Source organism: Rutidosis leptorrhynchoides, chromosome 9 (assembly GCF_046630445.1).
Source record: "Rutidosis leptorrhynchoides isolate AG116_Rl617_1_P2 chromosome 9, CSIRO_AGI_Rlap_v1, whole genome shotgun sequence".
Taxonomy (NCBI): Eukaryota; Viridiplantae; Streptophyta; class Magnoliopsida; order Asterales; family Asteraceae; genus Rutidosis; species Rutidosis leptorrhynchoides.
The window spans coordinates 275,268,349-275,340,000 of NC_092341.1; the positions used below are offsets into that span (position 1 = coordinate 275,268,349).

The window sequence follows — 71,652 nt, forward strand, 5'->3', positions numbered from 1 at the left end:
CAGGGAGCCAGAACCCTTTAAATCGGAAGCTCACAACTCAGCCACTAACAAATCCGACTATTACTACGAAGCAGAAAATTTGGATATCTATCAATTTAACCGCTTAAAATAATTTTTCGTTTTGAATTATTAGAGAAGAAATAGAGAAAATTCTAAGTCCTAAAAACTAGAGCGGCGAGAAATAAGAAAGAAAAAGAGTAGCGTCGAAAAACGTCGAAAAATAAAAAATTGAAAAATAAAATAAGAAAGTAGCGCGTCGAAACTTAAAATTCTAAAAATTAAATATTAAAAGTTGCGTCTAAAGGTATTAAAACTTAAAAGAAATTCTATATCTAAAAAGGCAATATCTTAATTAGGCACTAAATTTTATTAAATACTAAAACGATAAGCGACGTCGTAAAATTTTAAAGCGCCTAAATTTTAGTCTAAAGAAAAAGTACTTAAGGGGTTTTACGGCAAATCCCAAAAATCTAAAAGTATAAAAATAACTACGGCAAAAACTATAACTTAAACTAATTACGAGCGAAAAATATAAATATTACGAATAAACGATTAAAAAGATACGAAATATAGATATAATACTTAAAGTTATGAAAATACAATTTTTATAAAAATATTATTTTTATTATTGTATAAAAGTATTTATAAAACTAATTAACACTTAAAACTTAAAATACAACTTTAATTAAACTATGACTAATTAATATTAAATATAAACCCTAATTAGATTAATTAAAGAAAATAATAATTAAATTAAACCCTAAAACGTAATTAATGCAGTCTGAGGTTCAGGCGTGTCTGGCAGCTCCGCGAGTGCAGAGGTCTGCTGCCCAAAAACTCCGCGAGTGCGGAGGATGCAGATTCAAATTACGCAGGTTCAGTTTTTTTTTTTTTTACTTTTTTACTTTTAATTTTTTTTTAAATTTGATATTGTTTTTCTAAAAATATATTTATACAAATATATATTAAAAATATAGCGTTTCGCCGAGTCCCCGGCAGCGGCGCCAAAAACTTGATGTGTGCGAGGTGGGGTACGAAATACTATATATTTTTAATACGAAATACGTTACACATTACACAAGTTTTAATTATTTATTTACAGATGGGATATACCTAAACCTTGCTACAATACTATAGGCAGTGTACCTAATCGTAGAGTAGTATAGTTTTTAGTAAGTCCAGTTCGTTCCACAGGGAGACGACTTATTTTACACTATATTTTTAAACAATTATATTTGTACAAAATATATTATATATAGTAATAATATATAAAAGGGGGCTTACCGTTTAATGACCGGTTTGTCGATTTTATACTTTAAGTCACAATTAATACCTAATGCAAAATATAAATGACGATAATTGAAGTAGCAAAAATTAAAATGCGATAAGAAATAAAATAAAGGAATTATGCTTAATTAAACTTCCGTAATCATGATGTTTGACGTTTTAATTTATTACCCTGGGTTAATTATCCTTTGTCCTGAATTATTCGATAAGTCCATCTGGTTTTGTCCATAATAGTCCATCGGTCATAATTATAAAGTGCGAGGGTCTTCGCCAAATTAACCTTATACCCGAAGTCAAATATTCCAACTAATTGGGGATTCGAACTGTAACAAGGTCTTAATACTTTGTTTAATGAATACACAGGTTATCGACTGTGTGTAATCCAAGGTTTTAATATTTTGTTAACAATTACACCAATTACCCTTGAATATAATCCACCCATGTTTTAATGAGTCCAATGACTATTAATTCATCCCCGTGTCCGGTCAAATGAACAATAATTCGTATTTATAAATATCCCGCTCATCGTATCCGATCGAGCGTATGTGGTTATATATAACTATGTTAAATTGTAAATCTCTATATTAATCAAATATAAAGTCCATTAATAACCCATAATCCCATTTTCACAAGTGTCGTTCTTTTGTCCAAACCGCAATTATGGTCCAAAGCCATCCTTGATTAACCGTAGTGTTACATAGCTTACATTGATTATTTATCGCGTAGTGTTACACGGACAGAACTTCGACTTCAAAACCCGTAATTAACCGTTACATTAACTAAACTAATCTAATATAAAACTAAACTATATTATATATATTATAAATATATATAATTATATATATAAAAGAGAGAGATCGATTGAATTGGTGTGCTCTCTCGGCTGAATTCGATGGCTTTTATAGGCCATTTCTGAAACAGACAGCTCCGCGAGTGCGGAGTTTTTACCCTTTACAGCTCCGCGAGTGCGGAGTGTCAGATTCCAGCTCACCAAATTTTGGATCCTAGCTTTGTCGACATATTTATTATATATATATATATATATATATATATATATATATATATATATATATATATATATATATATATATATAATATAAATAATTTATATAATTATTTATATATTATATTTTATTCTTGTGCATAGTAGACTTGTAATTTTAGGTCCGTTGCGTCGATCATTTACGCCCGATTTATGTCCCGGTTCCGGATTTTTGAACGTCCTTTCGTACGCGTAGAAATCTTGTACTTTGCGTTTCACGGCTTGTACTCTTGTAATTTTTAGACGTTTCTCATCAATAATTTGAACCACTTGAATTGTATCTTGTACATTTGAGCTTTTTGGACGTTTGCGTCTTCAAATCGTCATTTTCGCCTTTTGTCTTCGCACTTATTTATTTAAACGAATATTACATAAAAATAGAACAATTGCAACTAAAAGCTTTACATATTGGAAGGATATTGCTACTAAATATATGTTCATTTGGAGCACTATCAGTCATCAAACAACAGGCTCATGAATTTGATGAATGGGACATTGTAATACCTAAGAGTCATGTCAGCCAACATCAATAGTTCATTGAAACATAGACATGCATAGTCTATATCTCTCACTGTCACAAAAGAATTAAAATTTTGAATTTTAATTTCATTCATCTCACTTAAATTACTAGATTTGTAACCAAGACTTCGCAAAATATTTAAAATTAAAAAGCTTCATCTGGTTGAAAACATGTTCATCCTATTTGCGCCAGTGGTCATTGGTTGACCCACAATTGGAAAGCTTTGTTTAGTCTCTTATCTGGAGGCAAGGGAAGCAAAATCTTCACGAAGAGGGATGTTCGACACCCTTCTAAATGAGTTTTCAGAAATAGTAAGAACGTTTACACCATTATTATATGTTCCAGTAATACATGTGTACCAGAATTCTGTAAGCATTGTTGGATACATGAAATATGTGGTTTTGAAAAATCCATCTTTGAGAGGATGATTTTGCAAAAATAAGACTAACTGTTCTTATCCATGGCCACCGATTGTTTACAGGCACTTGAACATCTTTATTCCCTTTTATGCATGTTGCCCTAACCATATTATTAGCAGGAATAAAAACATATGGAATATACTACACCGTTTCCATGAAAGATTACAGAACAAAAATTTACAGAAAATTTAATGAAATAGAGTATGAAATCGAAATCTAAAATCAAGAAAGCAAATGAGAGCATTTATGATTTCAAAAAGTATATCGCTTTGAGAATGATATTTATACATTCATCATACAACGAACCTGCGAATTTACGATTTGACCTCAAAAATTACTGTTCGAAGAAAAAGTTACCGTTTGAACAGATATCCGTTTAAAAACTAAAAATGTTAGATTATCATGATTACTTAAACAAAAAATCTAATTACGAAAAAAAAAAAAATCTTTTTGGTATTTTTGATAACAAAGTTACAACAAGATGTACATAGTCTGACAATAAATAGAATATGTATGACGTAAGTCAGACTAAAAACGTTTTTTGACTCAAATGTCATTTTTAGTAAACAATAATTCTGGGGATGGATTTAGCATCCCTAGTTGTCCAAGTAGATAGAAATGTCACTCTTCATAAAGAGGTTTAGTAAAAATATCAGCTAATTGATCATTTGTACCTACATATACTTGAGCACTCTCTTGCCATTCTCTACACAATCTCTGGTAAAATGATATATGATCTCAATGTGTTTGGTCTTGGAGTGAAAGAATGAATTCTCAGTGATAGCAAGTTGTTGTTTCATCCACAAGATTTAAGCACAACAACTACCAGCAGCCACATACTCAGCTTTTGCAGTTGAAGTAGAAACTGAGTTTTGCTTTTTACTTGACCAACTAACCAGTTTTCCTCCTACAATTGACATCCACCTGAAGTGATTTTCCCGTCAAACTTGAAAGCTGCATAGTCTGCATTTGTATACCCAATTAGATCAAATATAGAGTCTTCGGTATACCAAAGACCCAGCTTAGAAGTACCTTTTTAATTTGTCTGGTATCATGCACATAGGCATGTAGAAAATTATATCTTGCACATAGGCATGTAGAAAACATTATATCTGGTCTGCTTGCAGTTAAGTATAACAAAGATCCAATTATACTTCAGTAGGTTTTTTACAAGTTGATTTTTCGGATTCATCTTTATTCAACTTTTCATAAACACTCATCGGAGTTTTTATAGTAGAGCAGTTTCTGAATCCGCATTTAGCAATTAAATCAGCAATATATTTACTTTATTTAATAAAAATGTCTTCATGGCTTTGATTAACTTGTATCCCAAAAAGTGATTTAGAGTACACAAATTACTCATTTTATACTGTTTGGAGATAGTATCAGAAAACCATTTTCCTAAATGTGGATTAGTAGACCCATATATAATATCATACACAAATTACTCATTTTATATTGTTTGGACATAGTATCAGAAAACCATTTTCCCAAATGTGGATTAGTAGACCCATATATAATATTATCCACATAAATTTGCACATGTAAGATATCACCTCTATCCTTTTTAAAGAACAAACTCTTTGCCAAATCTCTTTGCTAGGAGAAAGGTTTTAAGAGTATCATACCAAGCTCTAGGCGCTTATTTTAGACCATACATTTCTTTATCATGTTTATAAACATGTTCAGGAAATTTCTTACTGACATAACCTGGAGGTTGTTTAACATGAACTTCCTCTTACAGTTTCCCATTCAATAAAGCACCCTTGACATCCATTTGAGATACCTTGAAGTCCTTGTGAGCAGCATAAGCTAAGAAAAATTTGATATTTTCTATTCTAGCCACAAGTGAAAATGTCTCATAATAGTCAATTCTGTCTTCCTTCATGTAACCCTAAGCAACCAACCTTGCTTTGTTTATCACTACAATGCCATCCTTGTCAACCTTGTTTCTGAAAAACCCATTTAGTATCAATCACAGTTTTACTATCAGGTTTTGGAAATAGTGTCCACACCTCATTTCTTTCAAATTCCATAAGATCATATGTCATTGCTTCTACCCAATCATCATCTTTTAGTGTTTCATCCACCTTATTTGGTTCAGTTAAAGACGAAAAATTAGTATAGAAGTAGAAGTTTGCAGTAGCTTGTTCAGACATAGATGCATGAGATGTAGAACCAATCTTTGGTAATCCAGTGTCATCCACCACATAAACCTCAAGATGCTTTGGAGGATTTATGGTTCTAGTAGACTTTCTGGTTGTCACATGAGAAGGTTATTGAATAGTTTTCTCATCTGATTGAAAATCCTCTTCATTATCATCATTAATTCCTTTTGTAGTAGGTTCACTAGAATTTGTACTACATAGATCTTCTGAAGATTGTGAAATATCCATTTGAGTTAACTCCTCTACTTCAACAGGTTCAAGTGACTTATGTATATCTTTGTCTTCAGAATTAGATTCTGGATCTTGAGGCAAATGACCATACTCTGAATATGTATTTGACAATTCACCAAGCATATTTGAATCAAGATTGACAGACTGATCCATTTGAACTGAACTGTTAACAAAAATGATATTTATTGACTCTTTAATTTTCATTCTTATGAGATTGTAAGCTTTGTATGCTATGGATATAGAAGAATATCCCATAAACATTCCTTCATTTGATTTAGGTTCCATTTTTCCATGTATGTCTCTTTGATTAAGAATATAGTATTTGCAACCAAAGATTTGAAAATAGTGCACAATAGGTTTGCTATTTATTCAGACAACTTTTTCCACAAAAAGTTTCCTTTTCTTATTCCACGAATCTTTTGCATCATTTCATATTTTAGGTTTAAACCATTGGTTATCCTCTTTAGAAAAATTGGTTTCCTAGAGTTGAATCTAGACTCTGATCTTCTTATGAACCATGAATCAGCTTTAGAATTACTCTTGAGCTTGTCACTCAGTTTGGAAATTTTCTTTCTAAGTTTTGAAATAATCTGACTTTGGTTTGAATTAGAATTATTGTTAGGATATTTCCTTTTATCTGGACTTTCTTTTGTTTGAGATTCAGATGAACTTGATTTTCCACTGATCTTGTCGGATCTAATTTTCTTTTTGACTCTTTTAGACCTATCCAATTTCTTGACAGATTTATCCTCTTTATTTGTATTCTGAGAATCTAAAGACTCAACTCTTGCATTTGTATCTTCCATTGATATCAAGACTTTATTATCAGATTCTTCTTTGTCATTTAATATGCCCAAGTTTGAACTAGAACATTGTGAGGACTTAGATTCAAAATCTGATGTCTTGCAGACTGATGATTCTGACTCAACATACTCAGTGGCAAAAAATGATCATGATTTAGGTCTAACAAAAGCATTAGTTAAAAATCTATTATCTCCATCAACAACTAAAAAGGTGTCAGGTAATATATCTGTTTTAAACCTCTTCGTGTCTTCTTCTATCTCATAAACTATATTAGTTTTAAGAAGAAAAAAAAGGTTACTCCAAGCACAACCCTAATATTTGCAGGAGTTTTTCTGGCAATTGCATCAGAATTTTTCTTAGAATAGACACACCAAGATTTTGCAAATTGACTCATACTTATCAGCCCTTTCTTTAATCTCTCTTTTTTCAGTGTCAGGAATTAATAGTTGATTTTTAAAACTTGTTTTATAAGCGTCAAGTCCAAATTTAAAACCTTTCAATTTTTCAATATGAAAATCCTTTTCTTTTAAAAGTTTTTTAAGTCCCTTAAGTTCTGATTTTAGATTTTCATTTTCTTCTAAACTTGACTTAAAATCACAAAAGAGATACCGAAACACTCTTTGTTTTTCATTATCCAAATAGTGCACAAAATTTTGTACCTTATAAGCAGTGGATATATCACAGTTTGATTGGTTATTCATCGTCTCAGCAGCTTTAAGATCATCTTCAAACTCACTTGGGGTCTTACTTTCTTTCAAAATAGCCATCAATCACTTGTCTTCTTCTTCTTTCTTCATCAGAAGGAGAATCTTCATCATCCCATGTCTCAGTATACAAAGACTTTTCTAATTTTTTTAACTTTGAATTGTCACTTTCTCTCTTCAGGTTCTTGTTCTTTTACTTATACTTCTTGGCTTTATTAAGGAATTTGTTGGAATCTGATCCACCATCTACCTTTGACCAACACTTTGCTGCAACATGTCCTGCTTTACCACACTTAAAGCATGTGACTTTCTTAGGATCAAAAGAACCCTTCACTTTTCTTGTTAAAAACTTCTTCTTTTTAATTCTTTGAGTAACCAAAGCCATTTTCTCTTCCAGTTCCTTTACTTCTTCATCTTCTGATTCAAGCTTACAAGAATAACTAGAATATAGCTGTTTGTTCCTCTTAGTTGTAGCAACTAAGGCAGCATCTGGATATTTTGCCGCTTTCTTTGCATTAATCTTCTTCTTCATTTTGCTTTCCTCAAAGTTTGAAAGGATCCTAAACACCACTCAGATCATATTGATCTAACTTTTCACTTATCACCAAAGAGGTAATAATTGATTCAAAAGTTTCAGGAAGAACATCCATAAACTTTTGAAAAGGTTCTGGTTAGGTTTTGGTTATACCAACACCTTCCAGATCATTAATCAAGACTTGAAACCTTGATTGAAGATTAAACATGGATTTTTTAGGTTCAGCAGCTAAGTTTTCATGACATTTGATGAAGCACTTTCTGTTTTGAGTTTTAACAACAGTGACCCCTTCAAAATCATTCAACAAAATTTCCCACATGGCTTTTTGCAGTTTTAACATGACCAATCTTTCTCAGTATTGGAACAGTAATAGCATCACTAATAATGCTTATGATCTTATTGTCCAATCTGTAAAGAACACTATCTTGTTCAGCATACAAGTTCCTTGCCCCTTTTACAAATTCTGAAGCTATAACAACAGTTCCATCAGCATTACTGACTTCCTCATTCTATTTTCCAGGAATAATGGGTCCTTCAGTGAGAACTCCTTATATTTCATAATGGATAGATCCCAAATACCAAATTAACTTTAGTTTCCAGGTTGTGAATTCGGTACCATCAAAGATCAGCACTCATTTTCCAGCCATAACAGGATTTGCAATAGCAGTAGACATGGTTTTGTAATATTCGGTGTTCCAGGTATTAGTTAATCGTTTAAAGATTATCAATTAGAATTTATATCTTTATTCGCTTTAATACTAGTTGTAGGTCCTGGTTAAGCAACCCAGAACTTTAGTATTCAATTAAACAAGATATTAACGATTAATCGCAATGTTATAAACGATATATCAAATGCGGAATTAATTGAATAACATTATTATGAACAATTAGACAATGTATTGTGAATCACCAAGATTATAGGGATAAGAATATAAAGAATGAATGAACGAACGAGTTATGATGTTTGTTAAACATCTATTATTTATAGACTTGCGTGATAAGGAAGTATAATCTCCTCAATGTCTAAAAGATCTCATTTCCTAACTAAATTTCTTGATAACCAAGGAAACGAGATAAAATTGTATCTTTTCAAATCTCTTGATAGAATTACGAAGATATTTATTTTGACCAAATCTCTTCATCCTTGTCTTCAATAGATCTTCACGCATTTTGAATAATTTTTCAAATCTTTACTTCATAATTTCTGCTAGATCTATATTCTTCAGAATGCACCAAAGTTGGTAATATACAGACTCTATCTTCAAGACTCTACTTTCCAGACTTAACAATACTTAAACAAAAATAATTTTCTCACATTAGATTTTACATAAAGCTTTTCCTAACATATTGTATTCTCATACTTAAATTCAGAGGTTAATTTATTCATGTAATATTATTTGTTTTATATTAAAAACATTAGCTTTACAATTAATATTTAACCATTATATTTATGACTATGATTATCATTTTCCATAATAACGATATTGGTCTAAGTACATAACTTGGCCATTCAAATATAATCAGGGAATTATTACATATAGTAGAGGTGGTCTATACTATGGGCCTTGCGGCTCGACCCATTGTTACATACTTTCTCGGCCACAATTTGGTTCTTACGTTTCAAAATAACTAATAACTGAATTATTTATGAATGGTTTAGTTTCCCGAGTGATTAAAACTGCTTTTTTAAAAATATATTAATTTTAAATTTATATGTAAAAGTTAAATTTAACTTAATTTATTGATAAAATATATTAGGAGTTATAAACAAGGATGAATTGCAAAATTCAATAATCATTACCAGTTAATTTATTTAAGTAAATAGTTTATATTGATGCAAATACAATAAAATAGCAAGTTTTACAATATTTTGAGAGGGATTATGTATTTACTTAAACTAACGTCTTTTCTAAATAATAAATAAATAACTATTGTACACAGATAACGAATTTACATTTACTCGTTTACATATGTTATACTCGTATTAAAAACTAAAAATAATGATGATTAGCGGGTGTTAGCTACTTTCCTGATCTTGTAGACAACTAGACAATGGGCATCATAGTTTTTTTTTTTTTTTTTTTTTTTTTTTTTTTTCGGTGTGTTTGTAATTGTGAGCTTTTAGCTTCTAGTTTTGCATGAAAAAAACTCCTAACTATTAAAAAGCTTTGTTTGATTAAAATAACTTAGAGCTTTTAGACGGAGGAAAAAAGTTAAAAGCTGATAGAAGTAGCGTTCGAATAAAAGTTCTTAGTTTTTTTTTTTTTTACCATTTATTCTTTATTTTAACAGTTTCAACTACTCTGTCAAACGCATAAATATATATTAAAAGCTAACAGCTACCAGCTATAAGCTAATAATTAAAAACTATCAGCTACAATCCACCCGCTATCAAGTAAAAGCTACCATGTACAATCTACCGGTTAGGTTTGACAAATATACCTGATATGTGAATGACCAAATATATATTGGGCCAAAGTAGTCATTAATAATGACCAAATATATATTGGGCCAAAGTAGGCACCCAGGCCCATATGAATTAGGCTTAGAAACGGTCTGGAATAAATTAGACATGAAAACTCATAAATCATACATGAAGCAACCAATGACCTAAATTGGCTAGGTATGTGATGGTTGGGTGGTTAAACTTTAAAAGGGTATGGGCTATGAGCCTTTGATAATGATGAATGATACATGTCAGAACAGAAGATGCAAATACAATGTACAAATTTAGTGAAAGAGCCATACTATAGACTAGATGATTCTAATTTCATTCCCTGGGTACGTGGTATTCGTTGTAGGGTCCGCTATATGTATTATTTTTTTTTTGGGTACAAATACATTCACATTTATCCAATTATTCAATTAACGTGCTAGAATTCACATGTACATAGAAGAAATGTCCACATCGATCAAACATCAAGCAAAATGCCAAAACGGGTAATGAATGTTGTAAGATGTAACACTCATTATTCAGCAACATTCGATTTTTAAAGAAACTTGTTTACTATAGGAGTATTCTTTTCTTAATTTGACGATTAGAAAAATGATATTTGACTCAAGTTTGTTGATTTATCAAACAAGTGATAGGTTTTATTGTTAGACCGGTCAGCTGGAAGTCCAGTGTTAGAAAACACGGTTGTGATATGATAATTCAGATTGTTTCTTTAATCGTGAAACACTTTTTGAATTAAGTATTTCAGCTCTTACAAACCTTGGGTTCACGAAAACTTAATTGGGGTAAAACAAGAAATTCAATTTGATTGCTAGCAAGAACAAATCAAATCAGAGTATTGGAAAGAATGTTTGTGTTTCTGTAAGTGTTGTAATGAAAACAATTTGCCAAATACGAATTCATAATTCTGTTATATTTGGTGGTTGAAATGAAAAGTGTACAACCCTTCATTTTCATTACACATATATGGTATCATACCGTTTGGATTGGGGCGTTGCCATTTTAGGGTTATTGGACCGAACAATAAAAGTGATTCCAGAAAATCATGCTCCCACAATAGATAAATGAAGACAATAACAAAGAAAATAAGAACGCGCTAATTTAACGTGATTATAGGTAATCAACGGGTTGATTACTTTAATCCACGGACCAAACTAGAGATATTTTATTGATAATTTTCGTGATACAATGTACGGGTTACAATAGGATGTTTATATAGGCAAAACTCAACAAAGAAACGACTTAGGGAAAAAGAAATCGCGAAACTAGAAACTTCTCCCCGTCAGACGCACATCGCGGTCGCCACCCGCCTATCGCGGTCACGATGCCTTGAGCAAATCGAGCCCAAACATCTGCATTTATGTCACGACCGCGATTCACCCATTCCGGTCGCGACGTGGCCCTGTTCGCGAGTCTCGATTGTTTGAATCTCTTTCACCAACTGCAACAATCTCCCACTTGAAGGAGTATTTAAACTAACCTAATATTCGTCAACTTAACACTTCAACAAACTAACCAAGACATTCGAACCACCATACATACCGCCAAAAAGCCATTTGGGACACGCACACTCATCACATACTTCGAATGAGTAGACTTTCGATACAAGGTCTTCAACACTTCTTGTTAGACTCGAACGATCATCTCTCTATCTCTCTAGTAGGTCATCTTCTCTCATCAATTCATGAGAAGACCGGTTGAGGCAATGCAAAACCTCAACTTGTCCGTCGTCACTAGGGGTGTTCGCAAAACCGTCAAACCGCGAAAACCGGCCTGACCGTATCAATTTATTTGGTTTGGTCCAGTTTTGGATGTTAACGGTCCGGCCGCCGGTTTTAAGATCTCCAAACCGCGAAACTCTGTCCGGTTTATGGTTTCATTAGGCTACCGGCCGGTTAAACCGGACCGGACCGAACTAACAAATACGATGAATGTAGAGTTCTTAGGTTACGGTTTCAATAGCTCTTCAATGGCCTTGTTTTACAACAACCACAAAGTATGTAATCACTTATTTACAAATCACAACCAACATATTTCTAGTCCAATAAATGCCGTCCCACAGTTTCTTCATGTTAGTTGTGTAGTTCTCAAATCACAGCTAGATTCTAACACACATGCCTCTTTACACAACATCAATCATGAAATGCAGAGCAATTGGACAACACTTGAAAACAATCCTTTCAAATTTTGTTATAATAATAATCCTGAACATAGTTATTTTTTCTTTTAATAATGTCGTTGTCTACTAAGCTTCACACTAAGATATAGGGGTAAGTTTACAATCCGATTTACTAATTACGCTTACTTGAAAGTTGGAACCTTATAAGCACTGTGCAGCTTATTTCTACATATATACCAAATTCACTATTCAATATCTAGTTCTTTTTATTCACTATCTAGTAATTCTTCAAATTAATATTATGGATAACAAAGATAAAAGAAAAAAAAAATTGAAACCGCCAAACCGGTCAAACCGGACTGCCCCTAACCGGACCAAACCATCCAGTTCTACAAATTACTCGGTCCGCTCTGGTTTGATATATGCTAAAACCGTGAACGCCGGTTTGGTTTGAGATTTAGTCAAAACCGGACCAAACCGGACTGTGAACACCTCTAGTCGTCACCACCTTAGTAAGCATATCCGCGGGATTCTTCGAACCAAGGACTCTCTTCAAAATTAAAGTACCATCTCTTATATGTTGTCGAATGAAATGATACCTTAACTTGATGTGTTTCGTATGACTATGAAACACCGGATTCTTCCTAAGATGAACCGTACTTTGATTATCACGATACAAGACGCAATAGTTGTCTTTTACCCAACTCACACAAGAAGTCCTTCAACCACACAAGCTCTTTAGTAGCTTCCGCAATAGCCATGTCTTCAGCCTCCGTTGTGGATAAAGCAACACTTCTTTGTAATCGAGACATCCCACTAATCGTCGTCTTCCATAATGTGAAAACATAACCCATAGTGCTTTTCCCCAAATCATCACATCTACCCAAGTTAGCATCCGCATAACCTCTAAGTACAATATTGTTTAGTAAAACACAATCCCATAAAAGAAGTACCTTTCAAGTAACGAAGCAACCATTTGACAACTTTCCAATGCTCTTTCCCCGGCTTAGACATATAATGGCTTACTACTCCCACCGACTGGGCAATATCCGGTCTCGTGCAAACCAGGGAATACATAACACTACCTACGACCGATGCATACGGAATCTTCTCCATCTTCGCTTTTTCTTCTTCGGTTTTAGGTAATTGACGTTTCGATAACCTTATTGAGCTACCAAAAGGCATAGAACGAGCCTTTGAATTCTCCATGTTGAACCTCTCTACTACTTTCTCAATGTATTTAGTTTGAGACAAGTATATAGTACCTTTCATACGATCACGCACAATACTCATCCCAAGTATTTTTCTAGCTTCACCAAGGTCTTTCATCTCGAACTCATGGGAAAGTAATCTCTTCAATTTGTTGATTTTGAACATGTTAGAACCCACAATCAACATATCATCAACATACAATAACAAGATGATATAGGAAGACTTGAATTTCTTCAAGTAGCAACAATAATCGGCTTCACATCTTAAGAAATCAATATTCTTTATAAACTCGTAAAGCTTCAAGTCCCATTGCCGAGGTGCTTGCTTCAATCCTTACAAACTTTTCTTTAGCTTACAAACCCACTTCTCATTACACTTTACCTCAAAGCCCTCGGGTTGCTTCATATAAATCTCTTCATGAAGATCTCCATGTAAGAATGCGGTCTTCACATCTAATTGCTCTAGATGTAAGTCTTTGGATGTAACTATAGCAAGTACCAACCGAATAGTAGTCATCTTAACTACTGGTGAAAATATCTCATTGTAATCAATTCCTTCCTTTTGTTGAAAGCCTTTGACCACCAATCGAGCCTTGTACCTCTTATTTCCGTCCAACTCATTCTTTAGCTGATACAGCCATTTATTTTTCAACGTACTATTATCTTGAGGTAGTTTCACTAGTGACCAAGTTTTGTTCTTCTCAAGTGACCCCATCTCTTCTTTCATGGCAAACTTCCATTGTATGGATTCTTTAGATTCTCTCGCTGATGGGTGTCGAAGTACCCGTCAAAAATGATCTAAATACTCTAGCTTAGCTAGGGCAAGTAGGATTCGTTCCAAGTGAGATTGTGATCAAAAGCAAGCAATTCTTAGAGTTGAGTTTGCAATTAAAACTAATTAAAAGACTTCTAATGAAAATGACTTAAACTTTATGAAGTGTAAACAACGGGAATGAAACTGGTAATTAAAAGTGATGTGTTGTGATCAATAGGTAAAAAGCTTTATCCCTTCCAAATTCCAATTAGGTATCATTCATTCAAACAAACATGTGTACTTATCAAGTTATTATCTAAATCACATAGACATGAATTCTTAATATCCGGCATCAGCAAAATTGCATTGGCGTAATTTACTCAGGCTGGCGTAAATTACGCCCATACTTGTACTAGCGTAAAAAGCTGGCGTAATTGTACGCCCAAAAATGCCTTTTTTCCTGATTTTGAAACTTGCCTGGCGTAATTTACGCCGGGCTGGCGTAAATTACGCCCATATTTGTACTGGCGTAAAAAGCTGGCGTAATTTACTCTGATGTGGCGTAAATTACTCCAGTGTTAAAATGCTGATACTTTTCAGTTTTTTCTAACTTTTTTCACAACTTGACTTCAAACGCCATTTTTCGCACCTTTTTGCACTAACTTCTTTTCACACCTACAATACACGAAATTTCATCAAAGTACCTTGTTGTTCACTTAAATGTAATCACTTTTATCATGTTTATCGCGTCAAACAATGACCAAACCCCCACACTTGGCTTTTGCTTGTCCTCAAACAAATCTGTTTTTAACTATAAGACAACAACACCAAGGTGATCTTCTTTTTACCATTCAAAAAACTTTTCGCAAAACAATTTTAACTATTAATTGACATGTAAAGGCAACTCGGGTCAATCACTCAATACCTCAAACAATTTTCACCTCTAATACATTAACCATCAAGCTTTTCCACATAGCACATTTCCTTAATATACTAATTTCGGCGCTATGCATAACATTATAAGCCTCGATCATTTCCCAAATAAACAAATGGATCAACAATTAGAACTAAATTAAAGCAATATTCTTCACAACTTTCTCATGATCCATACTTAATCTTTTATACAATAAATACAAATGTACCTAGGTCACATGTCCAAAGAAACACAAAATGGGTTAAATTACATCCGCTTGGGTTTATCGGGTTGGTCATGACTCGGATAAAAATTGGTGTAAAACGGTTACGAATGTCGAACCAATCAAACTTTATAAAGTTTAGAAATTTTAACATGACCCTTATTCATACAAAGATAAATTAAACTTAAATTGGAATGTTAATCATAACTAGAATCATGCATATGTTTGTGTTTTTATCCTCCTTAACTTCGTAACTAACCAACTCATGTCGTTGTCTACATTAGTATTAAGTGCATAAAGATTCGTTAAAAACTATTAGTTTCAATTAGACCAATGAACCTCCTAAGTCTAGTTAGAAATACCTTATATCACAAGCCAGGTGAAGTGGATGTTGGTTACATTGCCCATTTTTACGAGGCATCATATGAAAGGTATAGGTACTTTTGTGAGGTTATGAGAAGTCCTTAATTTTGACTCTACACTTCAACAAGAACGATTTTTTATGCCTCAGTGGTCCATGCTTTTTAGGGCACTCGTTTCACAATTTTTTGGCATACCTTTTTTTCTTTTCTTTCAAATTCGTCTCTTTCAACTCTCTCCTCTTCTTCTTACATGATAGCATACAAGATATAACATATATGGAACATTTTTGATGTAACGTTGAATGTGCAGTGATGATGACATTGATATATAGATATATGTAGGATGTAGTTGATGGGTGTTGGGTTTGGTGAATATCATTGTCATAGCTTGTGATATAAGGACTTCCGTTTGACCTTTGCCTAGGATAGAGTAAACTCTACATGGGTTTCACCAATGATGATTATTATGGTTATGCACTTATGTACCAATAAGTAAATCGTGGAATCCAATGTGGAACCTCGGAAACCACTTTGAGTCGAAGTAGTTGAAAAGCCACAAACACTATAACATGATAGCCAATTATAATTGAAATTCTAATTTAAACCAATTATGTCTTAGCAAAAATGAGTTGCGTTGTCACCTAATGTTACTACGTCTAAACAAGATAAAGTAGGATTAATTCGACATTAATAACCAAAAATAAGGGTAGAAATGGGAAATTGGTTTTTCTTTGGTTTAATTCTAAAGGCTAGGGCTGCTAATGGTAAATAATTGATTCTAGTACACAATTGTGTACTAACGACCTGGGTGGACTGGCTTTCAAAATGGTGTAAAATAAAAATGGTTAAAAATCCTAAGGTGTTTCTTTATCATACATGTTACCTAAAGTACAACCAATGAATCTTATTTTCATCATTTTTTTTTCCTTTCTTTCCTCCATGAGCATTCATATTCTTAAAGTCTATCGGTCGAGGTCAATATGGTCAAATGCATTTGATAAATTGCCGAACACTATCATTCCTCACCGGCCAAGTCCTAAAACTCCAAGTTAATTCTTAATCACTATGGGTACTCTCATGGGTCAACATCTCAATTATAGCATTAAACTTCAAAATTTTAAATTTTGTGACCACCTAGGCAATTAAAAACCATTTATTTCATAAAACCTTTGAACAACAATTATTTTTAAGCTAAGCCAAATGTTCAAATTTCCTTCCTACCCCTCACACTTAACTCATGCTACGTCCTCGTATGCATGTTAAAATAATTTTTAAGTAAAAGTGAGGAAATTGAACAAAGAGAAGAAGAATAATAACAATATAACCCGGGGATAAAATCAACTTCCATAACAACCGTAACAAGCACACTGACTCCCAATTTCATCACATAACATGTTTCCTTCCATCCAACTTTATTCTTACAAAACAAAACAAAAGAAAACATAAAATCTAACTGTAACACCCTGTTTTTTTTAACACAGCGAAAATGACCTATTTAGAAATCAGACATACGTATAAAACGACACCTATATTATATTACATTATTATCATCACGAATACTAAAAGTCCGTTATAATTACAAAATCGGGTATTAAATTAAATTCAGACAAACGTAATAAAAGACTCGACATCAGAGTTCCGACTCATCAAACGTATCTTCAGCAACCCATCTTCACCCTGAATCTAACATGCACAACCTGAACCTGCAAGGGTGGAAATGTGGGGGAATTAGCACAACTGCTAAGTGAATGAGATCAATCTAACAGATCAAGTTTAAACATCAATCAGTAACAAGCACAACAGTATGCTAACGTCCTACCAGCATACACACATAAGTACTAATACTGCAAAGGCCATCTCTATGCTATCGTCCTGATCCAGCATACAAACAACTAAGTACTGACATACAAAGGCCATCACTATGCTACTGTCCTAAACTAGCATAATCGTATAAGAGCTGAACATACAAAGGCCATACTATGCTACCGTCCTAGCATACAACAGCCACAAATAATAATATGAGGATCGGTGGCTTGTACGAGCACACGAATTAGCTGATCAGGTTACAGTCTACTGATAGTCCGCTTTACTGAATCCACTGCATAACCGTCCAGACATAACACATGCGTCCTTCATTGCTATACTGAACAATCAGTAACACCAGGACCCGATCAGGCTGCCACGGTAGACCTCACACGAACCCTACCTTGCCGCCTCGGTGGGTTCCCAATCTTGCCGCCTCGGTTGGTGTCTGAACACACAGTGCACACATATGATCACAAATAATTCAGTTATGCAAATCTAACTAGCATGACAATCATCAACTGAACATAGCAATCGGATATCTAAACATGGAAATTACTAGCTAAGCATAGCAATCAGATATCTAAGCATGACAATCGGATTTAATAATAGTCTAATAATAATGGAAATAGAGTATACTACTTGCTACTCAAACTCTATCCGGAGATAGACTCACTCACTGATCGCCAGCTAAACTCGGTAGTCTAATATCACCGAGTCTTCTCCTCATCTGTATCACCTGAGAATAATACTGAACAAGTTAGCAATTTGCATATTTCAAATACTAACAATATCACAATCACAATGTACATACATACATACATACATACATACATACATACATACATACATACATACATACATGCATACATACATACATACATATATATGTATATATATATATATATACACTCCATCATAACACTAACAACTCATAACCTCATATATTCATCATTTGATAAGTCTACAACCTAATTTCATTCAATAACGTCATACAAGTACCCGCAAAACGAGACATACACACTAAAAACTCTTTTTCCGGTCCAAATTACAATTGGATCTAACTTCTTAAAAGATTACCATTGTAAAGTACTCTTCATTATGATTCCATGATAGTTTATTAATCAAAAACGGAGTTACGGTTCAAAAGTTACGACAAAAACAAATTTCAGAAAAAGTTGACTAGTCGCAACCGCACGGATGCACCTGCAACCGCCCCAAAACACCTGCAACAGTACGGTTGCACCCTGCAACCGCACGGGTGCTGTTCATCAGCACTAGGACACTGTTTGAACCGATTTTGACACCAAAACGAAGATTTCGAGCTGTTTTTGGTCAATTGAAGGTTCACGAAGCTTATCTAACATATATACATCGATTATCAAGCATCCAACAACATTAACAAACATTTCTAAGCAAGATTTATGCAAGATTTCAACCAAAACCTCAAGAACACACTTTTGTACAAATTCTTAGATTAACCTCATTTCAAGCATGTTTCTGATCGATTGACAGTACATGAAATATAACATATATAAATCAGTCAATAATCATCAAACAAGTCTATCTAACACTTATGAACAAGAATCAAGTCCAAAAATGCACTTTTATACAAAAACCAAAAACCCACATAAACATAAATTAAAGCATGGATTCAACAAGACAAACCTGGATAATCTCTCTAAATGAAGATAGAAATCAGTCTCTAAGCATAAACAATCCAATTTCCAAGCTTGAATTCAATTAGTGTTTCAAAGTGACATAACTTGGTACGGTTTTAAATTTTGGGAAAATAAGGAAATGTCTAGAACTAGTCCTTATATAGCATTTATAACACACACCTCATATCACACGGGTATTTACTAGTTTTTAGATAACTTACAAAATGTGTTAAGAGGTCCTAACGGAGTCCAAATTAAATAAATGAACATGTTCTGTGACCCTTGTCACGAACTGGTCTTAACTAAACAGTCGAATAATCATGAACATATAAATATTAAAATAACTAATTAACACCATACAAGGGCAATTTGGTCCTTTCCACCTAGGCCCGATATTAGGATGTTACACTAACTAGCCCACTTTTTAGGGATCCCGCTTGCACTTAGCATGTGCAAGAAGCCTTTAAACCACCCGATTCCCTCGGGTGGACGAGTTTTATCTCGTGAGGGCTTGCAGTGAACATACCCACAAAGTTCATATAAATAAATAAATAAAATAGAAATAAAGTAGAAATAAAATAAAGGAGACTTACAAACTCTACACATAGTTCATGCAGTTTTTATTTCCAAGTCGTGCACGCGACTCATTCTCTACTTCAGCTAATTCCAGGACTGTAGAATATTTCTCCTTCTCTCGCTTTGTGAGAATCTTCATTAACTCTAACTTTTCTCAACTTATACTCCAACCATGCATCATCTTCCTTTGTGACATGCATTAACTCAAATAATTTATCTTTTTCTTTAGGAGACAAGTTACACACAAAACGGTTACTCAAACTTTCGTCTCCTCTACTCCTAGTATCATGGACCCTTCTATGTAATTTCCTCATAGAACGATCAATCACCGGGTCATCCCCATATTCCTTACACTCACTATCATGCCTCAAAGAACTATGTGGCAGGTTTACATTGTCTCCCCCACACTTAGGCCCTTCAAGATCCTCTAAATTGGAAGACACCTCATACTCAACTTGAGAATTCACCTTCACATTCTTATTCATTTTTATCTTGTGACCTCTAAACCTTTAAAAAAGTTTTTCTACGGTTCCCCCATTACTTTGACTACTTTTCTACTAGATTCTTTAGATTTTTCAAGTGCACCAACAAACCCATTTCGAACACACATATACGCCATTTTGTTATCACCAGATACATGCTCAATCATCTTAAGAACTTTTTCATCTACCTAACAAATGTGGATACTGCCATCACGATTTCTTTCACCGACAATGAACAAGTGGTGGTAATAGACGAACTCAACTTGGTTTCAAGAACTTTACTCCGATTTTTTCAACTCGCGCTCAAGATTTTGGATCGACTCTTGTTGACTCATCAAAATTTCTGCATTAGTTCTTATTTGAGATTCCATGAATTCACTCGTCATACCCTCTTCACCAGATTTCCTTACCTCCTCTTTCTCTTTCACATCCGGTGCATACTTTTGAACCTGTTCATGGTTAGTATCAAACAAAAACCAATCCTGGACATCTGGTGTATGTAATGAATTAAAAATATTAAGCCGTGATCTCTTATTACCAACAGGAATGTCCATAACCCCGATTCTACAATTGATAAGAGCATCAATTGTGGTCAAAAATGGACGACCAAGAATGATCACCGGTTTGGTCTCCCTAAAGTTAGTCTCAATGTCCATAACTATAAAATCAACAGGGTAATGGAAATCTTCAACTTTCACAATCACATTTTCTAACATACCTCTTGGAGTTCTTATTGACCGGTCCGCAAGTTGGATGAGAATATCAGTATATTTTAAAGTTCGCAACTCATACCGTTCAACAAGACTCGAGGGAAGTATGTTAATACTAGCCCCTAAGTCCAACAAAGCCTTTTTAATATTTACATTCCCAATCGTAACAAAAATTAAAGGTGTCCCCGGGTTTTTAAACTTCGGTGGAAGTGAGCCAGAAATAACATCACTCACTTTTTCAGTTAATTTGACCTTTTTGGGCAATGATGCATTGAATTTCGTTTTTTGAACACACAAATCTTTTAAAAACTTAGCATATGCAGAAATTTGTTTGATTGCATCAATAAGTGGAATATTGATTTTTACTTGTTTAAACGTTTCCCACATATCATCTGTGTTTTTGGTCCCTTTTTCCCATAAGGGAATTGGTTCGGGGACTCTAAAGCCTTGGGGAATGGAATAGTATTATTCTCCATATCCGTTTCCTCAAACTTTTCAAATACCGGTTTTTCAACATTTAACCCAACCCCAAAATTCACCTGAACTTCAGTAACATTATTTCTCAAATCATGTAAAATAGGAGACTTACCTGAACCATACTTGATTTTAGATTTCCTTGGCATTTTTACCTTGTTATCATATGCCTTTCCATTTCTTAAATTGTCCACCATGTTCACTTCATGTCCTCTTCCTTGTGATTCATGATTCGGGTTAAGCAATGTATAACTCAAAATTGTATCCGATTCTCGTGTTGCCTTTTCCTCCGCCACTTGACCAATTTGATTACTCTATGCCGCAATTGACTTAGTTTGAATTTCCAAAGTCTTCTTCATCTCTTTCATGAATGACTCCATCCTAGCATCCGTGCTTGAGGATTGACTTTGTTGATTATTTTAAGACAGGCTTTGGTTTTGATAGTTATGGTTTTGGTTTTAGTTTTGGTTTTGGTTTTGGTTTTGCCTTTTGTATTGGTTGTTGTTTTGGTTCGGGAAATGGTTTTGATGTTGGTTTGGTGCATTCAATGTGTTGTTGTTGTCCCATCTAAAGTTTGGATGATTTCTCCACCCTGGGTTGTAGGTGTTGGAATATGGGTCATATTTTTGCCCTTGAACCTCATTCACTTGTTCTTCCATCATTGGTGGATTCCATTGCTTACATCCATTTGCATAATGTGAAGCATCCCCGCATAGTGAACACACTTCTTGAACCTGCACAGAATTAAAACTACCACCCTGGTTCGGGTTGTTAAACATGGGAAGCAACAATTTTATCTCATCTAATTCCTTTTCTAAATTCCTAGTCGACCCTCCCGAGTTAGACATGTGGTTAACTTGGGAAGAATTGTGAGTTTTCAGTTCAACCGAAGCTTGGGTTTTTGAATCCTTGCTTAATTTCTCAAAAAATTCCCACTCATCCTCACTACTTCTCGTCATAAACACGCCACCACTAGCCGCTAATAGAAATTGTCTATTTTGCGAAACAAGACCATCATAAAAACTTTGACAAGTTCCCACTTTGGTATTTCATGGTGGGGACAAGATCTAAGTAATTCCTTCAGACATTCGTATGCTTCATGAAAAAGTTCACCTGGCAATTTCCTAAAAGATTTTATTTGCATACGCATATCCAAAGTTTTACTTATTGGGTAGAATTCCTTAAGGAATATCTTTTTCATCACCGCCCAAGTAGTGATACTCCGGGCGGGTAAGGACAAAAACCAATGCTTTGCTTTATCTCTTAATGAATAAGGAAATAGGTGAAGGCGGACCTCTTCATCAATGAACCCATTTACCTGATTTGTAGTACAAATCTCATTGAACTCGGTGATATGCTCATAAGGTTCTTCCGTTGCCATACCTCGATAGTTAGGCAAAATAGAAATCAATTGAGGGCGAAGCTCAAATCTTCTGTTGCTATGCGCATTCGAAGCGGGATAAACAATTGGTGAGTGATCCTCGTAATCACCCGATTGGTAATACGAATCCACACCTCGTGTGTCTCTCTGCCATTATTGCAAATAGGATTTTAATCTACTTGAAAAGAAACACAAACAAGAAAACACAACGCATAAAACCGAACAAAACTAATAAAATTGAGAAAATATTTTTTTTATTTTTTTAGGTTTTAGAATTTTATGGCATTTTCAAAATTTAAAAAAAAATTACAAATAAGAGCTTGCAATCAAGCGCACATCTCAATGGCAGCGGCGCCAAAATTTGATGGGCGTCGAAGTACCCGTCAAAAATGATCTAAATACTCTAGCTTAGCTAGGATAACTAGGATTCGTTCCAATGGAGATTGTGGTCAAAAGTAAGCAATTCTTAGAGTTGAGTTTGCAATTAAAACTAATAAAAGACTTTTAATGAAAATGACTTAAACTTTATGAAGTGTAAACAACGGGAATGAAACTAGTAATTAAAAGTGATGTGTTGTGATCAATAGGTAAAAAGCTTTATCCCTTTCAAATCCCAATTAGGTATCATTCATTTAAACAAACATGTGTGCTTATCAAGTTATTATCTAAATCACATAGACATGATGTCATAACCCGACCTTAACCATAAGGACGAATACAATAACATATGATTTCATCGCGAGGTATTGACCTCTATATGCGACATTTTTCAAAAACTGCATTTGTTTTTACAATACAAACCATAGCTTTTATTACAAATACAAGGTTTAAACAACTTAATAAGGATTATCGTTTAGCGATAATCTTAGACTTACAAACTTTACATGTGATAATAACAATACGACCTCCAACATATTTTACATTACAAATCCTTCGATATGCAGTTTTATTTTTGACACAAATATGCATACTCAAGATCTTGCTTAAATTCAACATGTTGCAGCGGAAGCTTTTAGTTATCACCCGAGAATAAACATGCTTAAAACGTCAACATAAAGTTGGTGAGATATAGGTTTAATGCCGGCAGCAATATATATATATATATATATATATATATATATATATATATATATATATATATATATATATATATATATATATATATATATATATATATATATATATATATATAGACCACAAGATTTCATATATAAACATTTTAATAAAAATATTCTAAGTGGTTGAGCACTTGGTAACTATACTTAACATTTAATCACGTCGCATATTCCCTTTATTATGAAATCTTACTACACCGTACCAAGTGTAGTCACGAAACGAAGTACTGTACAACCGTTGAATACTGGTCGTCCAGTCCGGTTGGGGTTGTCAGGCCCGATAGATCTATCAACAGGATTTGCGTTTACAATACCGCTGTAAATAGTAGTTACCAAGCTACAGGAAAGTATGCCAGTGGTACAACTCAACGTAGAATATATTTTTCAGTTACTTGTGTCCATATCGTAAAACATAAAATACATGTATTCTCATCCCGAAATATTTAGAGTTTAAAAGTGGGACTATATACTCACTTTTGCCTTGAAGATATATATATTTTGACTTGGTCTCCGGTTGATATCACGAACCTATCCATATATAATATATCAATATATTTTCATTTTAAACAATCGTCACGTATATATACTTATAATACTTTTAATGTCTTCTTAGTCCGTAGTTAGCAATTCAATTTTAATGGTTCATATTTAGGTGTTCAATAAATAAATAAAACCCCCATCGAAATAAATAAAACCCCCATCGAAATAAATAAAACCCCCATCGTATTTGTATTGGTCGGGATTAATCTTGACCCATGGTACCTATATTGTCAAGAAGACATATTGCGTACAATCATGGGATCTTATGATTAATCTTCTCGTATAGTTTATGGGTGATCCTGAAATATATAAAATTAAATTATGAGTACATATATATAAAATATCATGTTATTTTAGAAAGATGTGATTTATTTAATTTTTTTCCAATTATTTTCGTGGCTAAACTAGTTTTGGATATCCGATCTTGTTTTAGTCATAGTTTCTTCGTTACAACTCCGTTTTCGTTGGTTCAACTTGCCACTTCCTTGGATCGAGTCCTTCTTTAAGAATATGAATTGTAAATACCTTAGTTTGTATTCGAAATCACAGGTCATAGGTCAAACTTTGGTGAAACTTATGAAGTTGATCATTTTCCATCATGTAAACAACCTTAAATGATTATTTTTCTAAAAATACTTATACTTTGAGTTAAATCATGAAATTTTTATGTGTTAACATATTCATAGTAAATATCAATTTTCCAGAAAATAAGCCTCCAATTCAAAGTTCAAGATGGTTTTTAATTATCCAACCCAAAACAGCCCCCGGTTGTACTCCGACGACGTAAATTCAGTTTTTAAGGTGTTCTTTGAAAAACCAAGTTTTACCTTGTTAAGTTAGCATATCCTTATGATATATTACAGGTCTTGAAGTATTTTAAAAGTTAAGTTAGAAGGATCTATTTAGTTTGCAAACAAGTTTGAAAACATTCAAACTATGTTCTTGTTGTTAAAATTTTATACCATAAAATAAGATAACTATACATATATGAATCGAATAAGGTTATGAACAAAGTTACTACCTCATGTTACTTGGACAAGGTTGCTGTAAAAGAGAAGTAAAAACCTAGAATCAAAAGAGTGGTGGAGTTGGATGAAAGATTGGAAGTAAACTTGTGTTCTTGGAAGGATTCTTGAAGTGTTTTTGTAAGGGTTTTCTTATGGTGATTAAGTGATGTTTTTGAAGCTAGATCTTCATGGTTGTGGGCTGAGATGGTTAAGGGTTTTAAGGCTCTTGAAAGTGTGTTCCTAACTTGCAAAATGATGTAGCAAAATTGAAAATGTTTGGAGTATATATGGTGGTGATGGTGGCGTGAATGATGAAGATCATGGACAAAATTTATGTTGTAATTTTGTGTAATTAGTCATACTATCATACAAAAGTAATTACCTTATACTTAAGGCATGAACAAGAGAGTTACCTTATACATAAGGCATGAACAAGGGCTGGTTGGTGGTGATTTGATGTGTATATACCAATAGTAAATACGTATAGAAGCTAGGTATGATACGAGTACATATACTCTAAATATACGTATAGAAATCTTGTGAAAACGGAACGAGGATTCAAATATAGTTATCTTTTGTGAATATACTTATATTGTTTTATGTATTTAAGTCCTTAAAAAGTGATTAAATACATTACATATACGATATATGTATAAACATTATAGGTTATAAGTATTTATATCAAAAAACGTTACTTAAAGTTATCGTTTTGAAAACTTAAGTTAGTAGTTTCAAAATATACTTATAACTTATTGTTATTAATACAAAATGAGATATTAAAACATCCTTAGATCATGTTAAATATGTATAAATACATATATATACACAAACATATAATTATCATATGTTATATAGTTCGTGATATCATCGGTCAAACTAGACGGTCAAACGTTGTGTAAATCTCTTTTCAAAAACGTAAGTCTCAACAATTTGGGTTGCTTGTCATGTTGGTAAGGTTTAATTTATGTAAATATTAATCTTATAAGTATAGATCGATCGAAAAAGTCCGGGTCATTACAGTACCTACCCGTTAAATAAATTTCGTCCCGAAATTTTAAAATCGTACCTATTTTGCGTCATCGGGAAACAAATGCGGGTATTTTTGTTTCATTTGATCCTCTCACTCCCAAGTAAACTCGGGACCTCTTCGTGCATTCCAACGAACTTTAACGATCGGTATGTTGCTCTGCTTGAGCCGTTTAACTTCACGGTCCATGATCTCGATTGGTTCTTCTATGAATTGTAGTTTCTCGTCAACTTGAATTTCTTCAAGAGGAATGGTGAGGTCTTCCTTTGCAAGGCACTTTTTAAGGTTCGAGACGTGAAATGTATTATGTACTCTGGCGAGTTGTTGCGGTAACTCGAGTCGATAAGCTACCGGTCCGATGCGTTCGATAATTTTGAACGGGCCTACATACCTTGGGTTTAGTTTACCCCTTTTTCCAAAACGTATTACACCTTTCCAAGGTGACACCTTTAACATAACCATGTCACCGATCTGAAACTCTAATGGTTTCCTTCGGACATCGGCGTAGCTCTTTTGGCGACTACGGGCTGTTTTCAATTTCTCCTTGATTTGCACTATCTTCTCAGTAGTTTCATGGATGATCTCGGGTCCAGTTAATTGTCGATCTCCTACTTCGTTCCAACAGATAGGGGATCTACACTTCCTTCTATACAGTGCTTCGAATGGTGCAGCTTTAATGCTCGCATGATAACTATTATTATACGAGAATTCTGCTAATGGTAGATATTTATCCCATCCGTTTCCAAAATCGATCACACATGCCCTAAGCATGTCTTCAAGAGTCTGAATTGTTCTTTCACTCTGCCCGTCAGTTTGCGGATGATATGCGGTACTCATATCCAAACGAGTTCCTAGGGCCTCCTGTAGTGATTGCCAGAACTTTGATGTAAATCTACTATCACGATCGGATATAATGGAAATAGGTATTCCATGCCTTGAAACAATTTCCTTTATGTATAATCGTAATAGTTTCTCCATTCTATCCGTTTCCTTTATAGGAAAGAAATGTGCAGATTTGGTGAGACGATCAACTATTACCCAAATGGTGTCATAACCCCAGGCAGTCTTAGGTAATTTTGTGATGAAATCCATGGTAATACCATCCCATTTCCATTCTGGGATTTCTGGTTGTTGAAGTAATCCTGACGGCTTCTGGTGTTCTGCTTTGACTTTGGAACAAGTTAAACATTCCCCAACATATGTTGCAACGTCTGTCTTCAAATTAGGCCACCAATAATGCGTCTTAAGATCTTGATACATCTTTCCAACTCCAGGATGTATCGAGTATCTTGTCTTATGTGCCTCATTCAATATTAACTTCCTTAATCCACCCAACTTTGGTACCCAAATACGGTTTGCAAAATATCGAATTCCATCTTCCCGCATAATGAGTTGTTTCCCATACTTCTTCATTATTTCATTTCCTATGTTTTCTTTAGTAAGAGCTTCTCGTTGAGCCTCTTTGATTTGTGAGTTGAGATTCATGCGAATTTTTATGTTCATTGCTCGTACTCGAATTGGTTCTCGTTCCTTTCTGCTTAAAGCGTCGGCCACTACATTCGCTTTCCCGGGATGATAGCAAATCTCACAATCGTAGTCGTTTATCAGCTCGACCCACCTACGTTGCCTCATGTTCAGCTGTTTTTGATCGAAAATATGTTGAAGACTTTTATGATCAGTAAACACAGTGCATCTAACCCCATATAAGTAGTGTCTTGTAACGACCCGCACTTTTTCGATCGTTCTATACTTATAAGATTGATATTTACATAAATTAAACATTACCAACTTGATAAGCAATCCAAATTGTTGAGACTTATGTTTCCGAAAAGAGTTTTACACAACGTTTGACCGTCTAGTTTGACCGATGATATCACGAACTATACAATATATGATAATTATACGTTTGTGTATATATATGTATATATACATATTTAACATGATTAAAGAATGTTTTAATATCTCATTTTGTATTAATAACAATAAGTTACAAGTATATTTTGAAACTACTAACTTAAGTTTTCAAAACGATAACTATACGTAACGTTATTTGACATAAATACTTAAGACTTATAATGTTATACATATATTGTATAAGTAATGTATTTAATCACTTTTAAAGACTTAAATACATAAAACCATATAAGTGTATTCACAAAAGATAGCTATATTTGAATCCTCATTCCATTTTTCACAAAATTTCTATACGTATATCTACGGTATATGTACCGTATCATACCCAGCTCCTATACGTATTTACTAATAGTAATACACATCAAAATCACCACCTAACCAGCCATTGTTCATGCCATGAGGGCTAGGTAATTGAATTTGGAAGCAATTAGGACTAGATACATAAAATTATAACTTGAAAATTTTGTCCATATACACCATGATACACGTTTTTTTGGTGTATATATACATGCTCATTTTGATCCATTTTTACTACCATTTTCTTATCAAAAACACACACTCTTTCTTACTCTCTAAACTCCATAACAATCCAGCAAATAACCAAGAAGATCTAGCCATAAAAACCATACTAAAACACCATAAGAAAACTCTTACAACAACACTTCAAGAAAACCTTCCAAGAACACCAACTTACTTCCAATCTTTCATCCACTTCTATCACCCTTTTGATTCTAGCTTCTTACTCCTCTTTTACAGCAAACTTATCCAAGGAACTTGAGGTTCGTGATATCAACCGGAAGACCGAGTCAAATTATATATATCATCAAGACAAGAGTGAGTATATAGTCCCACTATTAAACTCTAAATATTTCGGGATGAGAATACATGTATTTTATGTCTTACATTATGGACACAAGTAACTGAAAAATATATTCTACGTTGAGTTGTACCACTGGCATACTTCCCTGTAGCTTGGTAACTAATATTTACAGCAGTATTGTAAACGCGAATCCTGTTGATAGATCTATCGGGCCTGACAACCCCAACCGGACTGGGCGACCAGTATTCAACGGTTGCACAGTACTTCGTTTTGTGACTACACTTGGTACGGTGTAGTAAGATTTCATATTAAAGGGAATATGCGACGTGAAAATGTTAAGTATGGTTACCAAGTGCTCAACCACTTAGAATACTTTTATTAAACTGTTTATATACGAAATCTTGTGGTCTATATATATATTGCTGCCGGCATTAAACCTATATCTCACCAACTTTATGTTGACCTTTTAAAACATGTCTATTCTCAGGTGATTTCTAAAGCTTCCGCTGCATCATGTTGGATCTAACCAGGATCTTGCGTACGCATGTTTGTGTCAAAAATAAAACTGCATATCCGAGATGTTGTATTGTAAAATATGCTAGAAACCGTGTTGTTGTCATCATTTGTAAAGTTTGTAAGTCGAAGATTATCGCTAAACGTTAATCTTCTTTTTATTGTCTTAAGCTTGTAACAAAAATAATGGTTGTGGTTTGTAATGTATAATATATGCAGTTTTTCTTTTAAAAATGTCTCATATAGAGGTCAATACCTCGCAATGAAATCATACGTTATCTAACGCGTTCTTATGGTTAAGGACGGGTTATGACATGTGGTATCAGAGCGTTGGTCTTAGCGAACCAGGTTTGCATTAGTGTGTCTAACCAAGAAGTCGTTAGGATACATTAGTAAAGTCTGGACTTTGACCGGGTCTGATTTTAAAAACCATTGCTTATCACTGTTGGTTAAAAATTTATATGTAAATATTATGTAAGTACTAATGGGTTAGTTGTTATGTGATAGATGTCGGGCTCGAAACTTATTATCACATTCAGCGACTCCGAATCAGAACCTTCAGATTGTGTTTCAGTCATTAACATATCCGATGACGAAAGTGGTATTTTTGGGGAAGACTCACAATTTCCGGATGAACCAACTATAGAAATATCGGAAAGTGAACCCGAGGAGGAAAGTGAACCCGAAGAGGAAAGTGAACCCGAGGAAATTACGAAAGAAAAATACGATCAAGGAAAGAAACGAAAAGCTAGTGAATTAGAAAATCCAAATCCCGAGTTTAATGAGAATGAAGTGGCACCAATTCCACTAAACACTACCACCCCTATCCACGCTATTCCTATTAGTGCCATCCCGGCATCTAGTTCTTCGGCTCCTCAGCCAAAACGTAGGGAGACAGCTAGGATTCGCGTTGGGGGATTCCCTGGACATAAATGTTTTGGGAAATAGATCAAACGATGCGCTGCCGAATTAAACCATGGAATCAAATAATGTTTTGTATAATATTATTAGTGTGGTTTGTTTAATGTTCGATGTAAGATAAGCATATGTAAAATAGCGAAGTATGAAATGCAATAATTTTCCATGGTTAAGTATTATTTAGATTGTAGTAATTGGTTCTGTACTAAGCTATTAAGTATGAACATTAACGGGTAGGTACTACCCTAGATATAATTATAAAACGCTAATAAGAAGAAAAGGCTTTTATAATAATACCTGGTTCATATTATTAACAAGCTATAAATGTACTATAAATACACACTACATCTATAATATTCCATGTGAATAATTATTTTCTTTCATTAGGAAATGGCGCGATTGAATCGAATGACGGAACAAGAACTCGAGGAACTCATCAACCAGCGAGTGAACGACAGAATGTTATGGGTTAAGGCTGCAAGAGCTGCTGCAGTTAACCCAAATCCTCGTGTAGGATGCTCCTACAAGACGTTTCAAGCTTGCAAGCCCTCATCATTCAGTGGAACGGAAGGACCAATCGGTTTAACCCGATGGATAGAAAAGATGGAGACGGTGTTTAAAATCAGTGGTTGTGATGAAAAAGACATGACCAAGTTTGCATCGTGCACTTTACAAGATAGTGCACTCACATGGTGGAAGAATTATGTGAAGGCGGTAGGAGGAGATGTAGCTTATGATACTCCATGGGAAGAATTCAAAGCAATGATAATCACCGAGTATTGTCCAAGGAATGAGGTTATTAAGTTAGAAGATGAGTTACGAAGTTTGAAGGTGGTTGGTACTGAAATCACCAACTACAATCAGCGATTCATGGAATTGGTTTTACTATGTCCTGAATTGGTTCCAACCGAAGCACGGAAGATTGAAATGTACAAAGGTGGTTTGCCCAAAAAGGTCAAGGCAAACGTTACGGCGTCGAAACCTAAGACAATTCATGAAGCTATAACCATGGCGAACGAGTTAATGGATCAGGTCATTCTGGATAAGAAAGCATTCACTACTGAGGTGAAGGTATCGAGTAACAAAAGGAAGTGGAACGGAAATTATGATCGAGGTTACCAACAGCAATCTTTTAAGAAACCAGAAACCCCGAAAGGTGCGGGTAGCGGTTCAGGCTTTGGTTACAAAGGACAAAGTCCTTTATGCAACCGTTGTCACAAACATCACTTTGGTTACTGTAGTGTGTTGTGCACCAAATGTAATCGACAGGGACATCTTGCTGAAGATTGTAAGGCTCTCGTTACAAATGCAAATGGTAACAAGACTCCTGCCACCAACGCAAATAGAACTGCTTTGGCTAACATTACTTGTTTTGGGTGTGGAAAACAAGGTCATTATAAGAGCCAGTGCCCGAATCAGAATGGCGGACCTGCACGTGGAAGAGCGTTTGTTATTAATGCTAGAGAGGCACGAGAAGACCCGGAGCTTGTTACGGGTACGTTTACCATTAATAACTTATCAGCATCTATTTTATTTGATACTGGCGCCGATAGAAGTTATGTGTGTAAAAATTTTTACACTAAATTGAATTGTTCATCATTACCTCTAGATGCTAAGTACTTGATTGAGTTAGCTAATGGTAAACTAATTAAAGCCGATAAAATTTGTCGTGGTTGTGAAATAAATCTAGCCGGAGAAACGTTTAAAATCGACTTAATACCCGTAGAATTAGGAGGTTTTGATGTAATAGTCGGCATGGACTGGATGTCCAAAATAGGAGCGGAAGTTGTTTGTGCTAAGAAGGCAATTCGTATTCCTGGTAAGGATAAAATACCGGTGATGATTTATGGAGAGAAGGGTAATTCAAAGCTAAAACTCATTAGCTGTTTGAAAGCCAAGAAGTGTTTAGAAAAGGGATGTTACGCTATTTTAGCACATGTTAATAAAGTCGAAAAGAAAGAAAAGTGCATCAACGACGTGCCTGTGGCAAGAGATTTTCCTGAAGTTTTTCCGGAAGAATTGCCGGGATTACCTCCATTTAGATCGGTAGAATTTCAAATAGATTTAGTACCAGGAGCTGCACCAGTGGCTCGTGCTCCATATAGACTTGCACCGTCCGAGTTAAAAGAACTTCAAAGTCAGTTAAAAGAATTACTGGACCGTGGATTCATACGACCGAGTACTTCACCGTGGGGAGCTCCAATTTTGTTTGTTAAGAAGAAAGATGGATCTTTCAGGATGTGTATAGATTATCGTGAATTAAATAAGTTAACTATCAAGAATCGGTATCCACTACCGAGAATTGATGACTTATTTGATCAATTGCAAGGATCATGTGTGTATTCGAAAATCGACTTAAGATCGGGCTATCATCAACTACGCGTCAAAGAAGAGGACATTCCGAAAACTGCTTTTCGGACACGTTATGGTCATTACGAATTTTTGGTCATGCCGTTTGGATTGACAAATGCGCCAGCTGTATTCATGGACCTCATGAATCGAGTTTGTAGTCTGTATTTAGATAAGTTTGTTATCGTTTTCATTGATGATATTCTTATCTATTCCAAGAGTGAGCAAGAGCATGAAGAGCATTTAAGGTTGATATTGGAGTTGTTAAGAAAAGAACAGCTATATGCTAAATTTTCTAAGTGTGCTTTTTGGTTGAAAGAAGTGCAATTTCTTGGCCATGTTGTTAATAGCGAAGGAATTCAGGTTGATCCAGCAAAAACTGAAGCTATTGAAAAATGGGAGACTCCTAAGACACCAACACAGATACGCCAATTTTTGGGTTTAGCCGGTTATTATAGAAGGTTTATTCAAGATTTTTCCCGAATAGCTAAGCCGTTGACAGCGTTAACGCAAAAAGGGAAGAAATATGAATGGACCTCGGAGCAGGAGAACGCATTTCAAATACTGAAGAAGAAGTTAACTACGGCGCCTATATTATCGTTACCAGAAGGGAACGATGATTTTGAAATATATTGTGACGCTTCGCGACAAGGTTTTGGTTGTGTTCTTATGCAACGGAAGAAAGTTATTGCATTTGCATCCCGACAATTGAAGATTCACGAGCGAAATTATACGACGCATGATCTAGAATTGGGAGCAGTCGTGTTTGCATTGAAGATGTGGAGACACTACTTGTATGGGGTTAAATTCACTGTGTTTACTGATCATAAAAGCCTTCAACATATTTTTGATCAGAAACAATTGAACATGAGGCAACGTAGGTGGGTCGAGTTAATAAACGACTATGATTGTGAAATTCGTTATCATCCCGGAAAGGCGAACGTGGTGGCCGATGCTTTAAGCAGAAAGGAACGAGAACCAATTCGAGTTCGAGCAATGAATATAAAAATTCGCATGAATCTCAACTCACAAATCAAAGAAGTTCAACAAGAAGCACTCAATAAAGAAAACATAAAGAATGAAATAATGAAGAAGTATGAGAAGCAACTCGTTATACGGGAAGACGGAATTAGATATTTTGCAAATCGTATTTGGGTACCGAAGTTGGGTGGATTAAGGAAGTTGATATTGAACGAGGCACATAAGACAAGATACTCGATACATCCTGGAGTTGGAAAGATGTATCAAGATCTTAAGACACGTTATTGGTGGCCTAACTTAAAGACCGACGTTGCAACATATGTTGGGGAATGTTTGACTTGTTCCAAAGTCAAAGCAGAACATCAAAAGCCGTCAGGGTTACTTCAACAACCAGAAATCCCAGAATGGAAATGGGATGGTATTACCATGGATTTCATCACGAAGTTACCAAAGACTGCCTGGGGATACGACACCATTTGGGTGATTGTTGATCGTCTCACCAAGTCTGCACATTTCTTGCCTATAAAGGAAACAGATAGAATGGAGAAACTATTACGATTGTATATAAAGGAAGTTGTTTCAAGGCATGGAATACCTATTTCCATTATATCCGATCGTGATAGTAGATTTACCTCAAAGTTTTGGCAATCACTACAGGAGGCACTAGGAACTCGTTTGGATATGAGTACCGCATATCATCCGCAGACCGACGGGCAGAGTGAAAGAACAATTCAGACTCTTGAAGACATGCTCAGGGCATGTGTGATCGATTTTGGAAACGGATGGGATAAATATCTACCGTTAGCAGAATTCTCGTATAATAATAGTTATCATGCGAGCATTGGAGCTGCGCCATTCGAAGCATTGTATGGAAGGAAGTGTAGATCTCCTATCTGTTGGAATGAAGTAGGAGATCGACAATTAACTGGTCCCGAGATCATACATGAAACGACTGAGAAGATAGTGCAAATCAAGGAGAGATTAAAAACAGCCCGCAGTCGCCAAAAGAGCTACGCCGATGTCCGAAGGAAACCATTAGAGTTTCAGGTCGGGGACATGGTTATGCTAAAGGTGTCACCTTGGAAAGGTGTGATACGTTTTGGAAAAAGGGGTAAACTGAACCCAAGGTACGTAGGCCCGTTTAAGATCATCGAACGCATTGGACCGGTAGCTTATCGGCTCGAGTTACCGCAACAACTCGCTGGAGTACATAATACCTTTCACGTCTCAAACCTGAAGAAGTGTCTTGCAAAGGAAGACCTCACCATTCCTCTTGAAGAAATCCATGTCGACGAGAAACTACAATTCGTCGAAGAACCAATCGAAATCATGGACCGTGAAGTTAAACAGCTCAAACAGAGCAATATACCGATTGTTAAGGTTCGTTGGAATGCTAGAAGAGGTCCCGAGTTTACGTGGGAACGAGAGGATCAAATGAAACAAAAGTATCCACACTTGTTTCTCGATAACGCAAAATAGGTACAATTTTAAAATTTCGGGACGAAATTTATTTAACGGGGAGGTAATGTAACGACCCGCACTTTTTCGATCGTTCTATACTTATAAGATTGATATTTACATAAATTAAACATTACCAACTTGATAAGCAATCCAAATTGTTGAGACTTATGTTTCCGAAAAGAGTTTTACACAACGTTTGACCGTCTAGTTTGACCGATGATATCACGAACTATACAATATATGATAATTATACGTTTGTGTATATATATGTATATATACATATTTAACATGATTAAAGAATGTTTTAATATCTCATTTTGTATTAATAACAATAAGTTACAAGTATATTTTGAAACTACTAACTTAAGTTTTCAAAACGATAACTATACGTAACGTTATTTGACATAAATACTTAAGACTTATAATGTTATACATATATTGTATAAGTAATGTATTTAATCACTTTTAAAGACTTAAATACATAAAACCATATAAGTGTATTCACAAAAGATAGCTATATTTGAATCCTCATTCCATTTTTCACAAAATTTCTATACGTATATCTACGGTATATGTACCGTATCATACCCAGCTCCTATACGTATTTACTAATAGTAATACACATCAAAATCACCACCTAACCAGCCATTGTTCATGCCATGAGGGCTAGGTAATTGAATTTGGAAGCAATTAGGACTAGATACATAAAATTATAACTTGAAAATTTTGTCCATATACACCATGATACACGTTTTTTTGGTGTATATATACATGCTCATTTTGATCCATTTTTACTACCATTTTCTTATCAAAAACACACACTCTTTCTTACTCTCTAAACTCCATAACAATCCAGCAAATAACCAAGAAGATCTAGCCATAAAAACCATACTAAAACACCATAAGAAAACTCTTACAACAACACTTCAAGAAAACCTTCCAAGAACACCAACTTACTTCCAATCTTTCATCCACTTCTATCACCCTTTTGATTCTAGCTTCTTACTCCTCTTTTACAGCAAACTTATCCAAGGAACTTGAGGTTCGTGATATCAACCGGAAGACCGAGTCAAATTATATATATCATCAAGACAAGAGTGAGTATATAGTCCCACTATTAAACTCTAAATATTTCGGGATGAGAATACATGTATTTTATGTCTTACATTATGGACACAAGTAACTGAAAAATATATTCTACGTTGAGTTGTACCACTGGCATACTTCCCTGTAGCTTGGTAACTAATATTTACAGCAGTATTGTAAACGCGAATCCTGTTGATAGATCTATCGGGCCTGACAACCCCAACCGGACTGGGCGACCAGTATTCAACGGTTGCACAGTACTTCGTTTTGTGACTACACTTGGTACGGTGTAGTAAGATTTCATATTAAAGGGAATATGCGACGTGAAAATGTTAAGTATGGTTACCAAGTGCTCAACCACTTAGAATACTTTTATTAAACTGTTTATATACGAAATCTTGTGGTCTATATATATATTGCTGCCGGCATTAAACCTATATCTCACCAACTTTATGTTGACCTTTTAAAACATGTCTATTCTCAGGTGATTTCTAAAGCTTCCGCTGCATCATGTTGGATCTAACCAGGATCTTGCGTACGCATGTTTGTGTCAAAAATAAAACTGCATATCCGAGATGTTGTATTGTAAAATATGCTAGAAACCGTGTTGTTGTCATCATTTGTAAAGTTTGTAAGTCGAAGATTATCGCTAAACGTTAATCTTCTTTTTATTGTCTTAAGCTTGTAACAAAAATAATGGTTGTGGTTTGTAATGTATAATATATGCAGTTTTTCTTTTAAAAATGTCTCATATAGAGGTCAATACCTCGCAATGAAATCATACGTTATCTAACGCGTTCTTATGGTTAAGGACGGGTTATGACATGTCTCCATATCTTCAACGCAAACACGACTGCTCCCAGTTCTAGATCATGCGTCGTATAATTCCGCTCGTGAATCTTCAATTGTCGGGATGCGTATGCAATAACTTTCTTTTGTTGCATAAGAACACAACCAAAACCTTGTCGCGAAGCGTCACAATATATTTCAAAATCATCGTTCCCTTCAGGTAACGATAAAATAGGCGCCGTAGTTAACTTCTTCTTCAGTAATTGAAATGCGTTCTCCTGCTCCGAGGTCCATTCGTATTTCTTCCCTTTTTGCGTTAATGCTGTCAACGGCTTAGCTATTCGGGAAAAATCTTGAATAAACCTTCTATAATAACCGGCTAAACCCAAAAATTGGCGTATCTGCATTGGTGTTTTAGGGGTCTCCCATTTTTCAATGGCTTCAATTTTAGCTGGATCAACCTGAATTCCTTTGCTACTAACAACGTGACCAAGAAATTGCACTTCTTTCAACCAGAAAGCACACTTAGAAAATTTAGCGTATAGCTGTTCTTTTCTCAACAACTCTAATATTAACCTTAAATGCTGCTCATGCTCTTGCTCACTCTTGGAATAGATAAGAATGTCATCAATGAAAACAATAACAAACTTATCTAAATATGGACTACAAACTCGATTCATGAGGTCCATGAATACAGCTGGCGCATTCGTCAATCCAAACGGCATGACCAAAAATTCGTAATGACCGTAACGTGTCCGAAAAGCAGTTTTCGGTATATCTTCTTCTTTGACGCGTAATTGATGATAGCCCGATCTTAGGTCAATTTTCGAGTACACACATGATCCTTGGAGTTGATCAAATAAGTCGTCAATTCTCGGTAGTGGATACCGATTTTTGATAGTTAACTTATTTAATTCACGATAATCTATACACATCCTAAAAGATCCATCTTTCTTTTTAACAAATAGAATCGGAGCTCCCCACGGTGAAGTACTTGGTCGTATGAATCCACGATCCAGTAATTCTTTTAACTGACTCTGAAGTTCTTTTAACTCGGACGGTGCAAGTCTATATGGAGCACGGGCAACTGGTGCAGCTCCTGGTACTAAATCTATTTGAAATTCTACAGATCTAAATGGAGGTAATCCCGGCAACTCTTCCGGAAAAACTTCAGGAAAATCTCTTGCCACAGGCACGTCGTTGATGCACTTCTCTTTTTCTTTCTTTTCGACTTTATTAACATGTGCTAGAATAGCATAACATCCCTTTTCTAAACACTTCTTGGCTTTCAAACAGCTAATGAGTTTTAGCTTTGAGTTACCCTTCTCTCCATAAATCATCACCGGCATTTTATCCTTACAAGGAATGCGAATTGCCTTCTTGGCACACACAACTTCAGCTCCTACTTTGGACATCCAGTCCATGCCGACTATTACATCAAAACTTCCTAATTCTACGGGTATCAAGTCAATTTTAAACGTTTCTCCGGCTAAATTTATTTTACAATCACGACAAATTTTATCGGCTTTAATTAGTTTACCATTAGCTAACTCAATCATGTACTTAGCATCTAGAGGTAATGATGAACAATTCAATTTAGTGTAAAAATTTCTACACACGTAACTTCTATCGGCACCAGTATCAAATATAATAGATGCTGATAAGTTATTAATGGTAAACGTACCCGTAACAAGCTCCGGGTCTTCACATGCCTCTCTAGCATTAATAATAAATGCTCTCCCACGTGCAGGTCCGATATTCTTCTCAGGATTCGGGCACTGGATCTTATAGTGACCTTGTTTTCCACACCCATAACAAGTAATGGTAGCCAAAGCAGTTCTATTTGCATTGGTGGCAGGAGTCTTGGTACCATTTGTATTTGTAACGAGAGCCCTACAATCTTCAGCAAGATGACCCTTTCGATTACATTTGTTGCATACCACATTACAGTAGCCAGAGTGATGTTTGTGGCATCGGTTACATAAAGGATTTTGTCCTTTGTAACCAAAGCTTAAACCACTACCCGCACCTTGCGTGATTTCTTGTTTCTTAAAAGATTGTTGTTGGTTACCTCGATCATAATTTCCATTCCACTTTCTTTTGTTACCTGATACCTTCACATCAGTATTGGATACTTTCTTATCCATGATGACCTGATCCATTAGCTCGTTTGCCATGGTTATAGCTTCATGAATTGTCTTAGTTTTCGATGTTGTAACATTTGCCTTGACCTTTTTGGGCAAACCATCTTTGTACATTTCAATCTTCCGTTCTTCGGTTGGAACCAATTCAGGACATAGCAAAACTAATTCCATGAATCGCTGATTGTAGTTGGTGATTTCAGTACCAACAACCTTCAGGCTTCGTAATTCATCTTCCAACTTCCTAACCTCGTTCCTTGGACAATACTCGTTGATTAACATTATTTTGAATTCTTCCCATGGAGTATCATAAGCTACATCTCCTCCTACAGCCTTCACATAATTTTTCCACCACGTGAGTGCACTATCTTGTAAAGTGCACGATGCATACTTGGTCATGTCCTTTTCAACACAACCACTGATTTTAAATACAGTCTCCATCTTTTCTATCCACCAGGTTAAACCGATCGGTCCTTCTGTTCCACTGAATGATGAGGGCTTGCAAGCTTGAAAAGTTTTGTAGGTGCATCCTACACGAGGATTTGGGTTAACTGCAGCAGCTCTTGCAGCCTCGACCCATAACATTCTGTCGTTCACTCGCTGGTTGATGAATTCCTCGACTTCTTGTTCCGTCATTCGATTCAATCGCGCCATATTCTTCTATAAGAATGAAAAGAAAATAATTATTCACATGGAATATTATAGATGTAGTGTATATTTACAGTACATTATAGCTTATTAATAATATGAACCAGGTATTATTATAAAAGCCTTTTCTTCTTATTAGCGTTTTATAATTATATCTAGGGTAGTACCTACCCGTTAATGTCCATACTTAATAGCTTAGTACAGAACCAATTACTACCATCTAAATAATACTTAACCATGGAAAATTATTGCATTTCATACTTCACTATTTTACATATGCTTATCTTACATCGAACATTAAGCAAACCACACTAATAATATTATACAAAACATTATATGATCCCATGGTTTAATACGGCAGCGCATCGTTTGGTCTATTTTCTAGGACGTTTAGGTTCAAAGAATCGCTTAACGCTTATCCTGGCTGTCTGCCTATATTTTGGCAGTGTCTCCCTATATTTTGGCTGTGGGGCTGAAGAACTGGATGCCGGGATAGAACGAATAGGAATAGCGGGAATAGGGGTGGTAGTGTCTAGTGGAGTTGGTGCCACATCATCCTCACTAAACTCGGGATTTGAATTTTCTAATTCATTAGCCTTTCGTTTCTTTCCTAGTTCGAACTTGTCTTTTGTAATTTCCTGTATTTCTTTCTCGGGTTCACTTTCCTCCTCGGGTTCACTTTCCTCCTCGGGTTCACTTTCCGGGTTCTCTATAGTCGGTTCATCCGGAATTTGTGAGTCTTCCCCAAAGATATTATTTTAATCATCGGATAGGTTAATGACTGGAACACCATCTGAAGATTCTGGTTCGGAGTCGCTGAATGTGATAAAAAGTTTTGAGCCCGACATCTATCACACAACAACTAACCCATTAGTACTACATAATATTTACATATAAATTTTAACCAACAATGATAAGCAATGGTTTTTAAATCAGACCCGGTCAAAGTCCAGACTTACTAATGTATCCTAACGACTTATCAGTTAGACACACTAATGCAAACCTGGTTCGCTAAGACCACCGCTCTGATACCACATGTCATAACCCGACCTTAACCATAAGGACGAATACAATAACATATGATTTCATCGCGAGGTATTGACCTCTATATGCAACATTTTTCAAAAACTGCATTTGTTTTTACAATACAAACCATAGCTTTTATTACAAATACAAGGTTTAAACAACTTAATAAGGATTATCGTTTAGCGATAATCTTAGACTTACAAACTTTACATGTGATAATAACAATACGACCTCCAACATATTTTACATTACAAATCCTTCGATATGCAGTTTTATTTTTGACACAAATATGCATACTCAAGATCTTGCTTAAATTCAACATGTTGCAGTGGAAGCTTTTAGTTATCACCTGAGAATAAACATGCTTAAAACGTCAACATAAAGTTGGTGAGATATAGGTTTAATGCCGGCAGCAATATATATATATAGACCACAAGATTTCATATATAAACATTTTAATAAAAATATTCTAAGTGGTTGAGCACTTGGTAACCATACTTAACATTTTAATCACGTCGCATATTCCCTTTATTATGAAATCTTACTACACTGTACCAAGTGTAGTCACGAAACGAAGTACTGTGCAACCGTTGAATACTGGTCGTCCAGTCCGGTTGGGGTTGTCAGGCCCGATAGATCTATCAACAGGATTCGCGTTTACAATACCGCTGTAAATAGTAGTTACCAAGCTACAGGGAAGTATGCCAGTGGTACAACTCAACGTAGAATATATTTTTCAGTTACTTGTGTCCATATCGTAAAACATAAAATACATGTATTCTCATCCCGAAATATTTAGAGTTTAAAAGTGGGACTAAATACTCACTTTTGCCTTGAAGATATATATATTTTGACTTGGTCTCCGGTTGATATCACGAACCTATCCATATATAATATATCAATATATTTTCATTTTAAACAATCGTCACGTATATATACTTATAATACTTTTAATGTCTTCTTAGTCCGTAGTTAGCAATTCAATTTTAATGGTTCATATTTAGGTGTTCAATAAATAAATAAAACCCCCATCGAAATAAATAAAACCCCCATCGAAATAAATAAAACCCCCATCGTATTTGTATTGGTCGGGATTAATCTTGACCCATGGTACCTATATTGTCAAGAAGACATATTGCGTACAATCATGGGATCTTATGATTAATCTTCTCGTATAGTTTATGGGTGATCCTGAAATATATAAAATTAAATTATGAGTACATATATATAAAATATCATGTTATTTTAGAAAGATGTGATTTATTTAATTTTTCTCCAATTATTTTCGTGGCTAAACTAGTTTTGGATATCCGATCTTGTTTTAGTCATAGTTTCTTCGTTACAACTCCGTTTTCGTTGGTTCAACTTGCCACTTCCTTGGATCGAGTCCTTCTTTAAGAATATGAACTGTAAATACCTTAGTTTGTATTCGAAATCACAGGTCATAGGTCAAACTTTGGTGAAACTTATGAAGTTGATCATTTTCCATCATGTAAACAACCTTAAATGATTATTTTTCTAAAAATACTTATACTTTGAGTTAAATCATGAAATTTTTATGTGTTAACATATTCATAGTAAATATCAATTTTCCAGAAAATAAGCCTCCAATTCAAAGTTCAAGATGGTTTTTAATTATCCAACCCAAAACAGCCCCCGGTTGTACTCCGACGACGTAAATTCAGTTTTTAAGGTGTTCTTTGAAAAACCAAGTTTTACCTTGTTAAGTTAGCATATCCTTATGATATATTATAGGTCTTGAAGTATTTTAAAAGTTAAGTTAGAAGGATCTATTTAGTTTGCAAACAAGTTTGAAAACATTCAAACTATGTTCTTGTTGTTAAAATTTTATACCATAAAATAAGATAACTATACATATATGAATCGAATAAGGTTATGAACAAAGTTACTACCTCATGTTACTTGGACAAGGTTGCTGTAAAAGAGAAGTAAAAACCTAGAATCAAAAGAGTGGTGGAGTTGGATGAAAGATTGGAAGTAAACTTGTGTTCTTGGAAGGATTCTTGAAGTGTTTTTGTAAGGGTTTTCTTATGGTGATTAAGTGATGTTTTTGAAGCTAGATCTTCATGGTTGTGGGCTGAGATGGTTAAGGGTTTTAAGGCTCTTGAAAGTGTGTTCCTAACTTGCAAAATGATGTAGCAAAATTGAAAATGGATGGAGTATATATGGTGGTGATGGTGGCGTGAATGATGAAGATCATGGACAAAATTTATGTTGTAATTTTGTGTAATTAGTCATACTATCATACAAAAGTAATTACCTTATACTTAAGGCATGAACAAGAGAGTTACCTTATACATAAGGCATGAACAAGGGCTGGTTGGTGGTGATTTGATGTGTATATACCAATAGTAAATACGTATAGAAGCTAGGTATGATACGAGTACATATACTCTAAATATACGTATAGAAATCTTGTGAAAACGGAACGAGGATTCAAATATAGTTATCTTTTGTGAATATACTTATATTGTTTTATGTATTTAAGTCCTTAAAAAGTGATTAAATACATTACATATACGATATATGTATAAACATTATAGGTTATAAGTATTTATATCAAAAAACGTTACTTAAAGTTATCGTTTTGAAAACTTAAGTTAGTAGTTTCAAAATATACTTATAACTTATTGTTATTAATACAAAATGAGATATTAAAACATCCTTAGATCATGTTAAATATGTATAAATACATATATATACACAAACGTATAATTATCATATGTTATATAGTTCGTGATAGCATCGGTCAAACTAGACGGTCAAACGTTGTGTAAATCTCTTTTCAAAAACGTAAGTCTTAACAATTTGGGTTGCTTGTCATGTTGGTAAGGTTTAATTTATGTAAATATTAATCTTATAAGTATAGATTGATCGAAAAAGTCCGGGTCATTACACATGAATTCTTAAATTCGTTAAAACAATTATCTTGGGCACTATTAAGTAACCTAAAGACTTGTCTTCATCCCTAATCTAAATTAACACTAAGTGGATCAAGCACAATTGTTAAATCACAACAATACGTCTTGTAATAATCAAAATCAACAAACTTGCATTAAATAATCACTTGAACAATTTATAAAATTATTAATCAACGAACTTTATCATTGTAAAATTACAAACCACACACATACTTGAATGAATAAACAATACACTAAATGTTCATTGGAAGGAATAAAGAAAGGAACTTAGCCGAGCATCATGATGATGATGATGAAGAACATGATGGATTGTTGATGAACCATGATGAACTCGCCTTCGATCCTTGAAACCTTGATGATTTTGATGTTAGGGTTGATGTTTTTGGCTCTAAAACTGGAGAAAAAAGGTGCCTAATCCGTAGCTAAGGGTTTCCCTTATATAGGGAATGAATAACTTGTTCCCAAAGAAAAAATCTCTCAATATCCGGCATCATCAAAATTGCATTGGCGTAATTTACGTCGGGCTGGCGTAAATTATGCCCATACTTGTACTAGCATAAATTTTTGGCGTAATTGTACGCCCAAAAATGCCTTTTTCCTGATTTTGAAACTTGCCTGGCGTAATTTACGCCGGGCTGGTGTAAATTACGCCCATATTTGTACTGGCGTAAAAAGCTGGTTTAATTTACTCTGATGTGGCGTAAATTACTCCAGTGTTAAAATGCTGACACTTTTCTATTTTTTCTAACTTTTTCCACAACTTGTCTTCAAACGCCATTTTTCGCATCTTTTTGCACTAGCTTCTTTTCACACCTACAATACACGAAATTTCATCAAAGTGCCTTGTTTTTCACTTAAATGTAATCACTTTCATCATTAGCACTTTGTGACGCCTCACCATTTTTCAGAAATTCATTGTTACCAGAACTCCCACTAGAACCTGCAAGATCATCAATAGAAAAATCGTCAAAAGTAACATAATCTGGTTTAGGACTCCCCGTTTCCAGTTTTCCATAAACTGAATCTTCATCAAAGGTAACATAACGTAAACGAACAACTTTTCTAGCATCATTATCCCATCATCAATAGCCCATCTCATCCAAACCATAATCAATGAAAGTACATCTCTTTGAATTAGCCTCAAGCTTTTCTCTATCCGCATCCTTGGTCTTCACATATGCATTGCATCCAAAGATTCTAAGATGACCATAACTCACCTTTTTACCTTGCCATTCTTCGTTGGGAATTCGGTAACCCAATGGTGTTGAGGGTCCCCTATTGATTAAATAAGCCTCTTTACTAACCGCATCTGCACAAAACATCTTAGGCAAATCGGCATGTAGTCTCATACTCTTAGCCCTTTCATTCAACGTATGATTCATACATTCAGCGACCCCAATGTATTGCGGTGTTTCTAGTACCGCCTTTAATATCTTAACATCGAGCTTTTCACAATGGTCTTTAAACTCAAGACTACCATATTCTCCTCCATTATCCGACTTTAAGCACTTCACTTTTAAATTAGTTTCATTCTCTACCATAGCTTTTCACTTCACAAAAGTATCAAATACATTACATTTAGCTTTAAGAAAATAAACTCATACCTTTTGAGGGGAGTCGTCAATGAAGGTGACATAATAGCGAGAACCTTCATGTGATTTTACATTCGTTGGACCAAATACATCCGTATGAACTAGTTCAGTTTTTCCAACTTGGGAGCATTCTCCGATTTCCCAAAAGTCACCTTCTTTTGCTTTCCAAAGTACATGGTTCACAAAACCCAAGTTCCACTTTCTTCAAATCCGGAATTCTCCCACTCGAAACAAGCATCTTCATACCTTTTTCACTCATATGCCCGAGCCTTCGGTGCCATAGAGTAGAACTATCTCCAACATCAACCGTAGCAACCACCGTGTTTTCATAAAACTCCTCAACCATATAAAGTGTTTCCCTTTTATGTCCACGAGCCACGGCCCTACTACCCTTAACCACCTTTTATTGGCAATTTTCAAAAGTAACCGCGTTACCTTCCTCATCTAATTGACCAACCGAGATAAGCTTCCTTTTCAACTTAGGAATAAACCTCACGTCTTTCAAAGTCTAATTAGAACGAAGAGTAGTCTTCAATACAACATCTCTTATACCTTCAATTTCAAGCTTTCTATTGTTTGCCAATCTAACCTTACTATGATACGATCGATAATTTGTCATCAAACTCCTAGTGGGTGAGGCATGAAACGAAGCTCCCGAATCCAAGATCCAGACTCCACCGAATCTTCAACACTACATAAAAGTGCATTATCCGTATCTTCCGCGGTAAAGTTAACATCTTTCGCTGGAGAATTTTTAAAATTCCTTTGAAAGTGTCCTTTTTGATTGCAACCTCAACAAATAGCTTCACTTCGGTCCTTTGATGGATACCGCTTCTTAGACTTTTTCCTACCTTTCTTCTCACCACCATGATAAATTTTCCTACCACAGGTTGTCGGCACTTAACAAGGATCCGGATGATGATTCCCTCGAGTTTCTCCTACGAGTGTCTTCACCGAGAATCAAATCCCTAATTCCTTCAAACACTAGCTTAGTAGTTCCCATACAGCTACTAACTGTGATGACCGTACCCGACCAACGTTTCGGTAAAGATGAAAGCAATATTAGTGCTTTTAGTTCATCATCAAACTTGAGATCTACCGATTAAAGCCTTGATATAATATTGTTGAATTTGTTGATGTGATCCGTTGCACTCGAACCTTCCCTCATCTCCGTATTGAACAACTGTCGAATAAGAAAAACCTTACTAGCCATCGTAGGTTTTTCATACATGTTGGAGAGAGCCTTCAAACATGCAAAAGTGGTTTTCTCATTCACAATGTTATATGCAACGTTCTTGGCAAGAGAAAGACGAATCGCACCCAAAGCTTGGCGATCTAAAAGGGAACAATCGGCATCATCCATGCCTTCAGGTTTGACCTCCAACAAGGATTGGTTTAGCTTCTTTTGATACAAGTAATCTTCAATTTGCATCTTCCAAAAGCCGAAGTCTTTTCCGTTAAATCTATCGATTCTAAATTTCCCGTCTTCCGCCATCTTCCCAAACTCAAAACCTTGAGCTCTAGATAGCTGTTAGGGTTATTGGCCCCAACAATAAGAGTGATTCTAGAAAATCAGTATCCCACAATAGATGAACGAAGACATTAACAAAGAAAATAAGAACGTGATAATTTAACGTGGTTATATGTAATCAACGGGTTGATTACTTTAATCCATGGACCAAACTAGAGAGATTTTATTGATAATTTTCGTGATAGAATGTATGGGTTATTACAATAGGATGTTTATATAGGCAAAACTCAACAAGGAAACGACTTAGGGGGCAAGAAATCGCGAAACTAGAAACTTCTCCCCGTCAGACGCACATCGTGGTCGCGACCCGCCTATCGCGGTTGCGATGCCTTGAGGAAATCGAGCCCAAACTTCTGTCGTTATGTCGCGATCGCGACTCACCCATTCCGGTCTCGATGTGATGCTGTTCGCGAGTCTCGATTGTTTGAATCTCTTTCAACAACTCCAACATGCCCCGTCTAACCGCTCCAAGGGAGTGTTGCCCCCTTGACTCCCGCAAGGGGTCGTGACCTACACTACTACAAAAAAAATACTCAAAGAAACCTCTTTTTGGAGCTTTTGGAACCTATTTTACAAACAGGCTCCGATTAGTAGGAGTTCCTTAGGTGGAGAACCGGTTCTAAAATCAGTTTTGCTTAGCTTTTAGAACCAATTTTTTGATGAAAAGAGGTTCCTATTCTTTGTATAAGGACCCCTTTTTGTTATTAAAACACGTTCTTTTACGTAATAAAAGAGACCTCTTTTTAAAGAAAAAAAACCGATTTCTTTGATCCTCTTAAAAAAATAAATGAATTAATACTTGATAGCTAACATGAGATAATGGATAGAACAAGAAGAGATAATGGATAGAAGTAGTTGAACATACTATCATTATCATAAATTACCATTATCAATTTATCCATTTTTGTACAAAAACCAAAATTTATATTAAAACTTTCAAAATGTACAATGAAATTGCATGGACTTTTCCATGCCCATATACACATAAGAAGACTACCCTATATCTGTATAATGGGTAATTTTAACCCAGTACAACACCACATCAAGAGCACTAATTTTTTTTTTTTTTTTTTTTTTTTTTTTGTTTTAAGCAAGATTGTATGAAAAAAAAAAAATTTACCACATACATGCTTGTGTTTGACCCATACCCAAATTACATACAATTACTTATCCTACTGCTCGAGCTAAACAGTACACTGGGAAGCAATGGAAATATTTTCACCCATTACAATTATAAGCCAAGACCTATTTTAAAAGAAAATACAAAGTAAATAAACTATGAAAAAATATGTTTTCATAAAAAAAAAACGTTAATTGGAGAAATGAAAAAGATTATCTATATATATATATACATATATATATATACATATATATATATACATATATATACATATATATATATATACATATATATATATACATATATATACATATATATATATATATATATATATATATATATATATATATATATATATATATATATATATATATATATATATATATATATATATATAGTAATTGAGTCCTAGAATCATAAGTATGTTATATTAAATATGGTTAATTCAATAAAATTTACTCATGTAATTTAATAGATGAGTAAAAAAGGTTAAAAATTATTATGGTAAAAAAAATAAAATAAAATAAAAACCATATTAAATAAAAATGTCATAAATAAATTTTAAGTAATTAATGATCAATAAATATACAAACTTTTCATCTTCTAAGTAACGTAAGTTATATTTTTAGCCTATAAATATGTTATCTCCATTTCATTTTTTCATATCAATCATACAAAGGAGTATACCATATTACTAGTGTTGTATTCATTAGTTTTTTAAGATGGAAAGAAGAAGAAATGATATATATATATATATATATATATATATATATATATATATATATATATATATATATATATTATTAAACATAATATATGTTTGTTTACTTTTTGTAGATATCGAAGAAACACCAATTTCAAAATATTGTAAACCGTGGACAAGGCAAGAAGAAATGTGGTTGACTCTATGTTGTTGGATCGATTCGTCCAAAGATCTCTTTTTATTGTTACTATTATGATATTAGGATTATTATATTGTATATTTGTATAACTTATATGATTAATATTTAAGATTATGATTACTATTATGATTATAATTCATAATTATGAATATGATTACGATTATTATCTTTATTATTATTACATTTTAGTTATAATTCATATAACTATATGATTATTATAGGTGTAAGTTTTTTATACATGTAAATATATAAATAATGTTTTGTAACACCCTGATTTTTTTTTTAAACACAGCGGAAGTAAATACTTAATTACCAAAATAGCCTTAATTAACGTTTACATAACTTTGTTTACAAACCAACTTTATACAACAACGGTGTTACGTGAAAACATCATTAGGATAGAAAACATCAAAGTAAGCTTGTAGTCAAACATATCTTCTAACCCGTCCGCAACACCCGTCCTAAGCAGCAGTACATAAACCTGCAAGGGGTGAAAATGTGGGGGAATTAGCACAACTGCTAAGTGAATAGATACTATCTAACAGACCAAGCATAAGCAACTAAACATGCAAAGGTCGCATATATGCTAACGTCCTGAACTAGCATACAACAACATTTGACAATATGAGGATCGGCGGCTTGTACTAGCACACGACTTAGCTAATCAAACTACAGTCTACCGATAGTCCGCTTTACTGATTCCACTGCATAACTGTCCGAACGCAACACATGCGTCCTTCTATGCTATACTAAACAATCAGTAACATCATGACCCGACCAGGCTACCAAAGTCGACCTCACACCAACCCGACCTTGCCGCCTAGGTGGGTTCCCAACCTTGCCACCTCGGTTGGTGTCCAATTAACGGTGCGCACATAAAAACACAGATAATCAGTCATGCAATCGTCCTAACTAGCATGGCAATAACTAACTACACATGGTATTCATACAAGGAATAAACATAATAATAAAGAGTCTGAACAAGTAGCGTGTCAGCTACTTAATACTCTATTCGGAGATATACCCACTCACTGAATACCAGCAACAAGCTCAGATAATCTATCACTGAGCGGATTTCTTATCTTTATCACCAGAACATAAGGCAAATCAAGTTAGTTTCTATCCGTTAACACAAAACAGCACAGTACAGAAAAATCAGTCACAAAAAGCGCCGCTAAAAGTCCACCAAACACTTACGCATTTTCAGAATTTACATCCTGATAATCATAAGTCACGCGGACAGTATAACAGCTAGGAAACAGCTTAAATAGACAACAACTACTGATCTGATATACATCCGTACGGTTGCACATGCATCCGTACGGTTACAAGTCCATCCGTACGATTGCATCATACATTCGTACGGTTGCACACATACTGCCCGGTTGCACCAACACCACTGCATCCGTACGATTGCACATACACCTGTAGGGTTGCACCATGTACCCGTGCGGTTGCAAGCTGCAACCGTACGATTGTGTTCATCGAGCAGCAGCAGCAGAAATGACGGGTTTTCGAACCAAAACTCAATCTCGTTTCCATACATGTTTTTGACCCAAAATTCACACACAACATGTTAGGAAAACATTTAGGGACTCCAACCCTCTAGTTTTAAGCATCAATAACATCAATTTGGCTAAATTTGACTCAAAATCCACTTTTGACAAAACCTAACTTAAAACCACACAAATCTAGCAATTTAGAACTGAAAATCAGAAGTTGTTACCTTGAAATGATCACGAAATCAGTAGTAACAATCTTAACAACACAATTTTAATCCAAAAACAAGATTGAGAAATTAGGGTTTCAAGTAGGAGAGAAAGTAGGTACGGAGTGTGTTTAGGAAGATTCAAAAAAATGAGAGAAATGGCTGAATTCTTGCTTATATATTTATGTTAAATACCATACCCCATCACACACGGGTATTTACCAGTTTTCTGATAACTTTCGTACTTAATTTGACTGCCCTAACGGAGTTCAAATTAAATAAACGAACCTGTTCTACGAACCTTGTCACAAACTGGTCTTAACCAAATAATAAAATAACAATAAACATTATATTAAAATAAAATTATAATTAACCACACAATTATGCCTAAGGGTAAAAAGGTCATCTTACGTCTAGGCCCGATCTGAGAATGTTACATGTTTATTTAATATATATATATATATATATATATATATATATATATATATATATATATATATATATCAATGTAAATATGAAAAATAAAAAGTTTGAAACTATTGTTATTATTTATGTCATAGCATATTTTTAAATTTATGACAAAATTATGATAAGAAAAATGAAAAGATTGACAGTAATCACATAATTTATGACATATAAATTTTATTTATTATGAATAAATATTTATAACTAAAGTTAAATTAAGGAAAATAAAAAGATAACAGTTATTGAAAAGTTTATAAGGTTTACTACTCTTGGTGGTGTTACATATCTTTATTATAATAGTTAATAAATAATTGTTAATTTTATATAAATTGTTATTCAATGTTATGAACCTCCAATAGAATTCTATTCACGGGTTTTATATTGTGTGGTGTAGTAATACGTAACGGTTCATGTTTATAATTAGAAGTTTTTTTTATGTACTCCAATTATTATGTATCTACTTACTGTCACATATGAAGTCATAAAGAGAGATATTCAAAAATTTAATTGTAAATTGTAAAGGTAATATATATTTTAATATTATGAATCGTACTACAATATGCAAGTCTTATAATGTATTTTGTCATCATTTATTAATTTATTAAACCACTTTTAGTAAACTTTTATTTATATATAGTTTCATGGTTAGTACATATGACCCGAATGTGTAGATTTTCATAATGGCAAACAAAACATATACACAAAATTCTACTTGACTACTTACATAATGGGACCAACATCAACTTTCACTTCAAGGTTAATATGTTTTGAACCAATTCCCGACATGACACAAACCATTTGAAACACGAATTGTAAAATTGTAAAATTTGAGACAAGCCGTGCAAAGCACGGGCATTGCCTCCTAGTATGATGAAATTATGTGTTAGTGCTTCATTTGAATACACATTAAAATATAAAAACTTACCTTAACAAAGAAGCAAATGGTGGATAGTTGTAAGTGAATGTAGAAGTAAATGGTGGGGTTTTTGGTAATTTAAATAATAACATAACTAGTAAGAATCGGTCCGCGCGATGCGGCGGAGCTTTCGAGTTGTATGTTCATATTTAAGGTAGTGTTATGTATATACATAATTAAAAATGTGTTGTTCGGGTGTCTTTGGATACAAGTGGGTAGTACCTAATACAATTAATGGCCTGCGCGCGTTTTTTTCGCCGGAAAAAATCGTGTTAAAAAGGCGGCGGAACCATCGATATGATGTAGTTAGTTTGGGTTGTTTATCATACATGTATACATATGTATGGAAGATAACCTGAAATATTTAGCGTTTTTTAAAAAGCGTCTGTTGCGCGTATAGTTAGTTTCGTTGCATTCGTAAAATTATTTCGAGTTGGTCAGTGGTGTCGGAGAAATTTAACTCTTAGCGAGCGGGAAGATACGGGCCATTAAAAATTTGGGTGGGGTTTGTTTAATTTTTTTTAATAAAATAATTTTTTTACACTTTTTACCCCTGATAAGATTGCAAATTTAGCATAGTTTGGGGAGATATGTTGTAAGTTTGTTGGGTGGTGTCCTTTTGACCTTGTTGGAACGACACATTTTTGGAACACTTGTATATAGGGTAAATAAATAATGTGAGAGATTTAAAATTTTCGTTTCCCCCTTCACACTTTTTACATCGGCACATGTTTTAAGTAAATAAAAAAGAGGTTTCGAAGGAAAATGCATTGAAACCTGTTTTTAAAGAAGTAGGTTCCTATTGCCTGAAACCGGTTTTGTTTAAAAACAGGTTCCTTATGAATGGTCTACAGATAGGTTTTATTAAATCTTTTAAAAAGAGGTTTGATTCACAATTGAAACATGTTTTTCATGCTCTTTGAAAAAGAGGTCCCTTATGGGGTTTCTATTCAACTTTTTATAGCAGTGCTACTTGACCCAGCTATTTTTTTAACAGTATCAAGTTAACTTTTACGAGCGTGTAATCAAGACTCTTCAAGCCCGTTAATGAGCATAGCTAGATAACTCTTATTTTTCAAGTAGATCGCAACTTAAATGATCGTTAGATGGCACTTTAATCACTAACCATCAGTAGAAAATATACCTTTACATAATACTGATGTTTATAGTATCGCCGTACCAAAATAACTCCAAAACATCATTTCTTCTCTTTTGATATGTATGATTATGAGCGTATGCGCATAATTACAATATTTACATAGAACCTAACACAAGAAGACGTATAGAAGTAGGTGGGCTTAGATCTAGTTTGACCAACGCATGATATTATTAGTTTAGCTTATCTTCTTGTTGGTGTTATTGGTCTTTGGATAGGTAGCACTTAATTGGATTCTCTTTGGTGTGGCATGATCCTTCAATCCAGACATAAACACTCCAATCATCTTACCCTTCTTGAGGAACCAATCTCTATCGCACAAACATAGCACGTACATATGGTGGTTAAAATAATCAAACTAATATTTAGATACAAAGATCAAATTCATATTCATATCACCTTTTATAACCAATATCACCTTTTAGAAGTAAGTTTGCTCCGAATTAAACAAGTTAGAATTGCTAATCCTTTGTAGTTTGTTTTATTCTTCGCTAGTTTATTGCTAACTTTTTAATAAAATCACAAACATAGCACGTACATATGGTGGTTAAAATAATCAAACTAATATTTAGATACAAAGATCAAATTTGTATCACCTTTTATAACAAATATCACCTTTTAGAAGTAAGTTTGCTCCGAATTAAACAAGTTAGATTTTCTAATCCTTTGTAGTTTGTTCTATTCTTCGCTAGTTTTGGCTAACTTTTTAATAAAAAAAATAATAAAGTAGAATATATTGAACGGGTCCATTAGCCTAGTACAAGTACACATATCCTCATATATAAACATAATGACAATAATAATAATTATAATAATAATTATAGTGACGACGACAACAACAACAATAATAATAATAATAATAATAATAATAATAATAATAATAATAACTAGGAGGTAATGCCGGTGCGTTGCACGACTTGTCTCAAATTTCACTATTTTGAAATTCGTGTTTCCAATGGTTAGAGTCATGACGGAAGTTGGTTGAAAACATATTAACCTTGAAGTAAAAGTTAATGTTAGTCCCATTATGCAAGTAGAATTTTGTTCATATGTTTTGTTTGCCACTATGAAAATCTGCACATTCGGATCACATGTACTAACCATGAAATTATATATAAACAAAAGTTTACTAAAGGTGATTAGATGAGTTAACAAATGATGTCAAAATATATTATAAGACTTGCATATTGTAGTACGATTCATGATATTAAAAAATATATTACCTTTACAATTTACCATTAAATTTTTGAAAGTCTCTCTTTATGACTTCATATATGACAATAAGTAGATACATAATAATTGGAGTACATAAAAAAAATTCTAAATATAAACATGAACCGTTAATTACTACACCACACAATATAAAACTCGTGAATAAAATAAAATTGGAGGTTCATAACCTTAAATAACAATTGATATAAAATTAACAATTATTTATTACTATTATAATAAAGATATGTAACACTACCAAAAGTAGTAAACCTTATAAACTATTCAATAACTATTATAATTTTTATTCTCCTTAATTTAACTTTAGTTATAAACATTAATTCATAATAAGTAAAATTTATATGTCATAAATTAAATGATTAGTTACAATTTTTTTTTATTTTTCTTATCATAATTTTGTCATAAATTTAAAATCAAGCAATGACATAAACGATAACAGTAGTTTCAAACATTTCATTTTTCATATTTACATTATATATATATATATATATATATATATATATATATATATATATATATATATATATATATATATATATATATATATATATGGGCAGGATCAATGGGGAAGTAATCAATCGGGGGGAAGCGGGGGGAAGAAAAATTTTTTTTTTTTTGTTTTTTTTGGAATTTTTTTCTGGCATAAGATCACACGAAAATATGAACATTTAAAAAGACACTTCGTGATGAATGTTATTATTTAGGCGGGAAAACGATAGATAAAAATAACATTCAAGATAATATTGTTCATGAAGAATGTGAACGTTTTTTTTTTTTTTTTTTTTCATGTTTTGTGAAGTAAAATTTAGCCCGATTTAGAGTTTAGGGTTTAGGGTTTAGGGTTTGGTGTTTTGGGTTTATTCCATAAACTCAAAACACCAAACCCTAAACCCTAAACCCTAAACTCCAAACCGTTCGTGTTAAAAACTCAATCTAAATCCTAAATCTAAACCCTAAATCTAAACCCTAAATTTCTAAACCCTAATATCTAAACCCTAATATCTAAAACCTCAGCATACGTTCGAAAAATACGATAATTGTTATATATTACTTCTTCGAGCGTTTTCCCGCCAAAATAAAAAGATGTATCACAAAGTGTCTTTATTAAATGTTCATATTTTTATCCAATCTATAATGTTCGTGAACAAAGTTTTTTCAAAAAAACGAAATTTTTTTTTTTTTGCTTCCCCGCTTCCCACCGATTGGTTACTTCCCTCTTGATCCTACCACTATATGTATATGTATATATATATATATATATATGTGTGTGTGTGTGTGGAAATTAATATATATATATATATATATATATATATATATATATATATATATATATATATATATATATATATATATATATATATATATATATATATATATTATGTGGAAATTAATTAAATAAATAAATAAATAAATATATATATATATGTGTGTGTGGAAATTAATTAAATAAATATGATATATATATATATATATATATATATATATATATATATATATGTGTGTGTGTGTGTGTGTGTGTGTGTGTGGAAATTAATTAAATAAATATGATCTATATATTTACATGGGTAAAAAAACATTACACCTATTATAATAATATAGCTATATGAATTATAACTAAATTGTAATAATAATAATAAAAATAATAATCGTAATTATATTCATAATTATAATTATGAATTATAATCATAATAGTAATCATAATTGATAATGCTAAAAACGAACATATATTTCATAGCATTATTCCTCAAGAAAGACAAGCTTTTAGTTGCAATTGTTCTATTTACAAGTGATATTCGTTTAAATAATAAAAGGTGAAGACAAAAGACAGATTCGACGAATTGAAGACGTAAACGACCAAAAAGCTCAAAAGTACAAAAGACAATCAAAGAGGTTCCAATTATTGATAAGAAACGTCTCGAAATTACAAGAGTACAAGATTCAAAACGCAAAGTACAAGATATTAAATTGTACGCAAGGACGTTGTAAAAATCCGGAACCGGGACCAGAGTCAACTCTCAACGCTCGACGCAACGGACTAAAAATTACAAGTCAACTATGCACATAAATATAATATAATATTTAAATAATTCTTATAATTATTTATATATTATATAAATAATAAAAATCCGTCGGCAAGAAAGACTCCAAAATGGAGTGAGCTGTATTTACAAACTCCGCGACTCGCGGAGTTTGAAGGCAAAAAGGGCCGCGAGTCGCGGAGCCCCAAATTCTGAAACTCCCTATAAAAGCAAACGAATTCTGATCGCAAAAACCAACATATATCCATCCTCTCTATATCTATACGTAAATATTTATATTTATATTTTAATTTTAATTTTAATTTTAATTTTAATTTTAATCCTAATAATAAGGGTATGTTAGCGAATGTTGTAAGGGTGTAAGTCGAAATTCTGTCCGTGTAACGCTACGCTATTTTTAATCATTGTAAGTTATGTTCAACCTTTTTAATTTAATGTCTCGTAGCTAAGTTATTATTATGCTTATTTAATCCGAAGTAATCATGATGTTGGGCTAATTACTAAAATTGGGTAATTGGGCTTTGTACCATAATTGGGGTTTGGACAAAAGAACGACACTTGTGAAAATTAGACTATGGGCTATTAATGGGCTTTATATTTGTTTAACTAAATGATAGTTTGTTAATGTTAATATAAAGATTTACAATTGGCGTCCCTATAAATTACCATATACACTCAATCGGACACGATGGGCGGGGTATTTATATGTACGAATAATCGTTCATTTAACCGGACACGGGAATGGATTAATAGCCACTAGAATAATTAAAACAGGGGTGAAATTATGTACAAGGACACTTGGTATAATTGATAACAAAATATTAAAACCTTGGGTTACACTCAGTCGACATCCTGGTGTAATTATGAAACAAAGTATTAAAATCTTGTTACAGTTTAAGTCCCCAATTAGTTGGAATATTTAACTTCGGGTATAAGGATAATTTGACGAGGACACTCGCACTTTATATTTATGACTGATGGACTGTTATGGACAAAAACCAGACGGACATATTAAATAATCCAGGACAAAGGACAATTAACCCATGGGCATAAAACTAAAATCAACACGTCAAACATCATGATTACGGAAGTTTAAATAAGCATAATTCTTTTATTTCATATTTAATTTCCTTTATTTTATATTTAATTGCACTTCTAATTATCGCATTTTTATTGTTATTGTATTTAATTGCACTTTTAATTATCGTACTTTTTAATTATCGCAAGTTTATTTTATCGCATTTTTATTAATCGCAATTTCATTATCGTTATTTACTTTACGCTTTAAATTAAGTCTTGTATTTATTATTTTACATTTGGTTTTAACTACGACTAAAGTTTTAAAATCGACAAACCGGTCATTAAACGGTAAAAACCCCCCTTTATAATAATAATATTACTTGTATATATATTTGTATTTTTATAAAAGTAAACAAATATAGCGTTAAGCTTTCTTTAAAGATTTTCCCTGTGGAACGAACAAGACTTACTAAAAACTACACTACTGTACTATTAGGTACACTGCCTATAAGTGTTGTAGCAAGGTTTAAGTATATCCATTCTATAAATAAATAAATAAATATCTTGTGTAAAATTGTATCGTATTTAATAGTATTTCCTTGTAAAATTTAATAGTATTTTATATACACCTCGCGAAACACCAAGTTATTTTTGGCGCCGCTGCCGGTGAACAATCTAGCTTAAAAGCCGGAAGCAACGCTAATATAAAAAAAAAAAAGATTTTTAGTTAACTTTTATTAAAATTCGTTTTTATAAAAATACGTTTTAAATATTCAAAAATATTAAAAGAAAAAGAAAAATATAAATATTTTTAGGATTTTGATAAATATTTAAGTTTTGTAAAGTTTCTTTAGTTTGTAAAAATATAAATTTTATTTAATTTATTTTATAAATATATTTATAAAAAAAACCGAAAAAAATAATAATTTAATATATAAATCTATTTTTAAGATATTTTTAAAATTATAAAGAAGTTCTATTTTTATTTAAGTTTTTAAATATAAGTTTTTATTATACAAATATTTTGATATAAACAGAAAATATAAAAAAAGAAAAAAAAAAAAAACGCGTAAAATTTAAAACTGTACCTGAGTTGAATTCTGGAACCCCGCGACTCGCGGAGTTTGCAGCCTCGAATACCACGACTCGCAGAGCTACTCTGACACCGACAGAACCCTAATTCAGCATTAATTACGGGTAATTATTAATTATTATTATTATTAACCCTAAATAATTATTATTATTATAATTAGTTTTATTTTAAAAAGTTTCTTTTTATTTAATTTGTTTTATTTAGTTAAATTAGTTTAATTAAATTGTAAAATTAATAGTTTTAATAAATAAATAATATAAAAATAATATTTTTATAAAATTTGTACTTTTTACAACTTTTTATATATTTTTATATTTTGTCCCTTTTTAATCGTTTTAGCGTAATATTTGTATTTTTCGCTCATATTTAGTTTTAAACTTAGTTTTTCCCATAGTTATTTTTACTTCTAGATTTTTAGGCTTTGCCGTAAAATCCCTTAAGTGTTTTTCTTTAGACTAAGAATTAGGTACTTTAGAATTTTGCGACGCCTTTTAAAGTTTTAGTTTCTTTTTAAGTTATTTCCATTTGGGATATAGTTTTTCCTGTAAGCTTTAATATTTTTAGACACCTTTTACCTATGTATCAATTATCATTCCAATTAGTAATCTCAATTTGCGATTATAATTTTAAGTTAGTTGTAGTGATAAGGTTGGGTTAGTCAAGTTTTTTTAAGTTTTATAAGTTTCTTTTATTTTTCCGTCGCCTTTTATCTTTCTTTCTTATTTTTCTTTTTCGATCTTTTTCTGACGAACTCTTTTTCTTTCTTATTTCTCGCTATTCTAGTTTTTAGGACATAGATTTTTATTCTACTTCTTATCTAAATTTCTTAAAATTACGAAAATTTATTTTAAGTGGTTAAATTAATAGACATCAAAATTTTCTGGTTCGTAGTAATAGTTGGATTTGTACGTGGACCGGGTTATTGGAGCCAAACAGTCCTCAATTATATTGAGACCAAACGAATCCTGCCCCTCTGCTGCATCTTTTGGCTATTCGAAACGTGGGCAAAATCAGAAAAGTCTATTGATTGGATAACTTAGTATAATTTTTCTTTCCTTTTAAAAACTAATAGGATATTCAGTGAATGCACCGAGCAAGACGTTCACCACCTTTTGTACGTTCACCACCTGTAACTAGATCAAGACAGTTAGCAAATATTACTGCCGTTGATTTTTCTTTAGAATCGTCATCCAGTCGACCAAGTACTCTAGTTCAAATTTCCGATAATCCATTTTTTTAACCCGACCTCACAATTGAGAATCCGGAGAATATTCAGGAACGATTCGTAGATCCTGAACCATTAAATTTTCCTCCGGAACCACCAATCATTCAAACAGAGATTGTTGAGGAACGAACCATTAAATCAGAATCCTCTAGTGATTCCGATTCAACAAATTCAATTATGGAGAATCTGGAACCTTTAAGTATGGAAGACCGAATGAGAGCTAAACGCACTGGCCAAGGTCACGCAATTACTCATCCAGACATTAATGCGCCAGATTATGAAATCAAAGGACAAATTCTACACATGGTGACTAATCAATGCCAATTTAGTGGTGCGCCGAAGGAAGATCCAAATGAACATCTACGTACCTTTAATAGGATCTGCACACTATTTAAAATCCGAGAAGTGGAGGATGAACAGATATATCTCATGTTATATCCCTGGACTTTAAAGGGAGAAGCCAAAGATTGGTTGGAATCGTTACCTGAAGGGGCGATTGATACATGGGACGTTTTAGTTGAAAAATTTCTTAAACAATTCTTTCCTGCATCTAAAGCCGTAAGACTTCAAGCAGAAATTGTTACGTTCACACAGAAGCCAAATGAAACTCTATATGAGGCGTGTACAAGATTTGGAAAGTTGTTAAGAGGATGTCCGCAACATGGTTTAGATACCTGTCAAATAGTACAAATATTCTACCAAGGATGCGACATCACTACAAGGAAAGACATAGATATAGCAGCAGGTGGTTCTATTATGAAGAAAACCGAAACTGATGCTTACAAAATTATTGATAACACTGCTTCCCACTCACATGAGTGGCACCAAGAAAAAGATATTATTAGATCATCTAAAGCAGCTAGAGCCGATTCTAGCCATGACTTAGATTCCATTTCCGCAAAGATAGATGCTGTGGAGAGACGAATGGAAAAGATGACTAAAGATATTCACTCAATACGAATTAGTTGTGAGCAGTGTGGAGGACCACATTTGACAAAAGATTGTCTCAGTATTGAATTAACAATGGAACAAAGAGAGAATATTTCATACATAAACCAAAGGCCTGGAAATAATTATCAGAATAATTATCAACCGCCAAGACCGATTTACAATCAAAACCAGAATTATAACCGAAATATTCCATACAACAACCAATAAGGTCCTAGCAATCAACAAGTATCCAATAATACTTACAATCAGCAAAGACCTAATTTTCAAAACAAACCACCACAACAAACCGATGATAAAAATCCGAATTTAGAAGATATGATGACGAAGCTAGTTGAAACTCAAACGCAGTTTTTCACATCTTAAAAACAAACTAATGAAAAAAATGCTCAAGCATTTAGAAATCAACAAGCTTCTATTCAAAATTTGGAACAAGAAGTAAGTAACCTAGCAAGGTTAATAGGTGAAAGAAAACCGGGAAGTCTACCTAGTGATACAAATGCTAACCCCCGGAATGAAACAGCTAAAGCCATTACCACAAGAAGTGGTACAACACTTAAACCACCTGAAATACCTGTAACTTCTGATGAAGCTATTCCTACTCCACAAGAACCACAACCTAATCAAGATAAGGAAAAAGAACCGGTAGTTGAGAAGGTTAATGAAGATAACACAGTTAAGGCTAAACCTTATGTTAAACCATACCAACCACCACTTCCTTACCCGAGTAAAATGAAAAAAGAGAAACTTGAAGCCGAGCAATCCAAATTCTTGGATATGTTTAAACAGATAAATGTAAATCTTCCTTTCATTAATGTGATTTCAGGAATGCCTAGATATGCTAAATTCTTGAAAGATCTAATCTCAAATAGAAAGAAAATGGAAGAACTCTCAGCTGTTACTATGAATGCTAATTATTCAGCAGTGCTGTTGAATAAGATACCAGAAAAACTATCTGATCCAGGAAGTTTCACGATTCCATGTTTTCTGGGTAGTCTTAGTTCAATAGAAGCATTAGCAGATTTAGGTGCTAGTATAAATCTAATGCCGTATTCACTATACGCTAAACTAGACCTTGGAGAATTGAAACCAACTAGAATAAGCATACAACTAGCCGATAGATCAATAAAATATCCTAGAGGGATAATGGAGAACATGCTAGTTAAAGTTGGTACTTTAGTATTTCCAGTAGATTTTGTTGTTTTGGACATGGAAGAAGATTCTCAAGTTCCTCTCATATTAGGAAGACCATTCTTAAACACGGCTAAAGCAATGATAGACGTGTTCGGTAAGAAATTGAACCTAAGTATAGAGGATAAGAGTGTTACCTTTTCAGTTGATAGAGCAATGCAACAACCACAATCTGCAGATGATACATGTTATTATATTCAAACTATAGATGCACATGCAGAATTATTAGAAGAATTTCCAGAATTACAAGGAACAGGAGAATGTTCTTTAAGAGAAGGTAATGAACCAATTGATGAAGCTGAAATGTTAGCTACACTTATAGCTAATGGATATGAACCAACAACAGAAGAAATTCAAATGCTAAAAGAAGAAGACAGATATCGATACAAATCATCGATAGAAGAACCTCCGAAATTAGAGTTAAAGCCACTTCCAAACCATTTGGAATACGCTTATTTACATGGTGAATCTGAATTACCTGTAATAATATCGTCTTCTCTTACTAAAAATGAGAAATCACAACTCATTTCTGTGTTGAAAGCTCATAAACCAGCCATTGCATGGAAGATTCATGATATTAAAGGAATAAGTCCTTCGTATTGCACACATAAAATCCTTATGGAAGAAGCTCATAAAACGTATGTGCAACGCCAACGAAGACTAAATCCTAATATGCAAGATGTAGTTAAGAAAGAGATTATTAAACTGCTAGATGCAGGTCTAATTTATCCAATTTCTGATAGTCCATGGGTAAGCCCAGTTCAATGCGTGCCTAAGAAGGGTGGCATGACTGTCATTACAAATGAGAAAAATGAGCTTATTCCTACTAGGACTGTAACATGATGGCGTGTGTGTATTGATTATAGAAAATTAAATGACGCCACCAGAAAAGATCACTTTCCCTTACCTTTCATAGATCAAATGTTGGAAAGATTAGCCGGAAATAGTTACTATTGTTTTCTAGATGGATTTTCCGGATATTTTCAAATTCCAATAGCACCCAAAGATCAAGAGAAAACCACATTCACGTGCCCTTATGGTACTTTTGCTTACAAACGCATGCCATTTGGACTTTGCAATGCCCCTGCAACCTTTCAAAGGTGTATGATGGCGATTTTTCACGACATGATAGAAGAATGCATGGAAGTTTTCATGGATGACTTTTCAGTCTTCGGTGATACATTTGAAACATGTCTAGTTAATCTTGAACGAATGTTTATTAGATGCGAACAATCAAATCTAGTACTTAATTGGGAGAAATGCCATTTCATGGTTAAAGAAGACATCGTTCTTGGTCATAAAATTTCAAAAGAAGGAATTGAAGTGGATAAAGCTAAAGTAGATGTAATTGCTAAACTTCCACATCCCACCAATGTTAGAGGAGTTAGGAGTTTTCTAGGGCATGCCGGTTTTTACCGACGTTTCATAAAAGATTTTTCTAAAATTGCCACTCCTATGAATAAACTCCTAGAAAAGGATGCTCCATTCATCTTTTCAGATGAATGTATCAAATCTTTTAATATTCTTAAAGAGAAACTCACTAATGCGCCGATCATGATAACACCAAATTGGAATCTACCATTTGAACTAATGTGCGATGCAAGTGATTTTGCAATGGGAGCCGTTTTAGGACAAAGGATTGAAAAACGATTTCAACCTATATATTATGCTAGTAAGACATTACAAGGAGCACAAACGAACTATACAACTACTGAAAAAGAACTCCTTGCTATTGTCTTTGCTTTTGACAAATTTCGATCATATCTCGTTCTAGCAAAAACAGTGGTCTATACCGACCATTCTGCTCTTAGATACCTATTTTCAAAACAAGATGCTAAACCAAGATTAATCCGTTGGATCTTACTCTTACAAGAGTTTGATATTGAAATCCGAGATAAAAGAGGAGCAGAAAATCTCGCCGCTGATCATCTTTCTCGTCTTGAAAATCCCGAATTAGAAGTTCTAAATGAATCGGCCATACAAGACAACTTTCCTGATGAATATCTATTGAAGATAGATTATAAAGAAATTCCATGGTTTGCAGACTATGCAAACTACTTAGTTTGTGAATTCCTTGAAAAAGGATTATCGTACCAAAAACGAAAGAAATTCTTCAGTGATATAAAACACTATTTTTGGGAAGATCCACATCTGTTTAAAAGTTGTCCCGATGGAATAATACGCCGATGTGTATTTGGAGATGAAGCTAGTAAAATATTAAACTATTGTCACACAGGACCAACAGGAGGGCATTATGGGCCTCAACTAACAGCAAGAAAAGTTTATGATGCTGGATTCTATTGGCCTACAATTTACAAAGACGCACACCTTCTTTGCAAATCCTGTGATGCTTGTCAAAGGGCCGGAAAAATAAGTCAACGTGATGAAATGCCACAAAATGTCATCCAAGTATGTGAAGTATTTGACATTTAGGGTATTGACTTTATGGGTCCATTTCCAAAATCTCATAATAATCTATATATACTCGTAGCCATTGATTATGTATCTAAATGGGCGGAAGCACAAGCTCTCCCAACTAACGATGCACGAGTTGTAGTCAACTTTTTAAAACGTCTTTTTGCAAGGTTTGGAACACCGAAAGCTTTAATAAGTGATCGGGGTACTCATTTCTGTAATAATCAACTTGAGAAAGTTCTTAAAAGATATGGAGTAACTCATAAAATCTCCACCGCATATCATCCACAAACAAGTGGACAAGTTGAAAATACCAACCGAGCTTTAAAACGTATTCTAGAGAAAACCATAGGATCAAATCCGAAGGAATGGTCCATTAAATTGGAGGATGCACTCTGGGCTTTTAGAACAGCCTACAAAACTCCAATTGGAACCACACCTTTTAGACTTGTTTATGGAAAAGCATGTCATCTTCCAGTAGAAATTGAACACAAAGCATTTTGGGCTTTGAAGACATGTAATCTTGATTTACATAAAGCCGGACGTCTACGATTGAGTCAACTAAACGAATTAGAAGAATTAAGACATGAAGCATACGAAAATTCGTTAATCTATAAAGAAAGAACGAAGAAATGGCATGATAAAAGAATCAGAAGTTTAAAAGAATTTAAAGAAGGAGACAGAGTTCTTCCTTTCAATTCACGATTCAAGCTATTTCCTGGAAAATTGAAATCAAGATGGTCTGGACCATTCATAGTCAAAAGAGTTTTCCCATACAGAACGATAGAATTAATAAATTCAAATGGGATTGAATTTAAAGTTAATGGTCACAGAGTTAAACACTACATAGATAGTCCGATGGAAGTCGACAACGAAGTTAATCACAATTTCGACACCAAAGCTAACTAAGTGTGGGGAGAATCAAGTCTTTAAAGGATAATATATATTTCTGTTAGAGTTAGATTGTCTGTTTTCGTGTAGTTCTCGAAAATGGAACCCGAATGGTCTTTCCCTAGCAGACCCTAAAGAACTAGTCTTCTCCCCCCATTCTGAATTTTTATTTTTTTAGGAAATGAAGACTGCCTGTGAACTAAACCATGGTCTAATGCTACACGCTTTGATCACTAAACGTAATAATGACACACTACCGAGTGAAATAGTATCAGTAATCAGAGAAAGATTGGACGGAGTTAGAAAAGAATCCAGATGCGAAGATAATAAGTTACAATTTGGTAAAGGAAAATCAAAATCCGCAGCGAAAAGAAGAGCACGACACCTAGAAAGATGTCACAAATGCGGAAAATGGTCACATGGAGGTAAATGTTCAAATAATCAAACCTATTCAAATACCGAATTTGTTACTTTATGCAGAGACGGACCGTTCATATGTTTAGAAGAAAAGACACTGAATGCTTGAGGTTACGCCTATGTAGCCATGGAAAACCAATTAAACCAACTATCTTATGAATGAGATAGATCGTATAACTAAGAAATCTATTTCACAGGTATGTTTGTACAGTTTTTATTTTATTTTTTTTACTTTTAACCTTTTGATAATAAACGCTAATTTGTTCGCTATAAAGTATTAAATTGGTATTGAATAAAATTAGGTTTGGCGACCGAAATTATTGATATCATTCAAAAATTTATTACATCACTGCGAAATTTAACGTTTATTCTTAAGGTATAAATATCTTTAATCAATCAACCCAAAATATTTCAAAAATTCGTCATGAGTTAAATTAGGTCTTGAAACCGAAATTACTTTACCGAAAAGAGGGGCGCATATTTTTGATAATATTTGATTGATTAAAGTGGGATAAAAAGCCAAAAATATTTTTAATTTTATTTTTACCATGTTTTTAAAATTAATATATAAATCTTAAATTAATATTGTAAACTTTGTAAAAACAATATATTTAAAATTGTAAATATTTGAAAATTTTATATAAGTTTGGTGTGAATTTATAATATGAGTTTTTAAATTAAGTTTGGTGTGAATCTTTAATTTTTAAAAATATGAATTTTTAATTTTATGCATTTCAAATTTTAAAGTTTGGTGTGAATTTTTAATATTAATTTTGAATTTTATATTTAAATTGTGTGAATTTAAAAACAAAAATTTACTTTATCTCATTAAGTTAAAAATATGATTTTTAAAAGTCGTCGTAAGTTGAAGACTAGGTCTTTGAACCGAAATTGCTTTACCCAAGGGAGGGACGAGAACTTTTATTATCATTATTTTTAATCTTATTGAATTAAAGTATGCCAAAAATATTAAAAAACCAAAAATCTTAGCTTTTAAAACAATAGCTACAAAAAGACAAATTTTAAAATTTTGTCGAGGGACGGACTAGGACATCGATCCGAAACGACCTCGTCCTAAATAACAAGGGAAACAAAATTTTAAAATTAATTACTTAATTGTTTTAATTAGTATAAGATAAAAAAAAAATAACAAACTCCGCGACTCGCGGAGTTTGAAGGTCCAAACACCGCGACTCGCGGAGGGACCTAATTACAGGAAAAAAATAAAACGCAAAGAACTGATCAGTCCACACTACCACCCACACATACAGCGAAAATACTGCGCAAAAACCCGAAAAAACACCCCCAAAATCACAATTTTTAACCGTTAATCATCAAATCTTTTGCTAAAATCATGTTGAGAAGGATGCTATCAAGGAATTACTCAAGAAAAACGGTAAATTTCTACACTTAAACACCATTTAATCCGAAAATTAGTGTTCTTGAGCAATTTTTACCCCAATTTGATTTTGATGCTTTTTAGTGTAATTATTCTTAAATTGTTTATGTATTATGCTTGTATAACCTAGATTGATGCTATATAACATGATTAGAATCATTAAACTTCAAATTTTGAGTAATCTAGGGTTTGTGTTCTTGAGCAAATTTGGGGCTTTTTGATATAAACAGGTTATGGCCAATTTTTGTCATGAATTGTTGCTAAATTAAGTAGTGTAACATGTTTAGGTAGTTAAATGATCCAAACTTTGAGCCTAAATATGATTTTGAGAATTAAAGTGGACTTTTTCAAGTCTAAAAATTCATGAACTTGATTTTTGAAAGATAATGCCATTTGAAACTTGTTTAATTGCTACTAATGATTATTTTGACATGTTATTTGAGTTAAATGCTTATGAACTTGGCGAACATTTTCGTATATGCTTATTTGAAAAAGTGTAGATTTGATGAAAATATGAAAATGAGCTTAAGTTTGATATAAATTGATCATGTCATTGTAATTATTTTGATTGATGATTTTGCTGACACTAATGCATATTTGGATGCACAAAAATTGTGTTTGATGTGTTTTGCAGACTGAAAGGGGTGAATCTTCATCCCAAGCTCGCAATGCTCCTGCTGAGAATGCGGAATAGCAGGAGGTGGATAACTACTACAAGCAAGATATACCTCATCCAGTCATGACATTTTCTGATATGCACTTGGAAGATTTGCACCCGAACCTGAGATTTGACAGACTTTGGATAGATTATCTAAAATACCAAAGGGGTTTGCATACTCTTCATTCTAAAGTTGTTGAGGTACCTAGGGTCATAGAATGAGGACCATTAGAAGCTGTAGAATTGGCCGGGCCAATTAGGGAATTACTTGCACAGAGGTATGGTAATTCTACTTTTAACGACTGGGTACGTTTATTTACCATGCGTAGACCTGTATATAAAGTATGGTGTGAAGAATTGTTGTGTAGTATAGAATTAAATGATCGGGTAGCTAGTTTAACCGATCGATCTTTTATTAGATTTTTGTTAGGAGGTTCGATGCGCCACATGTTTTTACTAGACATGGCTCAGGCTTTACGTATATATACGCCTGAGGAGTTAGCATCTGCCGATTGTAGAGGGTTGATACTAAATGGTAGAAAGATAGATGAAAATTTTGATACACATGGTGTATGGAGTCAAATGACAAGCCATCACCGATTCAAAGGGGGAAATTACTCTTATTTGGATATAGATAGAGCTGAATTAAGAGTGATTCATAGGTTTTTAGCTAATTCGATTACACAAAGAGGTAAGAACAAGGAAAAGGTAAATGAACAGGATTTGTTTTACCATATGTGTATTCGAGACCCACAAAGCGCTGTAAGTATACCTTATTGTGTGGGTTATTATTTATCAGCTATGGTTAGGGGGATGAGACCGCATAGCATAATAGGAGGTGGTATTTTTATTACTTTGATTGCTGAATATCTCGGTGTGGATATAAGTCGGGGGGGGGGGGGGGGTTATTAGTTGAAGAACCAGAACCCCGCGATACTATAGGTTTAAATGTATACCATGGTGCGAAAGTTTTGAAGAGGCGAAATAACGCCGCAGTACAATACCATGGTAGACATCCACATGTTGAGAGAAACCAACAGCAAGGTAATGTAGGAGGGGGAAATGAAATGCAAGAAATGCAAAGGTTTATAGCTTCACAGGAGTACGAAAATGCTAGACAGAGAGCATTTGAAGATTGGCAAGTTCATCAAAACCAAATCATAGCTCATTGCCAACATATAGGTAGAAACTATATTCCTACTCCAAAACCCATATTCCCTCCCTGGTCTATAGAGATGCAACCACCGTATCCTACGTATAACCCTGCCGAAGCATTCTATAGCACCTATGGTTATGCATGGAACCCCTATTGGTATCAGTATCATCCCTAGTCTACTTAGTTTTATTTATTTTGTAATTTGTAATGTTGATACGTTTAATACTTATGTTAATATTGTAATAGTTTTTATAATTTTCTAACTTTTATTCTTAGATTTTAATAATTTTTGAATGTGGGGTAATATACCAAACTTCAAAAATATGTATATATGTTTGCAGTTTATCTTATGTACACAACAGGGTAAAACAACGCATTTTCAAAGACTGGCATTAAGTTCAGCAAAAGCAACTAATTTTGACAACAAGATGCAAAATATATGTGAAATAACAACAAGACGGAATGAACAAATGATGTGCACCATTTATCATTCAGCAAACAAACGCCAATATATTTGGAAACTTTGGTAAAATTTAATCATTTTCACACAAATCACCCTCAATAATTTAAATTGTTACTGATTTCTTGCAAATGAGGGCATTGCAAGATCTTAAGTGTGGGAAGGGGTTAAATTCTTTCGGATTTTAAAATTTTTATCTTAAACACTGGGTTACCATTAAAAATACTAGTAAAGCAGTAGTTGTATTAGAATCTAGTGCTCTCTGATAATAAAGAACAGCCCTAGTCTTATATACTGACTACCCAATTCTAGTAAAATTTTTCAAAATTTTCAATTAAATGAACTCAAAATCATGTTTATAGATATTTATGAAAGATAAAATTAGGTTTTAACACCGAAATTATTGTAACCTCGGAAAGGACATAAATTGAGAAACAAACCAAAATGTTAAAATTCATTTAAAATGGAATAGAGGACAATAAAAAGGAAAATAAAAGCCAAGTGTGGGAAAATTCTCCAAGTTATTCAAAACATATATCACATATTTTTGTACAAATAACTGAAAATACTTTTGCTTTGGACTAAACTAAAAAGTTTTACCTGATTTACTGTAAGAAAGATGGATCTACACGATGAATCAATTCCATCATTAAAAGGAAGTAAAGTCTTCCGAAAAAGACACGCGCTTCTTGATTTAGGTCAAGAAGTTGTCGTCCAGACCAGCTGTAGGTTGACGAAAAATCTAGAAAAGTCATCACTAAAATCAGCAGGAAATCCACGGACCTCAGCATTAAACAGGGTCGCCAAGTGGTCAGATTTATCCTAACCATGAAAAGGATTTATCTCGTAAAATGGGGGGCACCATGCAAATTAGCTGGATAAGACTAATGAATCAGATCCCCAGAAAGGATAATCTCCTTAAAAGATCAAAAAAATCAGCTTTTAAGCCTGATATTACTCAATCCTAGAGATTGATCTTAAAGATTGAGAATTCAAACTCATGGAATTCGATGATATCTAAACTCGATCTTGAACGAGAAAATATTTTGATCAAAATTACAAACCGATTTGTTTTCTAAAAACCCATTTTCAATGCGTTCATTACCATTGAACGTAAAATCCTAGGAATTCACCTGGAATTCATTAGGTCACCTGAACCAAATCGGGTGTCAACCGTAAGAACGGTGGTTGCATAGTGGTCAAAGACAGGATCTTGTGCCAGACCGAAAAATCATAAGGGTGAGCTTTACTATTGCTCCTACCAAGGATAGTAATTGCGTCCGACACGTTATAGACCATAATTAAAAGCATGTCAAGGGACATTGCCTTAACAGTTGCTTGTTCAACGCTTTCCTTTACAACCGGACGGTAGTTTACCGAAAGGTAATATACGGGACAAGTAAACTGGACGTGTTGCTTTCCAAATACAAGGTTAGCAAGTGGGTGACACAAAACCGCAAGTTTTGAGCTAAAATTTTCAAATCTGAAACCCACCAAACCCACAAAAATATTTTGCAAACACCGGTAAAGGGTTATTCCGAAAAACTTATCTAGGGTAAAAACTAGATTTAATTTTTAAAAGATCAAATGTTTTCATAAAGATCCAATTTCCTTAATGGATCTAAATTTTTATAGTCATGTGGGACTGTAAACCATATCGTTACTACCATTGTTTATATCACCGTATAGAAATCACTGATGTACAAAGTGTGAAGAATAAAGAAGTGATTCTAGTATTTCAAGACGATATTGCTTGAGGACAAGCAACGCTTAAGTGTGGGAATATTTGATAATGCTAAAAACGAACATATATTTCATAGCATTATTCCTCAAGAAAGACAAGCTTTTAGTTGCAATTGTTCTATTTACAAGTGATATTCGTTTAAATAATAAAAGGTGAAGACAAAAGACAGATTCGATGAATTGAAGACGCAAACGACCAAAAAGCTCAAAAGTAAAAAAGACAATCAAAGAGGTTCCAATTATTGATAAGAAACGTCTTGAAATTA

General features: G+C 33.7%; 1 protein-coding gene across 1 annotated transcript; it reads right to left on the minus strand.

Annotated features, from left to right (window-relative positions):
- Nucleotides 1-20,547: 20,547 nt before the first annotated feature.
- Nucleotides 20,548-44,889, minus strand: LOC139868777 (uncharacterized). Its single transcript, XM_071857120.1, has 6 exons — nt 44,821-44,889; nt 22,540-22,981; nt 22,092-22,432; nt 21,609-21,767; nt 21,365-21,518; nt 20,548-21,278 (listed from the first exon to the last, which is right to left on the minus strand). Exons 1-6 carry the CDS (start codon nt 44,887-44,889, stop codon nt 20,548-20,550), a joined length of 1,896 nt encoding a protein of 631 aa, XP_071713221.1.
- Nucleotides 44,890-71,652: the final 26,763 nt, after the last annotated feature.

Excerpts from the sequence above, each read along its gene's own strand:
- LOC139868777 (XM_071857120.1), bottom strand. The coding sequence starts at position 44,889 with ATGGCGTTTGAAGACAAGTTGTGGAAAAAGTTAGAAAAAATAGAAAAG. Across the intron at positions 22,982-44,820 it reads GTCAGCATTTTAACACTGGA|AGAGACACACGAGGTGTGGA; the intron begins GTAATTTACGCC and ends CAATAATGGCAG. Across the intron at positions 21,519-21,608 it reads GAAAGGCATATGATAACAAG|GTGAATTTTGGGGTTGGGTT; the intron begins GTAAAAATGCCA and ends ACTGAAGTTCAG.